This window comes from Pantherophis guttatus, chromosome 2 (genome assembly GCF_059756535.1).
Source record: "Pantherophis guttatus breed Tessera chromosome 2, ASM5975653v1, whole genome shotgun sequence".
In the NCBI taxonomy this organism is placed as follows: domain Eukaryota; kingdom Metazoa; phylum Chordata; class Lepidosauria; order Squamata; family Colubridae; genus Pantherophis; species Pantherophis guttatus.
Genome location: NC_142064.1, coordinates 134,831,590 through 134,903,678, shown reverse-complemented (window position 1 = coordinate 134,903,678; position 72,089 = coordinate 134,831,590). Strand labels below are relative to the sequence as shown.

The 72,089-nt window shown below is 41.1% G+C and overlaps 1 protein-coding gene across 2 annotated transcripts; it reads left to right on the top strand.

Moving 5' to 3' along the window:
• The first annotated feature begins 16,532 nt into the window (after nt 1-16,532).
• On the top strand, nt 16,533-71,746 carry CTDSP2 (CTD small phosphatase 2). Of its 2 annotated transcripts, XM_034412211.2 has the most exons (8): nt 16,576-17,361; nt 55,769-55,917; nt 57,339-57,377; nt 60,059-60,160; nt 61,755-61,811; nt 63,899-63,991; nt 64,612-64,797; nt 68,338-71,746. In XM_034412211.2, exons 1-8 carry the CDS (start codon nt 17,298-17,300, stop codon nt 68,461-68,463), a joined length of 816 nt encoding a protein of 271 aa, XP_034268102.1. In that variant the 5' UTR covers nt 16,576-17,297; the 3' UTR covers nt 68,464-71,746. The 2 variants fall into 2 exon arrangements, with proteins under 2 accessions (XP_034268104.1, XP_034268102.1); XM_034412213.2 differs by lacking the exon at nt 57,339-57,377 and having other exon boundaries at nt 16,533-17,361.
• The last annotated feature ends 343 nt before the right edge of the window (nt 71,747-72,089 follow it).

The following is a 72,089-nucleotide window of genomic DNA, read 5'->3' as shown; positions in this document are numbered from 1 at the left end:
CCACCAGCCAGTACGCTCCTATAGAGAGGGGCTCCTCCGGGTGCCGTCGGCCAAACAATGTCAACTGGCGGCCCCTAGGGGGAAAGCCTTCTCTGTGGGGGCACCTACGATCTGGAACGAGCTCCCCCCGGAGGTACGGAGGATCCCGGATCTGCGCACCTTCCGTTGTGCGCTTAAAACTTTTTTATTTCATCAAGCTGGCCTGGCCTAAATCTTCTCCCCTTTTAAATATAAATTTTAAATACAAATTTTAATCTGTTTAAATTATGGAGTATTTTAAATTCAGCCAAATTATTTAATTCGTTTTTAATCTATTTTAAATTTTTGTATTTCTGTGTTTTATCTTCCGACTGTTCACCGCCCTGAGTCCTTTGGGAGAAGGGCGGTATAGAAATTTAATAAAATAAAATAAATAAATAAATAAAATATTAGTTCATTCTTCATCCTAAAAAATTAAGGTATATTAAAGTATATTCGGGTTGCTCTTCTACCATTTCCTCTGTTTTACCACAACCTTTCCTCACCTTCTTCCTTTCCCTTCCTTCTTCTATCCCTTTCTACTTTCTTCTTCCTCCGCTCCTTCCCCTTCTCCTCTTCCCCTTCCCCTCCCCTACTCTTCCCCTCTTCCTCCCTTTCTAACCCTCTCTCCTACTCTTATTCCCCTCCCTTTCTTCCTCTCCTTTTCCCTCTCTTCTATAACTCTCTCTCCGTTCCTCTCTTCTCCTCTCCTATCCATCCCTCTGTGCCTGTTGCTTTCACACATCTCTCCTACCTTTTCAGAAACCAAGATACAACAAAGGAAACAACCTGCATTGTTTAATAGCAGAACAGTTAGTCCTTGTTTAGTGACAGTCCACAGCTAAGATGGTGATGGAAAAATAACTTTGCAACCAATTTTTGTATTTTATCACCTTCACAGGTCTGTAAAGCAAAGGAAAGCTGAAATAAGATCTTAAGCGGAGATAAAGTTTGTTTGGTGGCCGCTTCACCCAATGAGTGTGTTGCCAATCCGAATTGTCATCAATAAATGTGAACTACTTCTATATCTAAGATAATAGATAGAATTTTTTAAGACCATCATATAGTCACACTGTCACCATCAAAGCTGACACCAGCCAGAACATAGAACAATTCAAAGAAGTAATGCAAGATCAGAAGATGTGGAGAGACCTGGCCCATGGAATCGCCAAGAGCTGGATACTGAATAGATAACATCATCATCATCATCATCATAATCATAGTCACATTGCAGGATCTTTATTGTTGAGGTGAAATCTTCTCCACCTATCCTTGAATCAACAGAAAACTTTCCTGGCATGAAATTTGTTATTCATATTTTGTCTGCCTGACCCCACCCTCTCTATCACTATCTATCTATCATCTATCTATCTATCTATCTATCTATCTATCTATCTATCTATCTATCTATCTATCTTCTATCATCTATCATCTACCTACCTACCTACCTACCTACTTATCATCTACTTACCTACCTATCTATCTTCTATCTTCTATCATCTACCTATCTACCTACCTACCTACCTATCATCTATCTATCTATCTATCTATCTATCTATCTATCTATCTATCTATCATCTAACTACCTACCTACCTATCTATCCTCTCATCTAATCTATCACCTATGTATCTAATTTTAAATCTGCTCAGCTCCCTCATGATATTACTTTACTTTACTTTACTTTTATTAGACTTCTATACCGCCCTTCTCCCGAAGGACTCAGGGCGGTGTACAGCCATATTAAAACACATAAAATTTACAAAATTTAAAAACGCTTAAAATCAAATGTACCAAAATTTGGCCCACAAATTAAAAACTAACATTCACCCATTAAAATTCATATTCATATTAAGCTAGCCCGGCTTGTTGAAACAAGAGGGTCTTCAGGGCGCGGCGAAAAGTGCGCAGGTCGGGGATCATACGCACATCTATTGCAGATTCCTACCCTGCCTCTGTTTCAAATTAGTCCCAGTCCCCTAATTTTTCCTCTGAGATAATAGGTGACAAGGTCTAAGAGCTTCTAATTTCCTGAAAGCTTCTAATTCCTAATTTCTTCTACTTTAGAATAAGTAGAAGAAAAGATACTTTAATGCTAGTGTAGTTAAAGTAAACATAATTCAAGACTGTTTCAGTCATGGCCTGGAGAGAAGATGACCCACAAGTCATGGACGTATGGTAGAAAAAAGATGTTGCCAGGGTATGCTTACTCCATGGTTAGGTGCAAATAGGGAAAGGTCCTTACTTATTCTGCATTTAATATTAGCAAACCTGGAAGACTTGCACCAATGTATTAATGGAAAGGGCAACACAGTCTCTCCTCCCCACATGTCTTAACTAAACATGGGAGGAAAGAAAAGGTGGGTTTTTCCAAGTCAGAATGAACATGTATGTCCCATCAGAAACCTCACAGGAGCTGTGATTGTCTTGAGTTTAAATGCTGTTTTCCAAGATGTTCCAGATTATGCAAGTCACCAAAGGGTAATTAATTCAGCCAAATTTATCATCTGCAATTACAAGTTCATTATTTATCTTCCATTTCTCAATTGCCATTTACAGTCCCATGTTTATTATGCATTGTTTGCATTAGAATTCTTCCCAGCCGGTCTAATTGGAGTATATCGATGAGTATCTCAGCATGGCAAAAATGCATCTGAAATGCATAACTACAAAGTATAAATGGGAGAGATGGCTACTTTATGAGTGTCCCAAATTCTGGATTTCACAGTTGAGAGGCATGAAAGTGTTCACTGGCTATTTTTCATTTTAAAAGTCATTTCTCTTAGACCACAGTCATACGGTTTTATGTCTACTCAGAAGCAAGCTTTACTGCTTTAGTCACAGTACAGATTATCAAGGCAACAGGAATGCTTCGAATGTTGAAAAAGAGGACAATAACAACAGCACCAACAAATTGGCTTCAATAAATAGGAAGGTTTTCTCTGATTTTTCCCAAAGTATCATGGAGCATTTTAGTTAGCATTCAAACTTCAAGTCACTTGCGCCATTACCTTATTAAATTGTTATTTTGCCCTGGGTCCCCCCCCCGCCCCCCGGTACTCTCAATCTAAAGGAATCAGGCATGTGGTTTTGAAATTTCTCGCATACTCCCAGAGAGTGAATGTTAGTTGTACTAAAAAGGCTTTTCAGCTGTCAAATATGACAGGTCTCCTGATCAAGCAGCACTAAATCTGAAGGCTGCTTACATCTCCGGATGTCATCGGGGACCATGACTCCTGAGGCAAAAAGACATCAGTCTGTCAATCAGCCCCTTCTAGCAGTTTCTCTGCATTCCACCAGGAACAGCAAACCAGCTCTCCTAGTTCCTAAAGACACGGGGTCTGGAGCTTTCCCCACGTGAATCCTGGGAGAGTTTGCTGAGATTAAAAGTACACCATTACAGTACTTAAAGGGTTTTTGTAGGTCCCAGTGCCCTCTAAGTTTGCTTGCGTGCCACAAGGGAGCAGAGAACAAGAATGGGAAGCAAGGGTCGTTAAGGAACGGAAAGAAAGCGACATTGGTCATAGGGTGGACTCCTCCTCTAGAAAACTACCAGGAAAATCTGTTTGGATGTGGATATTTTACCCTGCCCCCTCTAAGCATCAGGAGGAACAAAGAACAATATGTGGGTGGCACTAAGTCGGGACTTCTGCTTCCTGGGAAAATTGCTCAACTTTTCTTCACAGCCTCCCAGTCGTGCAATCTCTTCAGAAATTTCACTAGACGCTGAACTCATGGTCATAAGGGGTTGAAGTGCCCTCATTTTTGTTGAGAATGACGGATGAGATCAATTGCTGCAGTGAATTCCACGGCTTGCGTACAACGGTCACACTTGGGCACTGTAGTCATGGATTTGCAGAATATAAAAAGCATTGGTCAGAGGTTAAAGGGTAATGATTAACTCATGAAATGTTTGGAAATTTAAGCATAATCCGTCATGGACTTTAGTGTCATAATTTGCCTTATTAGGGCATTAGATTCATTTATTATTCTGGCCCAGCTGTGAAGGTAATTCCTTCCTTCCTTCCTTCCTTCCTTCCTTCCTTCCTTCCTTCCTTCCTTCCTTCCTTCCTTCCTTCCTTCCCTTCCCTTCCCTTCCCTTCCCTTCCCTTCCCTTCCTTCTTTCCTCCCCTTCTTCCTTCCTTCCTCCCTCCCTCCTCCCTTCCTCCCTCCCTCCCTCCCTCCCTCCTGCAATCACAATACAGGACCTTACAGGCTTTTCAGCAAACTACAGTAACACTAAAACATCCAAGGTGAAAATATAAATGTCCTAAAATAAACCAATAAGAAGTACAAAATAGAAAAACTCCTAAACTATTGATGGTACATTGGTGTTGCCACAAGAACGGAGCAACAGTGTCATGATTAGGGTCTCCATTGCCCATTCAGCAGTAACCATGAATCCTCAAGGACTCTAGAATTACAGATCTGCTTTTTTAAAGCCAGGCAATGCCACCCCATCAAGAGACAACACTGGAACCAACCCCCACCCCACAATGGATGAATAGCATTCATCAACAACAAGTATCTTACTTAAGTTCAGCCTGTTTCATCCCATTCAGACATGGACAATCTCCAGATACTGGGTCAAGATGTTGACAGCATCTCCTAGGTGCCCTGGGCATCATTATTATACTATGATACTATAGCCTGAAATACAAACAGTTCTCACAGAGGCTGCTGCATAAATGTGTGAGACAGTAGAGGGGGAGAGAACCAACCCTTCTGATACCCCCTAAAGGAGAAAGCATTGTTGATCTCCTGAAGGAACTGAAATTGCCTACTCAGGAAGGAGTAAAAGTCACCTAAAACAATGCCAGCAATCCTGAAGTGTTGCAGGCAGTCCAGCAGATGCCATGATATAACTTAGTTAGTTAGTTAGTTTAGTTTATTATATTTATATACCGCCCCTCTCCCGAGGGACTCGGGGCGGTGAACAGCCAGCAAATAAAATACACAGATACAAAATTTAAAACAATATTAAAATCTAATTAAATCAATTTGGCTCATAGTTAAAAACCCTATATTAAAACCCCTAATTTTTTTAAAACAATTCTTGTTTCAGGCAGTAGATCAATAATGGAAAATTAATCTGCTGGAGCTTTGTTGTTTGTAATAACCACACCTATTATTTTGTTGTCTTTCAATATTGGGGAAGCAGACTATCGGTATTACTATCGGGACTGCGGAGATACTGTTGTGGTTATAAGTGTAAGGACCGGTCATAAGTCATTTTTTTCCAGTGCCATTGTAACGTTGAAGGATTGCTAAATGAATGGTTATAAACTGAGGACCACCTGTAATTGAACCTACATTTTAAGCTAGTGCACCATTGAGTCTTTCTTGACTCTAATCATAATTTGCATGTTCATTTATGATTGGTTGTGTAAAGCATCTCCTCTATACCGGACTACGGTTCTTCTCTAATAGAAAAGGGCAGGCAGCTGTTTTTCTCAAGGCTCCTGCAGTGGCCGAACCAATCAGAGCACTGGGAGAGGAAATGCTGGCTATTTCTGAACATTCCTTAGGTGATTTCTTGTCTGGAATTGCTTGAATTCCTTGACTTTAATTCTTTACTTTTCTCATGGCTGGGATTCAGGTACACAAATCTGAAAATTATTGGTTTGAGTCTCAGTGCAGCAAGAGCTCCCTAAATCAAGGTAGATCCAACTGAAGGTGGGATTTACACCTAAATCTCTAGGGTGTTTCCAAGTGAGACTTTTATTATACAATTGCTCATTTACAGAATTTTAGGGGAAAGGAAGAAAGGCTGAAGATTGTTTTTCATTTGCAGTTGACTTACATTTTCCCACCACTTATGATTGTTTAATGAAGTATAGACTAGACAACACATACAGTGTCTTCTGATTGCTAGTACCATAAGTGCAGGGCGCACACGGAGGCTCGGGGAGGGCCGGAAGTTTGGGAAGGCCAGAAATGGCCCCTGGGGAGGCTGTTTTCGCCTTCCCAGAGGTTCGAGGAAAAGCTCTAGAGCCTGGGGAGGGCAAAAATGCTCCCCTCGCCGTGGTGCGGGAAGCCGACTAGGCCATGCCCATCATGGTCACGTCCACCCAGCAACCGGGCAGAGAACCCCTTGCTAAAATTTTTGAAGGCCACCCCTGCTCTGAAGGGAGATCTACTATGGAAGGAGACCATACAGCAAAGATTCTTTCCTTAGTTATTGCTGCCTAAAAGGATGTCCAGAGAGGAACTGAGAAGATGACTATTAACACAGACAGGTTCACGTAAAATTTAAGGCCTCCAAGAGATGCAGTCCTCCAAACTGAGTTGAGCATCAGCTTGTCAAATGTGGAAGCATATATGTATTCCATGCATCTAATAGCAATACCACTTAGACTTATATACCGCTTCGCAGCCCTCTCTAAGCAGTTTATAGGGTCAGCATATTACCCCCAACTATGTAAGGATAAAGTGCAGCCTTACAGAGCCAGCTGCAGATGTGCTGGCTCACAACTCCCAAAGACCTGGTGGTTGGTTAAAGTGCAGTTGGCAGAATGGAAGCTTCTGGTGTTAATATGGCTTCCAAAGCTGACAGCCATCCCCCGCTGTCCATAATATGGAAGCCATATTAACACCAGAAGCTTCCACACTGCCAGCAGTTTTGCAGCCTAACTCTGCCCACAGCCTGGAATTCGATCCTGATGGATTCAAAGTTGACTCAGCCTTCCATTCTTCCGAGGTCAATAAAATGAGGACCCAGATTGTTGAGGGCAATAGTCTGACTCTGTAAACCTCTCAGAGAGGGCTGTAAAACACTGTGAAGCAGCATATAAGTCAAAGTGCTATTGCTGTAACCACAAATTAAGATAGTCAACACATCTGAAGATGTCAGGGTGTAGGAGAATGGGATCACACCTGATCTGGGACTTTCTGAAGTTCCCAAATAGCTTTCAAAGACATCCAGACTGGCAGCATGTTAAATGACACAGGCCCTATAAAAACACCAGTCAGAATTCCTCCCCGCCCCCATCATATGATGATCACTATCATCATAGTGTTTTGAACATTTGAAAATATTATCTAATTGTTGCCATTCATCAACCTCATAACCCAACCTAGTGCCCTCCAACTGTGGTGCTGTCTACATTTTCAAAATCGATTTCAAGATTTCAAAATTGATTTAAGGGAGGCTGACAATTACGGGAATTGAAGTTTTAAGGAGGACTTTAGATTGGAGAGTCCAGCCTAGATCTTCTTGCTTGAGAAGGAAACCCATCCTTGCCCGGCAAGGAAAAAGCTTGCCTTTTGCCATGCTTTCACATTGATTCTCCAAGACCAGGCCAACTCAGTTCAGCCATGTCAATTGTGAGCTTATGAAGTCCAGCTGCCTCTTTTACTGTCTACTGAAAATAGTAGATTCCTGTTGTGGGCCTCAGTGCCAGCTGCAGGATTTGGTAACAGAAGTCCTGGCCAAACATTCTCAGTGGGCCTCTTTAACCTAGACAGCCCTAGTGTGCATTTTGTTATGCAAGTATGCTTGAGTGTGTGTGTGTGTGTGTGTGTGTGTGTGTGTGTGTGTGTGTGTGTGCACGCCTTGTAACGGATGTGTTACAAACATCTACGGCTGGAACACAACGTGCTCGTTTCAACTGTGCTGCTGCTATTAAAACAACAGTAACATTGGTCTTTCCCACCCCACCTCCCTCTTGTCCAGGAGCTGCAGAATATAAAGTTATATATATATATATATATATATATATATATATATATATATATATATATATATACAAACACAATGTTTTCTTCTCAAAAACAGAATTAACTAGAATCAGATGTCCTGCGATTTATTTCCTCCTTTTTTAAAAACAACATGTATTTTTTTCCACTCATTTCTAGTAACATAACCACCATGGTATGCACAGGAGGGTTTCTATTCGCAAAAACCTTGAAGACGTTTAGACGTTGAGAAAACACAAAAGTTTTGGTTTTTTTACTTGCGTATGTGAACCTCCATCCCTCCTTGATGTCTGTAGGACTGGTGGTCAAATTTATAATTTCAGAAATGGAAGGCAAATTTTGCCCTTCCACCAGCAATGTTCCTACATGGAGTACATCTTCCTCATAAGAATAAACAGCCATTCATTTTTTATGGGGGGAAAAAAGGAAAAATACACAGAACAATATTTACAGAAGACTAAACTTGCTTCTCAGATAACCTTCTCCCTTGCTTTCAAGAATTGGCTGTTGTTTATCAATATGTCCCTTAATCTCAGGGGTGAAATTCAGCAGGTTCTGACAGGTTCTGGAGAACCGGTAGCGGAAATTTTGAGTAGTTTGGAGAACTGGCAAATACAGCCTCTGGCTGGCCCCAGAGTGAGGTGGGAATGGAGATTTTGCAGTATCCTTCCCCCAGGATTGGGGAGGGAATGGGGATTTTGCAGTATCCTGCTCCTGGAGTGGGATGGAAATGGAGATTTTGCAGTATCCTTCCCCTGCCACACCCACCAAGCCACACCACGTCCACCAAGCCACGCCCACAGAACCAGTAGTAAAAAAAATTGAATCCCACCACTGCTTAATCTGCATGTCTGCTTTTGGAGTTTTCTTTCTTGACTGGGTTACCCCTGTGCTGGAATTTGGGAGAAGAGAATGGAACTGGCTTTATAGGTGTCATTGGATGGTGCCATGCAAGGTTTTAAAGAAGCTTCAGTCAAGGAACTAGAAGGTTGCTACACTTCCAAACTCCTGGAAGAAAGGTATCAATTTAATAAAGAAATAATAACAATCAGAATAAAGCAGAAACAGGAACTCTATGGCTCAGAGAAATATAGTGCTCTGTGAGGATATTACTGAGGTGATACATTGGCAACCAATTCCATGTTACATCAAGGATAAAGCTGAATCTCACTCACCACACAGCTGCCATTTCCTTGCCCCATCAAATGTTCTGCAGAACAAAAAGGGGTGAGCAGAATAATTATTGATGTAAACATCACAGCTCAATTTTGATGGAAAACCAGATAATGTTTGGAAAAGAGCAGAATGCCAAGACATTAACCATTTAAACCAGAATTTATTTGTTTGTTCAATATCAGTAACCACCCATTTCAAATATGAATGGTTGAGGGACCTAGGAATATCTAGCTTATCAAAGAGAAGGATTAGGAGGGACATGATAACTGTCTTCTAGTACTTGAGGGGTTATCACAGCGAAGAGGGGATTGACTTATTCTCCAAAGCACTAGGACAAGCAATGAGTGGAAACTTGTTAAGGAGAGATCCAACCTAGGAGAAATTTTCTGACAGTGAGAACAATCAATGGAAAAGCTTGCCTCCTAGGGTTGTGGGTGCTTCATCACTGGAGGTTTTCAAAAACAGACTGGACAACCATTTGACTGGGATGGCTTAAGATCTCCTGCCATCAGCATGGGGTTGGACTACAAGACCTCAGCCATATGATTCAATGTTCTACTTATAGAACAATCATAAAAAAACAAGTACAAGTACAGTAGTCCTCAATTTACAGCAACAATTGAGGAAAGGAGCGCGCATGCGCGGCCCCATTGCAAACCGGTAGTAAAGGTAAGTAAAACCTACCCCTGGTGGGGCCAGTCAGAATTTTTACTACCGGTTCTCCGAACTACTCAAAACTTCCGCTACTGGTTCTCCAAAACTGGTCAGAACCTGCTGAAACCCACCTCTGATGCCTGGTCACCCCTTCATTGACAATCTTCTGTCATTTCTCCCTACCTGTCACTATCTGCATTCACAATAATCGCATCCACATAATTGCCTTCCCGAGTTCATTGTTAACCAATCTGAAATTAATCCACATCTTAATGCGAAGCAGAGCCTCTCCTCCATACCATTTTTTTAAAAAAAATGTGTATGTTGGCAGTCCTAAAACAATGGTTCCAAACATACCGATGGCTAGCATTTTGCATCATCTCTCTTTACCACATGAACTTGGGAAAATACCACAAGCGAGCTTTCTTAAACTCCTCACAGGGACCCCTGGAGCGCAGGGAAGCTGTCATTACCCTCCAGACAAAAGAAGAGAGCCTCTCTCCTTGCTTTGTGACGGGATAAAGTGAGACAGAAGGGTCCAGGCAAAAAGAAGAGGGTGAACTCTTCAGGGGTCAAGGAGGCAGGGAAGGAGGAGGAGGAGAAACGATCGGTTGGGCTCCTTACTGTGACTCATTCTTCTCCAGATGGCCTGGACAAGCCCATCTGTGTCTCCCCAGGGTCATACAGGCCAGTTCCTCTGCTTTAGAAGGGTAACTGTTCTTGACAATGAGGGCAAAGGGCAAAGGCAGGGGAGGGGGCTCCTGCCAAAGGGGAAAAGCCCCATTGTCCCATTTAGCCCAAGGCCATCAGCACCAGATGTGCAGGAGCGAGAGAGCGAGAGCGAGAGAGAGAGAGAGAGAGAGAGAGAGAGAGAGAGAGAGAGAGAGAGAGGTGTGTAAAAAAGGACAGGTATGAATGATCACCTTCCATTGCTTCCATAGCATCCCTAGCAGTGACCTCAAGGCCAGAACAAGAGTCAGGCTAGCTGGCTGGTCTTCCTAGCAAAACAATCACAATTCCAGTGGAGCCCCACCCCCACTCCCTCCCTTGGATAATCCATACGTTTACTTAGGGGGTCCAATATTTTTCTTTTCTGGATTTCCTGCTTATAGCAGCATAGTTATCGTAACTAGTGGATATAAACTTTTATGTCTGATTTTATTTGAGTGGCAATATAGCACAACCCTAGATATGTTTACTCTGGTCAGTCTCTTCCAAGGCTAGCTGATTTCATGAATGCACCACCCTTAATGTTTTCTTGGCAACAGCACGGAAGTGGTTTGCCACATCGCCTTCTTCTGGGAGATATATATATATATATATATATATATATATATATATATATATATATATATATATGTGTGTGTGTGTGTGTGTGTGTGTGTGTGTGTGTGTGTGTGTGTACACACACACACACACACACACACACACACTTTTTTATCTTCCTAGTCTAGCCTACAGCTTTGGTATTCTCTTAGAAGTTTCCATCCAAGGACTCACCAGGCAAAATATTACTTAGCTTTTGAGACAAAGTCAGCAAAGCATTGCTACCTGATTGAGGGCCACCTGATTTCCTTGAACAACTTAAGGGACTTGTACAGTTTAGAAAGCTTATTTTAAAAATATGAAGTTTGGAGCTGACCTTAAGACAATCTTTGATGTGATATCGACTTAAAATGTTAAAAAAAGAGATACAGATTTATATGTGTACTAAAGAAAGAAAAACATGTGAACAGCAGGAAACAATAAAAATAAAAACTAAGTTGGACTTCCCTCCCAAATATCTGCCTAAATAAAAAAGCAGTTTGACCAATAATTCTTTGTTTACTTGCCAGAGAGTAAGCACCATTTCATCCATCAGAACATCCTAGATTTACATTGTTCACTCTCTTTGCATGGGAAGCCTTCCTCTGCAGCCATGATTAAAAAGGCATTTAAGTCATTTTTCCTCTTGAAGGGAGGAGAAATTTATAAAAATATATAATAGTATTTGGGGGAATTCTATATTAGAATAGAGATAGTTCTCGAATTATGACCACAACTGAGCTCAAAATTTTTGTTGAACATAGAATAATAAGAGTTGGATGGGACCTTGGAGGTCTTCCAGTCCAACCCCTGCTCGAGCAGGAGACCTTATATCATTTCAGACAAATGGTTGTCCAGTATCTTTTTGAAAGCCTCTAGTAATGGAGCATCCACAACTCCTGAAGGCAAGATATTGCTATGCGAAACATTTTCAATGCCCTTGTAACTTCGAACGAAGTTGAACTATTGTATGAATCATAGATAAATGAACTATTGTAAGTTGAGGACTACCTGAATAAGGTAAAAATCTTATTCAAGTCATGCTTGTTCCTGTTGATATGAAGACGCAGTTTTCTTGACTATAATCTGGAAGTTCACTTTGTGAATCCCTTTTTCCAAGAGGATTACTTACTTCAGTGGTGGGTTCCTCCCGGTTCGGTCCGGTTCGGCTGAGCCGGTAGCGGTAACGATATGACGTCATCGAACCGGTTCTCCCCCCCGCCCACATTATTCTTACCTTTTATTTGGTCCCACCCCCAATCTATTGCTGCCTCCTGAGTCCCAGCTGATGACTAGAGGGAAAAAAACTGTTTAAACTCTTGCCGCCAAAGGGCCGTCCTACAGCTGATCAGTGTTAAAAGCAAACAAATGAGTCGGGTCGTAAGTGCGAGGACTGGTCGTAAGTACGAGGACCTTCCAGAAATGACTCTGACCAGATAGCCATGCCCACCTAGTCACATGACCTCCAAGCCACACCCACAAAATAAGCCACGCCCACAGAACCGGTAGTAAAAAAATTCAGAACCCACCCCTGGCTTACTTCTCAGTCTAGCATACGGTCACGGAATTCCTTGGTGGTCCCCCATCCCGGCAGGCTCAAGCCTCCTGAACTTTTGAGCCCAGACTTGATCAGCCAGGTGCTGCCACCTGCTGAGACATTTAAGTGGACCAAACACATTATTACATTGGTGTGCTGGTCTCTCACTTTCTCTTTCTCACACACACACACAGACAATATAGTATCATGGGATTTGGCAATATGGGAAACTACATTTTACCTAGCTAGCTTCACACCTTGTACTAAACTAAAATGTGGTTTAATGTTGGCTTACGTGGGTGCTTGAATTTAGGTGTGAAGTATCCTAGGGTTACTTGTTCAACAAACCATGGTTAAAAAAGGCCATGCAATGTGGAAATCTAGTCATTGAAATAAATCAATGATTCATTTAGATCAGGAGTGTCCAACCCAGGGGTGAAATGCTCCCGGATCGGACCAGATTGCCCAGTCCGGTAGCGATCTTGGCTGGTGGTTCAGCGATCTGGTAGCGATGGCAGAGTGAAGCTCCGCCCATCTGCCCGGGTGTCATTACTTCCTGGTTTTAACCAGGAAGTAATGTGTTTTTTTACCTTCTGCGCATGTGCAGGTTTTAGGCATGCACAGGTTTTGCACGAGCAGGTTTTGCACATATGCAAGTTTTGCGCATACGCAGGTTTTGTGCATTCACAGGTCTGCAAGTGCACATGACGCACACACACACATGCTAGCGAAGCACGTGCAAAGCACACATGCAAAGCACACGTGCGCGGGGTGCATGCACTTCCAAACTGGTAAGGAAGGTAAGTAGATTTCACCCCTGGTCCAACCCATGGACTTCATGCAGCCCCGGACAGCAAGTAATGTGGCCCCACAAGATCATAAACCTTTAACATTATTATATAATTTTTAGCATTTTTTAGCGATATTATATCTTTTATATGTCGCCCAAGACTACTCCTTTTCACTCGATGCAGCCCAGGCAAGCCAAAAGGTTGGTCGCCCCTGAATTAGATCATCGTTTATTCTGGTAAGGATAGAGAGTAAATCAAATCTGTTGGTAGACCTGATTTGCAGAAGATCAAAAAGATATACCCACTTGCATAGTAACTGTAACAGTTAAAAACTCCTCCCATCCCCACCAAAAAAAACCCTTCATATTATTCAAGAGTATATTTTTTGTGTGGAAAAGGTATGAGATTTTATATATTTAAAATAAATTTCCAGGCTCATATTTTAATTCTGTAATAATGTCTTGCAGCAAGCTAAATTTGGCTAATGCTGGGCATCTAGTTATAGATCCATCTGAAATAATTTTTATATAGAATCAAACAAGATTTCTCCAGAATTTCAGAGATGCTTTCTTCTGGACATTCTGGAGAAGTTAGGATCTTCTGTATACATGCGAAGTGTGTGCACAAGTAGCCTTAGTTTAGACTGCCATATCATAGGACTAACTACAGAGGAATGGCAGAAAGGCATAATAAAGGTATGTAAACAACCATTCCTGTTTTGCTGATTCCACACTGCAAGGCCTAACCCCAGGAACATGACCTGCTGATGGGAAATGCTCCAAGGCAGGTGGCTAGTTTTTGTGGCAAAGAGAATGCAGGACCAGATGAGCCTTTTGCTCTAAACCACTAAGGTGTTTTTAGGGGACCTACTTTAAGGCCCCATTCTAGCACTTCCTCATTGCTAGGGCTGTTTCCTTTCCCATCCCAAAGAACATCATCAGCGTTCAAGGTTCTAGCTCTGCCTTATGTTTTTCCATGGAAAGGTAGAAGCAGATTTTGGAGATCCAGCTGCAAAATGTAAAGATTCCGGCTTATAAAAGCAAGGTTCAGGCCTATCTACTGCAATTTTGCCATTCCTTTTTCCCCCTCTTTATATGTCCTGCCTTAGTTGTGATCAAATCAACTTTCTACAGCTATTAAAGGTAAAGGTTCCCCTCGCACATATGTGCTAGTCGTTCCTGACTTTAGGGGGCGGTGCTCATCTCCGTTTCAAAGCCGAAGAGCCAACACTGTCTGAAGACATCTCCGTGGTCATGTGGCCAGCATGACTAAATGGCAAAGGCGCATGGAACGCTGTTACCTTCCCACCAAAGTTGGTCCCTATTTTTCTACTTACATTTTTTACCTGCTTTTGAACTGTTAGGTTGGCAGAAGCTGGGACAAGTAATGGGAGCTCACCCCATTACCCAGCACTAGGGATTCGAACCGCTGAACTGCCGACCTTTTGATTGACAAACTCAGTGTCTTAGCCACTGAGCCACCACATCCCTTCTACAGCTATTACTAGTGTTCATAAGATGACATTCTAGTTTATTTCAGATGTAACAGAAAAACAGTTTAGCCCAGGGGTCAGCAACCTGCGGCTCTGGAGCCGCATGTGGCTCTTTCACCTCTCTTCTGTGGCTCCCTGTCATTCAAAATATGCGTCAGAACCCCCGATGTGCAACACCTGCCAGCATGCGATTTATTGAGCTTTTCAACCCCCGGTAGGCCAACCATGGATAAATCCAAGAAAAGTTTCAGAAGAAAACAGAATGTTTAATTCAACTACATATGCTAGTTTTGTGGCCACTTAAGAAATAGTCAGGCACGGGAAGGGTTTTGTGGCTCCCGGTGTTTTCTTTTCTGTGGGAGATGGGTCCAAATGGCTCTTTGAGTGTTTAAGGTTGCAGACCCCTGGTTTAGCCTCTCTAGATGCAGTATCCTTGGCCACAAGTTGGAGAGTGCCATTTTATTTTTCAATGGTGCCGATATCAGTTCTTTCCAGATCCTTTTCCTGAAAGTTCCTCTCCTCCATCAGATGAAGCCAGGCTATTCCCTGATCTGGAATAACAAACTGCTACAGTCCAGACAGGGAGAGCGCCCACAATCTCTGCAATATGCTCCTTTGTTTTTCTTATGTAACGGGGTCAGCACAGCATCTATTTTTAAAAAGCATTTCCTCTACACTTCCAAGGTTAATTTGACTCTGTTCAATGTGTTGCAGCAAATACATACATGGTTATGTATTTACATACCAACTACAGAGTGGTATTTACTAGGGGACACAAAGCTTAATATGAATCATACGTTTGCATTTCAGTTCTGACCAAATGTTAACTCTGCTTGCTTTGGAGCCCAATGTCAACAGAGATAAAAAGAAAGAATAGATTGATGAACTAGCTGATCCTACAACAGCACTCAAATGGGCATATGCAGTTTGCCTACTGCTTTTCTTTGCTTGGTTTCTTAGGAAAAATAGCTAAGACTCCGTTCCTCAACCAATCACATCCTTTGCCATTTTTAAACTCTTATTATTTTTTCCCCCAAATCTGAGGGACTTTTAGTGGATTTAGTGGAGCATGAGAAGAGAGATACAGAAATGCGACCGGAAATATCGAATAGTGCCATTTTAACCATTCTAAAACCAAACAGGGGAAATGTGTTAAGGGGCTGAGGTGTAAATGCATGCGGGGACCTGAGCTATATAAAAATTGCATATATTGTAGTAAGGGTTTTTCATCTAATAAAAGTTCTCAGAACTTCTTCTGAGTTCTGCTCGCTTCCCTGTCTATAAATACCCACCCTTCTTCCGGAAAAAAAGAAGGCAGCTACATCACCGAGAAGAAACAAACAAGACTACAAGACGGGACGACTTTAATCGTGAATTTACAAGAGCCATCGCAAAGCAGAGCCACCGTTTCCTGTTCGTTTTAGAATCGACTTTCAACTTTCGTTTTGTTTTTTAAATAATAAAAAAAAAAGAGCCCAGATTCTCGGGGAAGGCGCCGATCTGCAGTCTTTAAGAACCACTGGGCGGGCCCGTCAACGTTAAGTTACGCTGGTCTGCTTTTTATTTTTTCTTTTACTCCAAATATAGTCCAGTAACGTATCGGGAGGGTATACAGTACCCGAGGAACAGAAAGGATCGGCTTTCATTCTCCCTGGAGAGAGAGGCTGTAACATTCCTTGCAGTAATTTAAAATTTTATTTTCTTTCACTCGGAGGGCGTTGCACAGCCTCCCGAACGTAAAACTTCAAAATCTTCAATTCCCCTCCTACACATTCCCCCCCTCCCTTCCCCTCCCCTTCAGCCAGCGGTGCCTGTTGGGAGAAGCCAGTCGTCCTACAAGGCGGCCAGCCCCAAAGGGGGCGTGGCCACGCCTGCCCTTCTCTTTCCTCCGGCGCCTGGAATGTTTGTTAGGTAAACACCGCATAGTAAGAGTTTTAGCCACGCCTCCTTCGCTCTCCCCTCGCTCACCCTCTCTCTCTCTCTCTCTCTGGGCCAATGGAAACGCTGGAGCGGTTTCAAGGCTACTCCCTGTGTAGAGAGCCACTGGGCTGGTGGTAACAAAATAACAAAAGCGTCGAAGGTTGCAAGAGTAACGGGGCTTCTTCCAACGCCCCCCCGCCGCCCCCTCCTCGGCTTCGCTCCCCGTTTTGGGCCCTTATGCACGGCGGAGAGCTCGTTTTTGGTCCGATTTGTGGAAAACCGCCGGGCGGAAGCGAAGCGCAGAAAGGAACCGGAGCTCGCTTGTTGTTTATCTGGAGGGAGAGGACTGGAAACCGCCTGTGTCCCATTTCCTCGCGCTTGTGCGTGTGTTGTGTTGTGTGTGTGTGTGTACGCGAGAGGAGAGAGAGAGAGAGAGTGTGGGGTTGCCTCCCCCCACCCCCCCACTTTTGCTTCAGCCCTGGATTCTCCATGTTGGACCCGATCTGAGGAGCATCTACACGGCTGCCTTTGCAAAGAGCTTACTCCTCGGCTTTGCAACTGAAGGAGGAGCGGGGCGGACTCCCTTCTCCATCGCGCCCATTCCTTCTCTTGCTTCCTCTCCCTCCCCCCCCCACTCCTCCTCCTCCTCCTCCTCGGATATTTCCCTCCTCCGGACTAAAGGATCCCCAGGGTCTGTGGGATTGTTAGATGGAAAGCCGGTCTATCATCACCCAAGTGCAGAGGGACGAAGCCTTGGTCTTTTCAAAACAAGGTAAGGGCGAAGTCGAAGTTAGAAACTTGTTTTCTTCCTAGCTGGCCAGCCGTCCTTGGGGGGGGGGGAGGAGGGAGGGAGAGGGAAGAGACCCTCTTCTCTCTCTCCCCCCCTTAAAACAGCCTCGGTTTTTTTTTTTTAAAAAAAGAGTGCGCGCGTGGGTGGTTCACTACTACTTGATCCGTGCAAAAATAATAATATAATAAAGGAGGAGCTCTGAAAGTCCTGACGTGGGTGGAAGGAGATGCGTGTTTCTTTAAAAAAAGAAAAGAAAAACACTTTCCTCCCAAATGGTGGGGAGGGTACCCGTGTTTTTTAAGAGGAAAATAAAAAGCTTCCCCCCCCCCATCGCGTCCTGATGTATCGCGTAGAGCTTGCGTTCGCGAATGTCAGTCAATCCGTTTCGATTTTGGGGGGGGGGGGCGGCAGGTAGCGACAGGTCTGTGCGGGGATTCCCCTCCCCTCCCCTCCCTTCCCCAAATGTCGAACTCGACCGGTCCCCTGTGCGAATTGGGGTGTGTGTGGTGGTAGTGGTGGTGGTGGGGTGAGAAGTGAACTTGGTTTCCCTTGGTTGCCTTCCCCTGGGAACGGCCTTGTTTTTTCCTCGCCCCCCCCCCCCCCCCCCCCCCCCCCCCCCCGTGTTCCCGCGTCTCCCTTCCACCCCGCCTGGTCCGAGGGAGCAAGGCAGGCAGGGGAGAATTTGGGCGCTTCTTGCATAGACACCACACACTCTCTTCATGAGGAAGGGAGAAAACTCTCTGAACGCTTGTTTTTCACCCATCTCTCTTTCTCCCTCCCTTCTTTCCTTCGCTTGTAGCTCTTCCGCGCGTGCGTAGCTAAACAGGCACTTGAACCTCTTCCAAACGTTGCTGTTGAATCGTTCCGGATCTGGAGCGGGTGGGTGGGTGATTTTCTTTCCTTTTTTTTTCTTTTTGTACCCGCCCTTCAAATCCCAAATCTTAAAAGTCACATTAGAATCATTTTATTTATTTTTATTTTATTTTATTTTTATTTTATTGCCCACCCCAGGTCTTTTCCTAGCGTCTAAAATGAAGCGTCTAAAATGAAGACGAAGCCATTACGTTGACATATACACAAGCGCACATCTCTCCATAAATCTTTAAAAAAAAAAAAGACCGAAAGTGTCGATGACGGCATATCCATATTCTCTGCGCTACGACTTTCCCTGCTTTTTTACAATATGTTCCGGTGGAATGTAGTCCTAGTACTACGGGGGCTTTTGAGGTTGACGATCCGGATCGCATTTACTATAGAGCGAGGAAGCGGAGGCTACCGAACAGGTTTCCTCCGGATAGTTTAATGCCACCATTGGGCGGAAGGCGAAATGCCCGTTTCCTAAATGTTTGAGACTTGTATTTTCAGTATCCTAAAAAAAAAAAGGAAAAAAATTATTGTTTTCCTCTTTGGAGGTTCGCACAGGATTGGATGGGATCGTTGCGTTTTAATGTTGTCACCTATTTATGTTGCTTTTCTCCTAACACCCCCCCCCCCTTCGTTTGTGCTGGTGTTTATTCAGCTGATGTTGGCTAACCAGATTTTTCTGCTTCCCTATTGGCCAAACGACTCCCCCTCCCCTTGTGCTCTTGACAGAAAGGGTCTTGGGGAGAAGCAATGGGGGTGGGGGAAAGGCTGGACAACTTGTCCTCTGCTGGATGTCACTTAATTGCTCTCCAGTGGCAAATCTAGATTCGGTGTAGCTACCTCCACACTCTCCCCAGGTAAATGAATGTAGGAGTCGATTTCTCTCCCCCTCCCCCCCACCTTGCAGATTTACATGCAGCTAAATATGCAAAAGTTATCCCAGATGCATTTGGGCAGCTCTTCCCAAACTGTTGCCTTCCAGGTGGTTTGCCAACTGTGGGAGTTGCAATCCTACGCCCTATCAGGATGTCAGGTTAGGGCAAGCAGCTTCTGAGGATTGGGCATACCCGCTCTCTGTTGAGGTAGAGAGGGAATTAAAAATGGAGTTTTGTTTCTGCGTTGTGTTCTTAATTCTGGGCCGTGTCTACCACCCACTACAGCTATTATGAGTCCAGGTTATTTTATTCCCAACTGCTTCTGATTCTTTTGTATTTATGGTGATTTGTGAATAACAATCTAATCATATTATTTTGTCACTGGTCTTGATAAAAGTTTGCCAGATCAAAAAATTGAATGCTCTGCAGTGCCCCAGAGCTGGATGTGTTTTGTAATGGAATCTGAATTTCAGATGTTCCAAAAGAAGGGGTCATCCATCAAATTCTCTTGAAATGGGTCTTTACAAGAAGGAAGGTTGGGGGGAAGGAGGAAGGTTGGAAAGTTCTTATTTGCCAAGAACCCATACCTGATCACCTGAGTACATGCAGTAGATATCAAGAAAAGTGAAAGGGACTGATTTGGAGAAAGCAAAGTAATCCTGTGCATAATGATTCGGGAGGAAGACCCACAAGACAATAGGTCCTTAGAGTAAGATTAAAAGGCTGAAGAGAGGGGGAAATAGCTGGTGTTAAAGATTTGCTTTGGAGTAAACAGTCATGCATAAAATTGAATTGGTGCATTTAATGAAATGCTTGATCATATTCTTCCCCCACCCCCCACCTGCTTCTCCTCAGTGCCTGGAACAGTTTCGTTGCCAGCTCTCCATTTGCCCTCCTCCCCCCCCCCCCCTTTTTTTTTTTTTTTAAAGTTGTCTCTTTTCAGGGAAATGGAGGTTTTGGTGGCAGCCATCCAGAGAAGCTTGGATATGGAACCCTCTGGTGAACAAACAAGATGCAAATTAAGCTAAGGCCTTAGTAGGGCCTGCCAAAGTACATTTAAGCCCACTAGCCAGTTTCCGAATACTGCAGCTCTCCCCTGTAATTTTAACAGGCAGTGTTCTCTGCAATCTTTGTTGATCAAGGAATGTGAATAAAGGTTTGTAGGAGGACTTGTTGATAAAGGCCTTGGGGCAGAGCCTGGGGGCTGGGTGCAATCTGTATAGCTGGCATCAAATAGAGAATGCAGGTTGTTTTTTACTTGATGGATTGGCAGTCAGGTGAGGATTTCTACTCTTGGGAGAGGATCCTGGATTCTGAACCAGGTCTATTTTCTGATGCTGTTTTTTTTTTTTACTGAAAATTTGGTGTCGTACTTAAGGCATAGCCTGTTGGGGGGTGCGAGATAGTGAGTTCTAGTTCTGTCCTAGGCACAAAGTCGGCTGGGTGATCTTGGGCAAGTCATTTTCTCTCAGCCCTAAGAATAGGCAAACCACTTTTGAAAACCCTTACCAAGAAAACTGCAGGAATCTGGTAGTCTTCAAGAATCAAACACAATTGAATAGAAAAGTTATTGAAATGCACTATAGCAATAGCACTTAGACTTATATATCGCTTTGCAATGTTTTACAGCCCTCTCTGAGAGGCTGACAGATCTGGTCAGCCTATTGCCCCCAACAATCTGGGTCCTTATTTTACCAACCTCGGAAGGATGGAAGGCTGAGTTAATCTTAAATCTGGTGAGATTCGAACTGCCAAATTGCAGGCAGCCTGCAGTACTGCATTCTAACCATTGTGCCACCACGGCTCTTCCACTATAAGGTGATAAATGGTGTTTTTTGTTTTTTTTTTAACCAAAAGAGAGCCAGTTTGGTTTAATGGTTAAGGTACCAGGCTAGAAAAAGTGAGTCGATTTCTAGTCTCATCTTAGACATGAAAGCCAACTGGGTGACCTTGGGCCAATCATGCTCTCAGCCCAATTCACCTCACAGTGCTCTTGTTGTGGGGAAAATAGGAGGAGGAAAGTGTGTTGAATATGTTCGCGCCCTTGCGTTATTTGTAAAAAAAATAAAAAAACAAGGATACAAATAAAATAAATCAAATATGCTAGTGTCCAAAGGAAGAGGATCTGATGGCTGTGTGCTTAGTTTAAGTAAAAAAAAAAGGTAAAAAAAAAAAGAGAGCAGAGTAACGCTGAGACCCCTTCTCAACTATTTCAAAATTAACCAGCAAGAAAGAAGAGGACAAATTGGTAGGTGATTGTTTATAATCGCTGTCCCTCAGTTATGGAACTGCTTTTCGTTAAAGGTCACCTTTAAATTGGAAGGGTTTAAGCGCAAAACAAGTTGATGTTGATATTTAGAGACGGGTGGAAGAATTATTTTGTGAAACATTGTAAATCGTTGCAAATAGCTCTGAACTTTAGAGAAAGAAGAAATGGACATGAAACCCAACATTTTATATGAAGAAGCATGTGGATTCTGGAAGGCAAATGATGGCAAGCTTATTTTTGTTGACAAGAAAGGCGTTACGTATCCATAAAAGTTCATCAATGCCGGACAGATTAATAAACACAAATTTCAGAAATCAGTGGAATCTGAAACGGGGGAAGAAAATCCATTCTATACATAACATGTACTTAGGTCAGAATGTAATAATTCAGCTCGTATGAATATGTCACAGCCATTGAATCTTAGGTCTGATGTGAACTTGGCTACAATTTGCCAAATCTCCAATCAATCTTTGTGCTCCTCTCCTTTTAGAAGTACATTTTTGGAATGTGAAGTCGATTTGTCAAATGGAAGGCTGCTACTGTATATCAGAGTTAGAAACAGGAGAGGCCACACATACCATGGGGAAGGTAAAAATGAAAGCAAAAATGGGTTATACAAAATATATGTACACAATGCTTTTTGGGGGGAGGAGGGCAAGGTTTTTTTGGGGGGACAGCAGTTTGTCAGGATTAGCATGTTTTCAGGATATCCATGAGGGTAGCCAAGCAGGAGGCTTTTCATTGTCCAGCAGAGTAATATACCAAAGAACAACAAGAGCCTTTTTTAAAGGATTCTAACTGTTCCCAACATTGTTGGGGTTGTGCGGATTGATCCAGGGCAAAGTCTTTTCCCAGTTACTACATTCCTTTCTAGGTTTTTGTATTCTGTACTCTGTTGGAGAGAGAGCGTATGGATCCATTAAATGGGAATTGCAGGAGGAATCCGCTGTTGCCATGAGCTCTTTTGTTCTCCTGTAACATGTTAAATTTTGTGCAGGAGTTAGTAGCACAGACTGATGTAGGAAGCTCTCATGCTTGCAGACAGTGGTTGCCTCTGAGATTGATCTAGGGCGAGTAGGTGACGTCATTCAGGTTTTCAGCTTCCCTTCCCTTTGCTGAGTTCATGTTCTGGAGCTGGGCATCCGTGTCTCGTGTTCTGTAAAACCAAGAACCGCCATTTGGGAGTCCACCCACTCCTGTTCCCAGGAGCCTTGGAACAAAGCTAACATTAGTCTGGTTTAATGGGAAGGGATGATTTCTATTTATGAGCAGAGGACATGCTCCTCGCGTGGCTTTGCTTTTTGTTGCAGCACCCACAGTCTTTTAAAATTAATATTGAAGACTGGAAATCTGTCTTTGGAATTTAGTAGGGATTGATTTAATTGGGATATCTGCCGCCTTTTTTTTTTTTTAATAGTCTGTCTCATGGTTTCAAGAAATAAGAGTTGTTTGAATGGAAGGTCTCAAATGGTAGGATACCTGAACACTGGGGTGTGTGTGTCTGTATGTGTAGAAATGTATGAAATGGTGGAGATAAGAGGATCCCTGTAGCAAATGAAGCCAGGGAAATGCTCTTCCTACACCCCACCCCACAAGGAGAGAGGATTGGTTTCAGAGCCAAACTCTTTTATTTTAACTGTAGAATTAATGGGAAATGCATGAACGCAGCAGCAAATGTCTTTTTACTGGTTTGCTGCTTTTAGCAGGAAGGCTTTGAGAAATTTTAGAAGTTTGTGATAATTATGTTTAAAAAGAGGCGAGTTTGAAAAGTAAAAGAAACGTTGGTTTAATTTGTACAGGAATGTTTGGAATGGCATTCCTTTCTGTTTGGATCATACCATACACAGCTTCCCAAAAAGCAAAGGCATCTCTCAGAGCATGCATTGATACAAGTTTAATAACTGAAGGTTGCTGCCTAGCAGGGTGGATTTGATTTAAATCGAGTTGATTTAAATCACAATTTAAATCATGATTTAAATCACTAGTAAAAAGGCTTGATTTAAATCAACTCGATTTAAATCATAATTTTTAAAGAGCAACTGTCATCTCTGCTACTCCTTTGACCCACTGTTGACTCACCGATAGTCCCAGTGTTGCAGAATATACAGCCTCCTGCTACATAACTAAGCTCCATTTCATGCTGAATAAACTAAATTATTTATGTATCTTAAATAGAAAACTATCTTACGATAGATTTTTACCCCAAAAGTTTTTTATTAAAATAAATTCGATAAAAATAAAAAAAAGCAATTTAAATTAAAAAAATCTGATTTTTTTGATTTTTTTAAAAAAATCATTGATTTTTATCCACCCTGCTGCCTAGAATATTCCCTAAAGAACTTTTTCCTGAATTTGATGGGTTTCGTATTTTTTACAGATGAGTGCAAAGTTTTGACTGACTTTTTTTTAAAAGGAAGAAATGAGTACTCCGACTACTTTTTTAAAAAAAAACTGGTTAAAGAATTCTGTGGGAAACAAACATGTGGGTTAAACATTAGGGACGAATACACACACAGTCTCAGAGATGAGCTACCTAAAGTTCCAGGACCTTGTTAGTTTGGGTAAGACCTCCAGAGATGTCATCCAATTTGAATGTTTAAATGATGGGTTGAAAATCATTAACCTCATGAGGTAGAATCATATAAACTAGGATTAATTAAGGCTGTTCAACTTTTAAATCAATTTTTTAAAAAAATGTCTACCTCCTCCTTGGGAGTATAACATTTTTGCAATAATATTTAAAGGCCACCAGAGCTTTCAGTTAAGTTGTATACCTGTGAGAGACACAAACATGCACACTGTCACACACACTGGTTTTTAAAAACTGGGCTAGGCTGCTAATAAAACCTAGACACTTGTACAAATGGGTAAGATTAAATATTGCCTTTAATGGGGCAGTCGCTTCATAGCATTGTGGTGATATAGGTTTCTTCACCAATGAAGCTTTTTCTACTGAGTAATTATTGTGATGCTTCAAAGGAAAGGGGCAGCCTTATATTCTGCCCCATGTTTTAAAGAGGTAGACTAATGCTCGAGCAAAGAGGAGGTAATTGCCTGATGAGAATTGCTAAATGGATTTCAAGCATCCTCAGACAGAGTTATTGTTGTAGTTAAAAGGCCCCAAGAAATCCAGCCTTGATTACAGAACATCCCCTTCCAAGAAAATACCGGGAGTTATACAGAAACTACTTTGAAGAAAATATATTTGATGTCAGCAGTGATGTCATGCAAGGACATCTGCTAGCAGAATATTCCTCCTTTCACGTTTGAGCTAGCAGGACTAACAGAAGGGACAAAGTCCTTTTTAAAAAAAAAAATAATAACCATAGTTCTGAAATTCCCTATAACAGATTTGTACCCCAGAGGGAATCCTTCAGCCAGAATGTTCATTTTTCAGATCTCCACACTCAACATTTTAATTTATCGACTGAAAAATTCCTTCTGGAACCATATTTAAATTTTAGGAGATAGCAGAGTATGCCTGCCCAATTCTGATTTGAGGTTCTACTTGTTTTTGAAATGTTAACGGGGGTCTCTGGATTCAGCTGGTTGATGGAGTTATGTAAGTATTAGATCAGCCTTCCCCATCTTTGTGATTATCTAGATCTGTGAACTTCAACTTCCAATTGTCACACTTATACAGAAATACTGGGAGTTGAAGGCTATATCTCTGGAGGGTGTCCAAGTTGGGAAAGGCTGCACCAGTAGATCCCTGGAAAAGAGATGGGTTGGATCTGTGCAGTTGGATATACAGGTAGAACAAATCTATGGGATGAAATCAGAGTGGATTTGATTTAAATCGAGTTGATTTAAATCACAATTTAAATCATGATTTAAATCACTAGTAAAAAGGCTTGATTTAAATCAACTCGATTTAAATCATAATTTTTAAAGAGCAACTGTCATCTCTGCTACTCCTTTGACCCACTGTTGACTCACCGATAGTCCCAGTGTTGCAGAATATACAGCCTCCTGCTACATAACTAAGCTCCATTTCATGCTGAATAAACTAAATTATTTATGTATCTTAAATAGAAAACTATCTTATGATAGATTTTTACCCCAAAAGTTTTTTATTAAAATAAATTCGATAAAAATCAAAAAAATCCGATTTAAATAAAAAAAAATCTGATTTTTTTTGATTTTTTCAAAAAAAATCATTGATTTTTATCCACCCTGGATGAAATATGGATAGTAACTCATATATTGAAGTATGTTTTTGCCATCAAGTTAGTGAGCAATCTTGAAAATAGGCTACAGGTAGTCCTCGACTTGCAACAGCTTATTTAGTGACTGAAGTTACAATGGCATTGAAATAAGTAATTTACGACAGTTTTTCATACAACAGTTGCCGCATCCCATGGTCACACAATCAAATTTCAGATGCTTAGCAACTGACTCATGTTTATGACGGTTGCCTGTCCCACGGTCATGAGATCACCTTTTGCAACTTGACAAGCAAAGTCAATGAAGAAGCCAGATTCACTTAACAACTGTGGCAAGAAAATTTATAAAATGGGGCAAAACTCACTTAATAAATGTCTTGCTTAGCAACAGAAATTCTTGGGCTCAATTGTGGTCATAACTCGACGACTACCCGTATTAAAAATTAACCATATGTATACTTGGTTAATAAAGTATATATCAAAGAGTGGGAGAAATGGTTGCATGGCTTAAATTAAGACCTGGAGAAAGCTGGAATTCCAAATGCTATTTTATATTCTTCGTGCATTTCTTGATATTTTAGCAACCAGATCTAACTCCAGAGGGACTAGAAAGCCAGTATATAAAGAACAAGGAAGGAGGGGAAGAAGAGGCTCTTCACAAAAGCATCCGGTTGCACAATTGTTCTCTGAAATTTAAAATATGCTTCAGGAGGAAACTGCAGCTGATAAAAGGAAGGAACAGGTTAAATCCAGTGATATATACAAAATTACGTAATACTTGTATCAAAATGATAAACAATCTCCTATCTCATTCTTCACCACCTCAAATCTGCCTTCAGTCTTCAGAAACACTTGCTTAATGATTGGAAATTATGGATGAAACATGCTTTTCAACTTGTTCACCACAAGATTTGTGGTTCCCCCCCCCCCCCCCTTTCATAAAGAAGTGGGGAAAACATGGACGGTTTCAGATTTGGGTTTTCCCAGATGTGCCAATATGACATCTTCAATAAAATAGAACTTTGAGGAAATTCAAGCCTCGGAGTCTTCTTTCGTTGGGGGTGTTACTTGAACCCTGACATTTTTTGCCTGTCATTTTGTGGAAAACCTTGTGTCCTATCATTTACTAGTGCAGTGTTTCCTAAACTTGGCAACTTTAAGATGTCTGGTTTTCAACTCCCAAAATTCCTCAGACAGTCTGTCTGGTTGGAGAATTCTAGGAGTTGAAGTACACACCTCTTCAAGTTCATAAGGTTGAGGAACACTCTTGTTAGAGTCAGTAGTTTGGGGACTGAGCAAGGTTTTTCCCTGCTAAGAATATCACAAAGGCATAAAAGGTTTTCCTGTCTTCATTTGCTTAAAAGCTGTTCTAGTTCTCCAGTTTTCCCCACATTATGTCTTCCACTAGGGAAGACTCCATAGTGAAACATTCAAGGAGGGGCAATTTCTGAATATCAGTTGCATCATAAGCTATTTTTCTCACCACACGTTTCCTTCTCTTCCCTATTCATTAATGAATTATATGATAGAAGTATGCAAAATTACAGGAAGTTTACATCCAGCTATTGCCAGTTAGCACTTAATTTTGTTAGGACCAGCAGATTTATGTAACTACCGTAGCTACCAGAGAAGACATGAGTTGTTTCTTAGAATCATCTTAGAAAGAGATAAAGCTGGGCAGATGCCTTGTTCACCTTATATCTAGTAGTCCCAAAGGTGCTTTTTAAAAAGGCAACTGGACTTTCTTGGATTTTTTTTTTCTTTGAAAACATTTCACTTCTCATCCAGAAAGCTTCTTCAGAATCTGAAGAAGCTTTTTGGATGAAAAATGAAATGCTTTCAAAGAAAAATAAAACCTAAGAAAGTCCAGCTGCCTTTTGGAAAAGCACCTTTGGGACAATCATGACTTGGGTGATTTGAGAATCTCCATAGATACTTGTTTCTAGCAGATACTTCCTTGAAATGTTCAAGCAGGACATGTAATCCTTGAAAGCCAGTTTTGTGGTATATGCTGCTTTGGAAGATTAAGTCTTCGCTTAGCTAATCTATAGGCTTATTTTCCATGCATTAAAATGTCAAAAAAGTGCTTTAAGCCCCCTTCTACTTCATGCCTCTGGACATGTCAATTTAAAAAATGCCATGGCCAAAAAAGCTTAGAAATATCCAGCAATAAAAATTGGATTCCAGCAGCTAGGAGCTTTCTCTTCTCACACTGCCCTACACCCACAACCAGAGCTTAAGCATCTGAAAGTAAAGTCTAGGAACTTGAGTAGTAATATATATGGGATTTGGGTGTGTTCGGGTCCCTTTGCCCTTCCTCCTCCCTTCCCCAGCCTGCATCTCCTCAAAAGGAAGCTTATCTCTGTCTTCTGCTGAAAGGAAGAAGAGATGACCTAGAGAAGACTTGTTGATCATGAATTAGTGGCAGGAAAACAGATTTCTCAATTCCCACTAACTTCCATCAACCCTGAAGCCCTATTGTGCCAGCGAAATTCAAGAGGTTTTATTGGGAAGTGGATACATTAAGTCATGTAATTCTTAAGGCCGTGCTAAATTGTCTAGGAATAAGCACCTTGAATGGTGGTCATATCCTGAGAACTCCATGAACCCATCTGTTTTCTTATCAATACTATGAAATGATTGACTCTTTCCTTCTGGGATCCCCACCCCATTCCACCTGTCCCACAATCTGAGAAGCTTGGGATTTCCTAGTGTCTCTTATTCAGTAACCAGCCAGGAACTGGCATTTGATGTCACCTGCTTTGGCAGTAAAGCTCTTCTTGGACCGTTTACATAGAATGAATGAGGGAAGTCCAAGACCGACTGTCTATCCACAGCAACTGCAGCTTCAGGCTTTTATAGGGTAAACAGAAGACTTGAAAGAAAAGCTTTCCACATCTTGCTTAACCCACCCAGAATCCTCAAAGAGGTTGATGTTGGGAATACCCACTAACTGCAGAATGGAAATTCTGTTCAGCTGTGTTCAAACTCGACAGTGAATTTCTGAGGTTACATCTGTGTGAATGGGGGATGCTGGGGATGTGCTCAAGGGACATGGCTTCCTCTGCACATACTGGGAATTTATGGAGGTAATTAGTTGAACAGTGTATATCTATATCTCATTGGCTAGGTCCATAAAGCCAAAAGTAAGCAGGGCACATTAGAGCTAACAGTAGAGAATTGAATATGTTTCATTTTCTATACACACATGTTATTTTTTTTTGAAAGTTTCTGAAAGAGATATAACTTTGGTCCCAAAGTGTATTTTTATACTGTAGTTCTGTCTTCCGTAAGGGAGGAAATGGCCCTTAGCATATTTAATGTGCATCAACATTTCTGGCATTAGGTTGGAGAGTTGGGTAACGTCTTTCCTATGTGTGTTGACTAACCCTCTGGAAGTTGCAATCCTATCATCATTGTGTGGGGGTTTCCATTTTCAGTATTGCAGTTAGTTCATCTGAAGAGTTAAGTTTTATCAGGACAAACACTTCTGCTGCTTCTGTTGCATCTGCGAGTTTTTTCTTTTTCCTTTGAAGTATATGTAAACTTCTATTCTTAAAACGTAATATTGCTACTGAACCAATGAAGACTTGTGACAGGAGCTGGAACAATCCCAGATCCCTGGTTGTAGGGATGCCCAAAACTGTGTGCTAAAACATTGGCTTCTGGGTGTCTTTTTAAGAGAGAGGTGCTTGAGTTATGCTTCTACTCATCGCATTGCATGTGTTTTGCTGTATTAGGTTGCGGGGTAGGGGTGGGGGAAGCCAATGAGAAGCTGCCAGGATACCGTTCCGTTGCTCTTACAAAGCCTCTGAATAAGCCATCGCCTCATTTTTCATCCCTTGCTCTGAAAACATCCATAATCGCTTCATACAGAAAACAAAACAACATATCTTTTTTTTAATCACGGCCAACATGATGTTATAATTATTTCCACAGCTATTTCCAAGTTGTCCTCCTGAAACAGGAGGTGGCCTTATCCTACTCCAGTTGAACTGTTGACACATGCCATTGTGAACAGTATAAGGCTCATTTTAGATTTTATTTTCTGATTCCTGCTTCTGATTCCTATTGTAGCAGGCACTTTTAAGAAATAGAAACAGATTGAAACTATGCTGCAGAAATATGTCCATAGCCATTCCAATTCCCAAATCTGCTCCTTGCAATTGAAAAATATGACTTACATTCTTTCAAAGGCTTAGGCTTTGGCAGATCTCCAAGTTCCTCCTCGGAAGCTAGTAATTGATACTAGGCTAAGATGGCTGAAGGAAAGGATTGACCGCTAGCAGGGTTGAAAACAACTTGCTCATGATCCAGACAGTAGTTCTGTCCTTTATGCTTCCTGACATAACCGGTTGTTAACCAGCAGTAGGGAAGTCATTATCTTCTCTCATCTCTATGGAGTGATGAGCTGTATAGAGCTTCAGCCTTACAACTGGCATAAAAATCACTGCTGTAACATTACTAAAATGGAAGCAGTCTTCTGAAAGTGCAGCTGCCTGTTCGTGTAATAAAAGTACAGCTGAACGCTCTGAAGAAGAAGATGGGAAATTTCTCCTTTCCCTAATTGCAGAACCACGAAGGATTTGCTCCCTCTGAAATCCGTGCAGAGATCTGAACGTTCTGGGATGTGTCAAATAGGCGTCTGCATATAAAATACGAGGCTAAGTCAGGGAAAGATAAAGCAAGGGCTAAAATGCATTGCTAAAATGCTGTCTGCCTTGGAATCCTCTATATCTGATTGCTGTTATTGGATGTTGGCCAAGATATGAAGGAACCTTTTACCTATGCAAGCAGCCTGTTTGTGAACAAGCTCTGCGAAAATCTAATTAATGAGCCAGGTGGAGCATGGAGCATGGAACAGGGAAATTAGTTTGAGCTACTGGCAGGATTAATGCACTGTCTTCTGCCATAGTTTATTGGAGAAGCCACAACAGGGATTAATGGACATGCTAATGGACATTCTAAGCCATGATTTACAAAATGTGATAGCTTGTACACTCTAAGGATGTGAAGAACTCTGTGGTCCAGTAACAGGACATCTAGTTTGTCGCAGAGTGAGAGGTTTCAAAACATGGTGGACAAGGATCAGATAGACATTTCAGTCCTATCTGTTAAGGGAGGCATCAATCTGTTCATTGGATGAAGGGGTTTCTGAAAAAGAGGAGCAATCATTTCATAGAAATACCATCTTAATGCACTCACAAATAAATGTGGGCTGAGGTATACTAACTTAATTTCCAAGATTCTGTAATCTAACCTTCCCCCCCTGGCATTATAAACCTGATTAATGAGACTTTGCGTGAATCTGGTTTCCTTAATTATGCTCAGTGGTTAGGAACTTGACAGGATCAGACCTAGTCCAGAATGCTATCAACTATGTTTCATTCCAGAATAATCACTCCCGGCCTTTAGAACAATTCAGGTGGAGTTTTTTAAGAGAGAGAAAAAATGGAATAATGACATCAGAATAGTCTATCACCTGACCATCAAATTTTACACACAAAATGGTTCACATGATATTAAACAACCAAATAAACCTACCATGAATGGATGCATCCATTCTCTCAATCCAAGTTACATAATGGAGTTGTTATTTTAGGTTGATATCTTGAAAGCTACTGTAATCGGAGAAGGAACTACTATGTATGTTTCCTTCAGCTCCTGGAGAAAAGGTAAGGGAGAGTTAATTAAAAACTATAATTTCTGGATTCATCTTAAATTGGGAAATTATGATTCAGTTTTGAAACCAACATGGTTTAGAATTTGGCTTGCTTCAGTGCTGGTAACCATAGCTTCTCTCCAAAATGATAGTTAATTACAGCTTTCCCAATTTAATTGGACTGTACAAAAGATTGAATACAGTTGTTTGTTGTATTTCTTGACTTAAGAAACCGAAATATAATTGACCAAGAGGGGATTAGCTGTAGCCTCCATAATATGTCAGCCCCCTTAGAGGTGAGGTTGCTAATCTCTTTTACGGTTGGGTAACTGAGGTGCTCTCTTAGTTCATTTGATTTTGCTTAAGGCAATGGAACATTTAAATGCAGATCAGGCAATGTGGCCGTGGGACCCTAACAATTGGCCTTCAAGTAATTTGTCCTTGTGTTGTGCAAGGGTTTGATAACAGTAAGAGAAGATAAGTCTTTATCTTCTGAGCTGATTATTGAGATGGATTGTCCAACATATTGAGAGAACAGGATTGCAGCAATGGTTTCTCTAGAATGTACTCTTTTCTTTGAAAATTTCTCCTTCTCCGTGTCGACCGGTCTTCCTTGATTGTGCTCCTTCAGGAACTAGTACATATAACTAGTACATATAGTCTCCAACAAGTCTGCCCATTGGCAGTACTGGCTGAGATGATGACAGTTGTAGTTTAACATAGCTAAATGATGCCAGATTGGGACAGCTGGTTTAGGACTGTGCCTAGCATATATGCTTATTTCTTCCTGCAAACATTAAAATGGTTCATGCTGTTTTTGTTGATGATCTGGGGGACATTTTTCCCTTAAGAGACTGCAACCCGTGATTTAGGATGATACAGGAAATAAGTTTAAAAATATAAAAATATGCATCCTTGTATTTTCCATCATCCCTCACTCCATTCCACTGAAGTAAGGGGAATTGGCAGCAAGAAGGAAATCTCTGAAGCTTTCAGGCAAGCTGCTGTGTGTCTTTATTAAGGTTGCTTTGTTTTGTCTTCTTAGTTGTGATTCGACATTGTTACTGTTTTATTGGGCTCATTGTTTAGCAGCAGAGTAGATATTTTGTCTGCCTACAAACAAATGTCTCCAATCTCCCCCACTTCTTGTTATTGTTATAAATAATTTTATTAAAAGTCTAAAAACAAGGGTGTAAAGTAATATAGAATCGGGAAGAAAGAAATCAAAGACAGAGCTAAAAATGCAAGAAATAAAGAAAATATATAATAAAAACAGAAAAGATACAAAGAAGTAGCTTCTTATTTTCTTTACAGCAGCTGTAAGTATAATTATAAGTTTACCTTTTCTCTAAAATTACATCGTGCGTTTCTTCTTTCTATAATTTATCCTGTCTAATTATAAAAACCATAAATCATAAGTTCATTATTTTTCCATTTTACACAAAAAATACATAAGGAGTTTGCAGTCAGCCATAAACATAGATACTGTCTTCTCTAATCAAACAAGTCAGTTTGGTCGCCTCAGCAAGTTTTATCGTCTTCGCCAACCATTGCTTCATTGTGGGTATTGTCAAATCTTTCCATCTTTGTGCATTCAATAGTCTTGCTATCGTTATTAACGAAGCTCCCCAGTCTGAACTTAAAATGGAAATTACAGGATATTACTTTCAAAGATCTTCTGAGAGAGCCATTAGGAAGTTTATTTTGGACAGAGTGGATCTAAAATGGAATTGAAGGTCCAGGGACCCTCCGGTCTGGAAGATATACACACACAGGTCTCTGGTGAGTTTTCTGATCAGTCTTTGCAGTGTTTTCTCATTGATTTTTCTCTTCCTCTTCTTTTCAGCTCTTTGCAAGGTGTATATGCTGGCTGCAGCAGAGTCAGAGTTCACCAGTTAGTGCTATCAATGTTGTTTCCCACTAAGGGTACCTGCAAAGTGAAGATAGTATGGACTTCACCCAGGAGCAACTGGCATCTCAATGCATAGAAACTAACTAGGTGTGCACAAACAGAGAAGCGGGCTATTATTTTCATAACTTCTTTTCCAGTCTTTTGGCAAAGTTGCTGGATATGCCCATTCTGGATTCAGCTGTTCAGCAGAATGCACAAGTGTAATAATACCAAATTCTGACCTATGTATTTATGATATCATTGCTAGTTGCTCCAAAACACACTTGTGTCTTGATATCTCATGCAAGTAGGTAAGTCGTGGTGTTTGCATTATGATGTCACATTTGTTTCATTTATATTTTTTATGCATATGGAACTACTGTGAGGCCCACAGCATATTTCATGAAAAGATTTTGGGAGCTTGGAATCACATAGTTACATTTTTTTTCTCCATATAACCTGGAAAGGGAAAAAATGACTAGAATGAAGGGGCAGTGAATGTGGGGCCAAGGGAATACATATGAATGGCATCAAGTTGAGGAAGGTCATAGCTATGAAATAAGAAATTCTCCACAATGACTTTGTAGGTTCATCTCTGTAGCTTTTTTTGGAGTTGGCCAGAAAAGGTAGCCATTCCTTCATGCAAGAACAACTTCATACTCACAATTTCCAGCCCTGGAATTTCTTCCATATAGATGCTGACCAAGCCTGCTTCCCCCCTCCCCCCCCACAAGAAAGCCAATGGCTAGAGCAGCTCAAAATATTCAGAGTTTAGTGTGTTTTGTCTGATGATTTTTGATTTCCATCTGAAAGTAACCATGTGATAGAGCATGCTGGCTGGGTAATTCTGATACTTGAAGTCCAAGCAAGTTTAAAATGGCTAAGGTTGAGAATCACCGTTGTAAAGACATAGGAATAAAGGTAAAGGTTTGCCTTGCATATATGTGCTACTCATTCCCGACTCTAGGGGGCGGTGCTCATCTCTGTTTCATAGCTGAAGAGCCAGCGCTGTGCGAAGATGTCTCCGTGGTCAGGTGGCTGGCATGACTAAACGCCAAAGGTGCAAGGAATGCTGTTACCTTCCCACCAAAGGTGGTCCCTATTTTTCTACTTGCATTTTTTATGTGCTTTCGAACTGCTAGGTTGGCAGAAGCTGGGACAAGTAACGGGAGCTCACCCCGTTACGCGGCACTAGGGATTCGAACTGCTGAACCACCAACCTATTGACAACTCAGTGTCTTAGCCACTGAGCCACCACGTCCCACAGACATAGACATAGGAATAGTCCCTGCTAAATTATTATATAATAATAGTCCCTGATGCCTGTGTTGTAGATTTCCAATGTAAGCAGGAAGCAAGCACACCATCCTTTTCTTGGTGCTGGTTTTTGCCCTCCTAGTTCCAAACAAGCTTGAGTATTTCTTAGTGTAAAATATTTACACTTAGTGTAAAATATTTCAGAGCACAGTTCCATAAAACAGCAGAAAAGTTAGCTTCCAATTTTCATCTGATTAATATGGTATTTTATCTCTCAGCTGAGCTATTCCCCTTAGAGTTATCCTCCATATTTTCATGTGTTACATTAAATACTATTTTGATATTATTGCAAACTATTTTTGCTTGCAATAATAAAATACCACTTCCTATTTCAATTACCGTAGTATTAGCACAGCTTAAAAAAAAGATCAGGTGGCTTTGAATTTTGATATAAGAAATATTGTGACCGTGATTAGAGCGAAGGATATAAAGAGGAGGAATTAGCAATGCAATGCTTATCCACAATGTTTAAAATCATTTTACATAGAGCATGCACAATAAGTTGGCAACATCTTAGGAGCCTGGTTTAGCTCAACAGACAGAAGCACTGTAATTTAACACCAGCTGCCTGCAATTAAAGTAAGATCAAATCTCGCCAGGCTCAAGGTTGCCTCAGCCTTCCATCCTTTCTAAGGTAGGTAAATTGAGGACCCAGTTTGTTGGGGCAATAAGCTGACTTTGTATAAATATACAAAAGTATGAAGGCTATTGCTTAACGCACTGTAAGCCGCCCTGAGTCTCTGGAGAAAGGCGGCATATAAATCAAATTAAAAAAAAAACATGTAACATTACTAATCGCAAAAAACTGAGCAGGGTTAGTTGATCCATGCTGATCCAGTCATTCTAGGGTGGTTCCACAGTTTTACAGAACCAAATAATTCATTGTGTTCCAGCTGGACTAGAATGATCTATAAAAGGAAATGGAACAGTCTGTCTAGTGTTTCCTAGAACAATAGATTTTGCACATTCCTCATATTTGGATGGAAGACAACCAAGAAATCCCTTAACTATAGACTGACTAGGGAAGTACAGGGGAAAAAAATCTGACTGTCTCAAAAGGCATTTTATTATTAAATGTAATATTAAATAACTCTAATGAAATAAATGCAAAGTGATTGTAAATCTGCATGGTCATGCATTGACCAAGGTTAGCCTCCTTTTAACCTGTGCTATATAACAATAAAATACTGGTGGTGTGGGAGAGGTTTCTGTAACTCTCTTAGAGGGAAGATGGGGGTGTAATAAAATTATTTGGATGTTTTTGCGTTTGTTTCAAGGAACGCCCTAAACAAGTTTAACAAGTGTTTGACAATTAGGTGGAATAGTGCTTGCATATTTCCCCATTTAGCTTCATACTTTGAGCGCCTTTTCCAGCCTGGTGCCCATCTGATGTATTTTACTAATAGTTAGCATTCAGGATGCAGAGGATATGGGATTGTGAGAGGTGATTCTCAGATTGATGAGAAGACAAGAAGCCATTTCCAAAGCAATCACTAGGGAAAACTGCCCCACTTACATAAAAGAGCCAAACTTCCCCACTTTTACATTGAACATGTGCAGGCTTTCACCAGAAACATGCCATTTTAATTTGCCTATATATAAGTTTCTTACATGGAAGTAGAGTCCTTGTGTTGTTACTAATCTTCTTCCTGATTTGAAGAGCTTTGAGAAACTTTGAATAAACCCTTCCAGTCTAGGTTGCTATACCAGTCTGATAGAAATCATAGATTTGGAGAACAGTTAGGTTGGATGAGACTGGGCTAATGTCTCTGGCTGAAATTATATATTAATGCTGACTTTCCCATTATTCCCACCAAGGAATGTCTCCTTCCCTAGGCAAAAATAGAAAAGGATGTCAAAAGCATAGGGAGCAGCAATCCTACTCAAGGCTTAATCCACTTACATTCTTACTTTGTTTTTAAAAAACAAGGTGATTGTGCCATCCTAATAGGGTAGATTCCATACATCAGCAGCCCCTAACCTTTTGGGCACCAGGGACCAGATCCATGGGAAAAAAATTGTTCTGTGGACTGGGAAAGGCATGGGTTCATGTGCTACCTAGATCCTGCGCATGTGCAGATGAAGCTTCGCTCACTTGCACGACCCGGTTCCTAATGGGCTGCAACCCGGGGATTGGTGTCCCCTGCCCTACATGAATTCCCTAGAGGGAAAAAAACATTGCAAGGTGGATTAAAGGTTAAAAAAAAAAAAAGCTAATGTTAAATCAATTTCCCTCATCAAATCCCTCCCATATATTTTTTCCATACAGGGAGGGAGGGAAGGAAGGAAGAGGAAGGAAGGAAGGAAGGAAGGAAGGAAGGAAATAAATCTTAGTACAAATAATGCATTAGGTGCTGAGTTTGGTTGTAGCCATGTTTATGTTTTGTTTTATGTTTTATTTGATTTGTATACCGCCCTACTCCCGAAGGACTCAGGGCGGTGAACAGCCAAGCAATAAAATACATAAATACACAAATTTTAAAACCAGATAAAATCAAATTAAATCATTTTGGCCCAGACAGATTAAAACACCCCAATAATTTAAAAACAGATTAAAATTTACATATTAAAAGAGGGAGGAGATTAGGCCAAGCCCGCTTGATGGAATAAAAAAGTCTTCACAGCGTGGCGGAAGGTGCGCAGATCCGGAATCCTCCGTATCTCTGGGGGGATCTCATTCCAGACGGTAGGTGCCCCCACAGAGAAGGCTCTCCCCCTAGGGGTCGCCAGCCGACACTGGCTGACGGCACCCGGAGGAGTCCCTCTCTATGAGAGCGTACTGGCCGGTGGGAGGCTATTGGTGGTAGTAGGCGGTCCCGTAGATAACCAGGTCCTAAGCCATGGAGCGCTTTGAAGGTGGTAACCAAAACCTTGAAGCGCACCCGGAAGACCACCAGGAGCCAGTGCAGCTCGCGCAGGAGAGGTGTCACATGGGAGCGCCATGACGCTCCCATTACCACCCGCGCGGCCGCACTCTGCGCCAGTTGGAGCCTCCGGGTGCTCCTCAAGGGGAGCCCCATGTAGAGAGCATTACAATAGTCTAGGCGGGAGGTGACGAGGGCATGAGTGACCGTACGTAACGAGTCCCGATCCAGAAAGGGACGCAACTGGCGAATCAGGCGAACCTGATAAAAAATCCTCCCGGTCACGGCCGTCAGGTGCTCTTCTAAAGACAGCCGTGAATCCAGGAGGACGCCCAAGTTGCGAGCCCTCTCCGTGGGGGCCAGTGATTCGCCCCAATAGTCAGTGATGGCGTCAACTGACTATATCGGGACGTCGGAAACCACAGCCACTCGGTCTTGGATGGGTTGAGCCTGAGCCTGTTCCTCCCCATCCAGATCTGTACGGCCTCCAGGCACTGGGACATCACTTCAAGGGCATCGTTGGGGTGATCCGGGATGGAGATGTACAGCTGGGTGTCATCAGCCATGTGTGTGGAAGCAAAAAATAGATCTGAACAAGTCTGATGTTTTTATTTTTCTATATTTAAAAACAATGGTTCTGGTCCCAGCTGCAATAAGTAATGGTTTCTTGGCCAAACAGCTTTCAGAAAGGCCTCTGAAGCTGGTTTTAAAACTTCCTGGAGAAAATAAAAGAGTTTTGTTACCAAAGATACCTTACTTAAAACAGACCTTCCAATTAATACATTAGGAACTTGGGGATAACATTTATGCAAAAATTCTCTCTGGTAGGAGAGGGAACTGGGGAACGACATAAGTGCTAATTCTTGAGCGCAGAACTTGCTTTCTGAAGGAAACAGCAATATGTGTTTTCACATATCTTGGAAGGCAAGATATGTGAATAGGGGAAAATTCAGCTGTGGGCAAGCAGAACATATATCAGCAGAACCCCTGTGGTCTTCTTGATCTCCACCTTCAGATCCACACAAGAATCCATCAGGTCTCCTGATCTGCTATATGGAAATATAGAAAGTCAAACTTTGTCTATTACAGTCAAAGTCTTTGTAACTTGGGTCAAATAACATATTTGTTCAAGATTAAATCCAAGATGGCTGCTGTTTACATCAACCCTGTGACTTGAATTTCAAGTGTACAAGAAGTCCATATGAAGTGCGTTCTTATAGCTGAACCTTTTCGGATATAAGAGCTAATTTCAAGTAGGAGGTGGAGTTTTTCTTCCATTGGAAGTTTTAGCCTCCAGGCCTGTAAATGGTGCAGAGTTTATATGCACTAAGTGCATTTTCATTGTCCCCGAAACCTCTAGATTTGTCTTAAGAAAGCAATAAGACCCTTGCTCCTGGATCTCAGTGTAACTATATAGGTAATTCTCATTTAATAAGTGCCACGGTCAGCGACCATTCACAGTTATGTTAATGAAAAAGTAACTTCGTGACAAATATTTGCAATTATGACCTTTGCAGATCTGCAAAGCAAAGGAAACTGAATAAGATCCTAAGGGCAGTCACATTTTCACACAGTGACCACTTCCTTTAATGACTGAGTTGCTAGTCCCAATTCTGGTTACTCATTGAGGACTACCTGTATTCAATCTTGATTAAGGCTCCCAGAATTCTGTGTTGTCTTTGGAATTAACTTGTATTTTCTTCAAAAGGAAAATTCTCCTTAAGGTTGAACTTGGTGTCTACTGGCATTTTTTGTGGCAACTGTACAGAAGTGGTTGGCCATTGTGCCTTTAATGGTTTTTTTTTCAACTTCTTAATCTAGCCTACAGCCTAGAATTCTCTGGTGGTCTCGCATCCAACTATTAATTGATCCAACTCTCGTACATGTTTGGGTTTGACAAAATGGGCGGGCACTATGCTGCCATCTGCTGCTCTTTTAAACATAATCTACAAAGGAAAAATCACTTTGAATGTAATTTGGCTTGCCCCAAAGGAAATGTATGGGGCGTTTTCATCTCCTTACCATTTTTATGTCTCTTTCCTTTCCCATTTCCTTTATATTTAGAGAGAGTTTGAAACATCATGTACTGACGCATAAAAATCTACATACGTTATTTTACAATTAGTTGCATTTTTCAATAGTAAAGAACACATGAAAAATAACTTTTTCAGACAATTTTTCACTTTAGAGAGAAGCTGAACGGAAGCTGTTTGCCATCAACACTTGCAGCGTGAAATCGTAACTTGGATTTCTAGTGACTGAGATGTGGCACACCTGATATTCCTAAGTGTTGATAGTAATATTATTAAACCTAAGAGCAAATTTCTTTTCTCTGGACAAAAGACAAGTGCAGTTTCCCCTGACATGGCTTGGATACTTCAGTGGAACATTCTTCTAAGGACATTGGCATTTTATCTGTCAGAAAGCAGGATAATAAGAAGGGAAAATTTGATTGTGTTGGAAAATGGGACAGCGGCCCTTTCAACAGCACAGATCAAAGGACCCATGTCGGTGGTTTTAGTTTGTTTGCTGTTCAACCTAGAGCCACCTTCCCCAGGCTGATGTCTTTCAGAGGCTGGAGATGACAACTCTCACATTTTCAGGCCTACGAGTTGTAATTGCTTGCATCTGGATATCAGGCTAGCCTGGCCTCACTTTGGAACCCGTGCAATAGCTTCTACCAACCCTGTTGGTAAAACAGCTGCTGTGTTTGTCAGTGTACCAGTTTCAGGTGTGTCCCTCATTAATATTTTGCAGCAATATACTCTAATATCAAGGCTGCAATTTGCCTGAAGAAGGGATGGTTTGCTTTAAACGAGTGATCTTGGATCTTTTAATTCATTTACTTGGCATTAAATCCTCTGCGTGTCTCTCTCTTCAAAGAGTTTTCGAAGCCACTCACTTTTAGCAATCGTGAATCTCTGATTTTTGGGGATTCTTGGGGATCGAGGGCCAAAATGGTTTGGGGCTAAAAATGCCAGACTAGAACTGGGAAATTCTTGTATTCTTATTTTATGGTAAATTATTCTCAACCTTCTATAGAAAGACAATCTTGAAATATATTGGATACAGGTATTCCTCGACTTACAATTGAGCCCAAAATTTCCATAGCTAAGCAAGATTTGTTAAGTCAGTTTTTGTTTGAATATCTAAAACCATATCTGGCAACAGACAATGGCATATTATTTGCTGTTAAATCTTAAGCCATATCTGAAAACAAATCCATAGTTTGCTTTAAGCCCTTTTTTTCAATAATTGCAGATGCTTGCCCGTTGTGATCTAAATTTTATGTGTACCTGGATTTAAGATGACACTAGACTTGATCACCCCAGTAATTTCAGCATAAACCAAGCCGCCTCATCCTGTTGTGTTTCTGATGCATTGGACTTCAATTCCTAGCTGCATGTTAAGGATATTATTTATTGGTTGAACACTTCTGGAGGACACTAGATAGGGGGAAACTCATAAAGCACCATGGTACCTCCTTGTGCCTCTTTCATGGTTGAAGGGTGACAATTTCAAGCGCAGTGTTAGTGCCCTCCAACATGCTGAATTGCCATCAGAATGGTGCTACTGATGATTAATGCTGCAAGTTGTCTCTGAACAAATTACATGGCTTCTTTGGGTGAATAAGTTTTGGTATGTCTGCTTTAAAAATATACATATGCATCTTATACAAGCAGGGAGAGAGGGGAGGGAGATATTTTTTTGCAGTGGTTGTTAAGTAAACACCATGGTCATTAAGCAAACCATTGCCTACTTGTTGGCAATCTGAAGTCCTCTCCTGGTCCAGACAGGAATGATCAAAGAATTGTTCTACTCACTAACTTCATTCTGTTACAGTGATCAGCTATGCTAAAAGCCACTTTTTCCCCAGAAGCCTTAGCCTTCAATGTTGTGTACAGGTAATTCTCATTTAGTGACCAGTTGGGACCAGCAACTCGGTCATTAAGCAAAGTATTCACTAAGTGAGACCATAACTCTGCTTATGATCAGTTTTCCTTCTGCTTTATAGACCTGTTAAATGTGAGGATTGATTGTAAAGTTTCTTTTTCATCGCCATAACTGAAAATGGTTACTAAACGAGGCAGTTGCTAAACAGGAACTGAGTGTATTCCTAGGCTGTGGAAAGGTATGGAAGCAGATGGACTTACCATGTTTCCTACAGTCAGAATATTGAATGTGGAGAATATTGAACTGGAGAGTGGAAAACAGTACAATCAATGTAGATAGATATTACTTGAACTACAGTAAGGGGAAATATTTACACATTAATGGTATCCCAGATTTGAGGTTTTTTTCTGGGTAAAGGTTGTATAAGATCAACTGATGGGATTTTCATTACAGTAAAACTGCAATGGCCAGCTAGGTGTCAGCATATACTATTTTAGTCAAGCAGAATTAAACCTGGTTACTACTAGAATGAGAGACTACCAGGAATTCCAGGGCTTTATGCTAAAGAGAGAACTTAAGAAAAAGAAGTCACAACCTATTTCCTTATTGCCATGAAGTCACCATCTTGCGCTTCCACTGTTTTGAGACAGACAAACTTGTCCCTTGAATGAGGTGAGAATGAATTCCTTCACATCACTGGCATTGTAGAAATGGGTTGACCATTGGAATCAATTATGATCCAGCGATGATGTAGCTCAGCAACCCTGTAAAACACTCTCGGATAGTTTAGCCCTATATATCAAGTGAATACATGGCGGTCATAGGCCACTTTTTGACACACAAGTTCATGGTGCTCCTTTGAACCAACCTGTTCTAAGCTGTGCCCTTCTTTATGGTATCTGCCTCCCAGCGCAGAGATCCAGTGCACTGTGGTTCTGACTGGGAGGGGAGAACCTCTGTAATAAATAGATTTTTGATTACTTCTGCATTTGAACAGGGTCCAAAATGTGCATAAAGCATGAAGTCTGCCACTTCGGCACTATAAACTCTTGCTTCCTCTCCTCAGAAGATAGGAGAGAAAGGGGTTGTTACGTCTTGGATGTACTGCTTATAGTGACATCTACTTTGGACACAAGATGGGATCATGGGTGGATGTGACTATTAGTTCAACAGGATGCCTGGTAAACATTGTTGGCCGTATGACAGTTGGGGAGTGATTGATAGTTTGGCCAGATGTCAGAACCATGCATATGGCAGAAACAGAGAAACTATATAGAATAACTTTTATTTTCCTTCCCCCCCCGCCCGCCCCCCAATCTTCCTGTATGTTGTTGACTGCATAGAGGCATAAAGCATATTGTATTTTTCCCTGTTTATTTTTTAAGAAGTGTTTGTGATTTACAAAAATATAAATATCAGCAACATGGTTTCTAAGGCAGTTAATTATAGATAATACACATGAACACACGGAGAGACAGAGAACGGTTTTCAAAGGTAGCTGTGGAAATCTGCAAAAATGTTTTCATGAAAAGAACGATGGAATTCCATTACCTATCAGGTCTTACCTGTCTTTTCCTGATGGATTCTGGGTTTTTGTTGTTGTTGTTGTTGTTTCTATTTTTTCTTCCTGTCACGACTGCATAGTTATTTTCATTCCTTCCAAATTCCGTAACGAACTGAACTTATGCTGTAAACTTAAATAGGATTTTTTTTTTTAAAGTTGATTTTTTTACATCCGTTATTTTGAGCACCGAATCTGGATCCATTTAAAATGTCTGCTGACATCTTTCTCCCTCCCTTTCTCGTTTTTCTTTTTGAGAGCAGAGTTGTCATTAAAAAACAAAAAACTGGAATAACAACAACTTGTGCAATTTTCCTGTTTCTCCCATTGTCACAATTTTGGCAACAGCGGGACTCCCTGGGTCTGCTGCTATTTGTTCAGGAATCAAAACACAGTCGAGCAGTCTGAAAACGCTCCAGATTGTCGTCTTCCAGCACCGAGAGGCCTTTAAAATATAAACGCCATTTTGTAATTAGTTCCTGAGCAGCCTCTGGCTCTGCTGCGATGCATCATGGCAGTTGTACATGGAGGAAACCTAACCTCCCTTCCTAGAGGGAGATTTTATACAGGCAGACTTTCCTACTTGGGTTTCAACTAAATCTTAACGCTGAGGCGTTTGGATGGTTTACTCTGAATGCGGCATGCTTCACAAAATAGACAGAGGAATGGAGGTTGCTCAGGAATAGGACTCGCACAAGGTTTCCGGTTCAATCCACCACATCAAAAGATTTCCACCTGAAACCCTGACAGTGGTTGTCTTCATGCATTGCACAGAGTGCTTGGCAGTTGGCACATCTGACTTCACACACCTGGACTGCCAAAACAAACCCTATTAGAGTTTAATGTGAGGTATCAACCCAATCAGGATGAGGAACTTGTTACCCTCTGGAGGTTGTTGAATTACACGTTGGTATTGTTTATTAATGTACGCGCTGACTTATGCTAGCTGGGAATTGTAGTTCAGCATTTGGCAAGAGCAATAATGGCAACTTGGCAAAACTGAACTGGATAAGCCATCTGGTCCAGTACAGGTAGTCCTTGACTTACGATCAAAATTGAGGCCAAAATTTCTGTTGTTAGGTGAGATAACAAGTGAATTCTGCCCCATATTACAACTTTTCTTGCCATAGTTGTTAAGTGAATCACTACAGTTGATAAATTAGTAACTCGGTTGTTAAGTGAATCTGGATTCCCCATTGATTTTGCTTGTCAAAAGGTTGCAGAAGGTGATCACAGGACCCTGGGCAATGGTCATAAGTATGAACCAGTTGCCAAGCTTCTGAATTTTGATCACATGATCATACGAGGTCGTTAACTATGAAAAATGGACATAAGTCACTTTTTTCAGTGCTGTTGTAATTTTGAACGGTCACTAAATGAACTGTTGTAAGTTGAGGACTATCTGTATAAAGTGACTTTGGGTATTCTCATTGATGGCATGGGGTATTGGACTGGCACCAGAGAAATCCAGGATCAGCCACAGAAGCAACTCGGTGCTTTTGGACTGCATGCTTCTTCCCAACTCAACCTAACTTACACAGTTGTGAGGAAAATTGGGATGAGGGAGTAGTTTGTTTGCTGCCTTGAGCATCTGAAAGATGGGACATAAATCTAATAAATAATCCCAGGAAAATCTCACAAAGAAGGAACTTAGTATGAGCTTTGTGCCACACACAGTCATTGCTTGATGTCTGGTTGCAAACCAGGAGAGGATACAGAGCAGAGGTGTCAAACTGGCGGCCCGCGGGCCAGTTGCGTCACATGCAGGCCACACCCACCCCTACTCTGCTAAGGGAAAAACATCACGAAACGTCACGTGACAACAACGTGACGATGCAAGTTTGACACCCTTGATATAGAGGAAGGTTAAATGGATTAGACAGGTTTGGGGGAAGAAGGGTGGCTGAGCAAGATGAATAACTTCTTACTAGAAGCCGCTGACTTGTTTGTTAGGGCCATCTTGTAGCTTATGAAGTTTGGTAGTGGTGATCTACCAACAAGTTGGTAATAGGAAAGCAGGAAAATGGACCTTTCATGAGGTCAGAAGGATTCCTCTAGAGGCTTGATTTGTTTTAATGATAGGCAGCTGAAGATATGAACCAACACCCCCCCCCCCCCCCCCACTGAAAAGTGCTGGCTGCAAGTTAAGGAGAAGACTCTTCTTGTAGCACCAGCCAGCCCATTCACACCTGCATCTTGTCATGTGATGACATGCATGAATGAACTTGTCTGTAGAATAAATGGTACATTTGCCAGAGGGAGTCAGATTGCCTTTGGCTCCTTCAGCCATGTTGGGCTTTGTCTTCGCTAACATAAGCCAGATAAGAGACAAGGGAACTAACTACCGTAGTCTATAGGAGGAGAACACCAGATTTTGTAGATTCCCCGCGACTATTCTTCAGGCCATTTTGTGTGATTTCGTGTATCCACCTGGAAACTTGTTTTGTGCGGTTGTATGATAATTAAGTGTGAACCAAGAATATGATGAGGATGTCAAGGGATTTTCTCCGGTGGCTTTGCCAAGATAATTTTATATAATGGAGGTAGAATGGAAAGCTTTTTTGAGGGTGTAAATCCACTGTTTTCAAAAAGATTTTAATGAATATCTCCCTTCAAACTTTTAGTATTCAGTTAAACCTCATCTGTCGTGCTCTCAGTGTTATTAATTTAGGTGATCTTTTTTTTAATTAGAAGAGCAATTGCTGTAAATGGTGGCTTATTGGGGCTAAGAAAAGATTAAAGTGGTAAGCACATACTCCTTCTCAAAAATGTAGCCACTGTTCAAGTTTATTAGAAGATGATGCTTTAACTCAGGGGTGTCAAACTTGCTGCCCACGCGAGCCGGATGCATCACCCGCTGGCCACGCCCACCCCCGGTTTAGTGGAGGAAAAAAGTGACGACAACGTGACGCTGCAAGTTTGACAGCCCTGCTTTAACTTATTTAAGAGTGAAAACCTTAAGTATTTGGCTCTCCGGCATTTATTTATCTATTAGATTTTTATCCCACCTTTATTTTTTTTATAAACAACTCAAGGTGCTGAATATACCTAATATCCCTTCTCCCTCCTATTTTCCTCACAACAACAACCCTGTGAGGTAGATAGATTGGGCTGAGGGAGAATGACTGGCCCAAGATCACTCAGCTGGATTCCATACCTAAGGTGGGACTAGAACTCACTGTCTCCTGGTTTCTAGGCCAGCACCTTAGTTATTATACCACACTGGCTCCCTAATGCCAAAGTACATATCTGAGGTTATAAAAATATATTGCCAAAGTGCATGTCTGAGGTTATACAAATGGCTCATCCTTAAACATAATTTATGTTTCCCCCCCAGTTTTTCAAGTTCTCTCTGTCTTCTGCTAACCCTTCAGCCAGCCTTCAGTGAAACTGGCAAGGAGTGGTTCCATTGGCCAGAATTTCTTGTTTCCATTTCTTTGTTTCCAGTGTAGCATAAAGTAGTCAGCGGTCTGGTCACAAATAAGGATATGTCGTAATGTGGTTTGTTTGGCTTAATACAGTGCCGTCCTATTTTCTTTTTATTTCTGTTCTGTGAACCAGGCTATCATGGCTTATTCAGCAAAAAGTGGTTATATTCTAGCTAGATTGACGGGCGTTCAGATAGATGTGTTCATTTCATATCAGCATATTTCGCAAAAACAAATTGTTTCCTGTTAAGGTGTTTGGGGAAAAACAAAGAGAAGGAAGCACTGCCTTCTTAATCCTTCCCACCTGACCAGGAAATAATAGAATAATAACAGAGTAACAGAGTTGGAAGGGACCTTGGAGGTCTTCTAGTCTAACCCTCTGCTCACGTAGGAGACCTTATACTATTCCAGGCAGGTAAACGAAACAAACAAAATGTTAAAAAAATTACAATATTTATGTAGTTACTTACCAAGCACATCTAAATTATATTAAAGTAACCAAAATATCTTTACAATCCCCAAGGCATGTCACAACTTTTGAGTACCCCTAATATTTGGAAATTGAAAAATTTGACCTTCCCTACATTCAGTCTCTTCTTAAAAGCCTCCAGTGATGGATTATCCACAATTTCTGAAGGCAAGACGTTCCACTGGTTAATTGTTAACCAGCTAATAGAGAGAGTTAGTTAGAAAGAGAAGAGGGTGGCTGTTCTTGGTTAAAGGACAAAACAACGGAGATAAGGCAGCCAGCTGAAATAACGCAACAAATGGAGAAAGCACACGTTTGCACCTTAAAAGCAGCTGCGGGATTTGTTATAATATTTGGCCTCACATACAGTACAAGGGGAGCATAAGTGGCAGAAGACTGCACTGATTTGAAAGAATCTCAGCAGTGTGTGGTGAAGATAAGGAACAGTATATAGCAGTGACGGCGAACCTTTTCGGCACCAAGTGCCGAAACTGGAATGTGTGCATGTGCCAGAGAAACCGGTGCGCATGTGTGCACTGGCCAGCTGGTCTTCCAGTTTCCAGTGCATGCATGTGCGCCAACCAGCTTGTCTTTGGATTTCCGGCGCTTCGGCACACGCGAAGACCAGCTGGCTGGCACTCATGCACTCGCCGGAAATCGGAAGGGCAGCTGGTGACAGCCCGAGTGCCCACAGAGAGGGCTCTGCATGCCACCTCTGGCAAGCATGCTGTAGGTTCACCATCACGGGTATATAGTATAGGAAGGGCTCATGGGAAAAGTAATTTTAGAGTTCCTCTTCTCCTTTACTTTTTTCCTCCTAATCCTCTAATATCCCTAGGCCCATCTTTAGTTCAAGTTGTAGATGTAGGCAATAGAACATTTTAGGCATATAAATAAACTATTTAATTTATTTGTATCCTGTTTTTATTATTTTTATAACTCAAAGCATGGGGCTCCCCTTGAAGAGCACTCGGAGGCTCCAACTGGTCCAGAATGCGGTCGCGCGGGTGGTTATGGGCGCGACTCGTTGTGCCCACGTGACACCTCTCCTGCGTGAGCTGCACTGGCTCCCAGTGGTCTTCCGGGTGCGATTCAAGGTGTTGGTTACCACCTTTAAAGCGCTCCATGGCGTAGGAGCCGGGTACCTTCCAGACCGACTTCTGCCACCAGTAGCCTCCCACTGGCCAGTCTGCTCCCACAGAGAGGGGCTCCTCAGGATGCCATCGGCCAAGGTATGTCGGCTGGCGACACCCAGGGGGAGGGCCTTCTCTGTGGGAGCTCCTGCCCTATGGAATGAACTGCCCCCGGAATTGCGCAAGATCTCCGACCTCCGTGTATTTCGCTGTGCCCTCAAGACCCTGCTGTTCCGCCAGGCTGGGCTCTCAAAGTAAATGATTTTAAATTGGGTGTTTTAAATTTCTGGGTTTTAATTTAGGCCGAAATTATTTAATAATTTTAATTATTTTTTAATTGATATCTGTATATTTTTGTGTTTTAATAGGCTGTACACCGCCCTGAGTCCTTCGGGAGAAGGGCGGTATAGAAATAAAATTATTATTATTATTATTATTATTATTATTATTATTATTATTATTATTATTATTATTATTATTATTATTATTATTCAAAGCGGCAAACATATCCAACATACCTTTCTCCTCCTATTTTTCCACACAACAACCACCTTGTGAGGTAGGTTAGGCTGAGAGAAAATGACTGGCCCAAAGTCACCCACCTGGCTTTCATGGCTAAGGTGGGACTTGAACTCAAAGCCTCCTGCTTTCTAGCCTGGTGCCTTAACCACTAGATATGGGCGAGCTACAACTGTCAGCCTTTCTTGTCATTGACAGTGCAAAATCGAGAGGACTAACTTTACTGTAGCCTTTTCCCGCCCTTTCTTTTAAGCTCCGGGGCCAGGAATCCAAAAATAGTATTTTCCTGTTCCTTCCTTATTGTATTGCCCATGTAAGAATCACAATGGCAGAAGTGCTTTTTATCTTCTCCTTGGAAAAAGTCCCATAGTGTAGGGAAGATGATGTTTTCTCACACACAAACTTTTGGCAACCGGCCTGCATTTATGGCCTTTCACAGTGTCTCACTGTTACATGACCATTTTTTTTTTTTTTTGGCCAAAAAGTGGCATTTACTTCCAGTTTTTAGCAAAACCAACTCATAGCAAAGAATTGGTTGGCTTAACATCCACAGCGTTCACTTAACAACTCTGGTGGTTGCTTTATGTCTGCCATAAAATCAGGTTGGTCACATAGGTGACTTGCTTTATGACCATGACTACTTACACCTGTAATAGACAGGCTTAAGACTTATGGTCTTAAATTAAGGCTACCTGTAAATTCCCTCTACCCATAATACTGTAGGCCTAAAGAGTAGCAAGTTTTAAGCAGAGAGAGGAAAAGCTTTTGCAAGGTATTTTGGCCCATGATTCTAAGAGTACGTTGAAATAATACGGCATTGAGTTTTTAAAATCCCCCTATTAGGGATGTTTGTCTTTCGCAGATGAGCATTTTATGATACAATCAATTTATATTTTCAGTTGAAGTGGGCAGAATGAATGCAAAATACCTTTTCCCAGTTAATATTCTAAACCAACAAAAAGTATATGCTTTTAGGGTGAAAGTACTACAGAGAAAAATGTTTTGATAGTGACATTTTCTCACGCAGTTAGCATGTTATAAAAGATTCGTGATAGAATTTGGGGCAATTGTTGGATAATAATTATGATCATTCTAGGCTTTGGGCTGTGAAACTAAGAATGTAGAAACTGGTTTGGCGGAATCTCCAAAAGGCAGAACTTCTATTAGCGAGGGAGGAAGTTGGATGTACTTTGAGAATGAGCAGATCTACACAAATAGGCATGGAAAGACAACGTGTGGGTTGCCCCCTTGCAAAGGTGTCTTTAGTTTTCTTTTGTTCAAAATGCATTCTGATAATAGATTCTGATAACTTTTTAACATCTTAAAACATCTGCTAATGATGCAAGGGCTTTGATATTGGAACAGTATATCTGCACCTAAGTGTCTGTTGCAAACTATGTCACCAAAGTGTCAAAGCATGTGCTATGACATCACAGCGCAGCTCTGTCCTTTTGTACCTGCGTTGTAATGTTGCATGCAAGTATGAAGGAGTAGAGTTGGGTCACAGTGTCATGATGCACACATTCTCATCTGTCTCTTCCCCGCTTCCTTTATTACCCTGAACACTTTTTTTCAATTTAATCCAGGTTCATGAGATAGAAGATTCCTTGGTCTGTCTGGAAAAATAAAACCTTTTTAAAGAGATCTGTATTCTACTATTAATGAGATATGAGATATTTATGAATAATAATTATTGCTTGTTTTTGCTCTGTTCCTCTTCCCTCCAGATCTCTCTTTTATTTTATAACCTGTTTTTTACTCTATGAGCCTACATGCTGGATTTACGTTACATTGATTAGCTCTGTACATTGTGCTGAACCACAATGCTTGGCCATAGTTCGTTGACTAAACCATATTAGGTTGGCTTTAAATAACTTGCTAAGCCACAGGTGTCAAACTCGCCGCATCACACTGCCATCACATGACGTTTTGCGATGTTTTTTTCCCATTTGTGGAGCTGGGGTGAGCGTGGCCTGCATGTGACGCATCCGGCCCATGGCCGCCAGTTTGACATCCCTGTGCTAAGCAAAAGCCAAAAAAAAAAAAAGAGAAAGCTGTAGCTTGGTGTGATGTCAGCCTAGATTTCCCTATCAATTGTAAGTTTTTTCCTAGAGAAGTTTGTTATGGTCCCCTTAAAAACTCTGCATTGCTTCTTCATTGTGTTGCTTCAAAAGTCAGAAACCAAACCTTGAAGTTCTGTGATGGAAGGAACAGAAACATATTTTGGAAAGTGGAGCTTTGATTTCATTTGAAAAATGCTAGATGTGGAGTTTGTGACTTTTGGCAATTCTTTGCAGACCATTGCTCAAGAAGGTTGATTCTTCTTATCTTAAAAAAAAGTCTCCAGATTATTTTGGAGAAACAAAAGACATGAAAGTGTGTGGATGAGTCCTTGTGAAATCTCCAACATAAGGTTGACCCACATTTTGATTTTTGAATCGCGCAATGATGCCTTCCTTCTTAGTAACCTTTTTGTCCTCATTACAATCCTGTGAAGTTAAGTTCATGGTTGAGTGGAATGTTTTTGCTGGGCCATCTGTAGTCATTGACCCAAACTCAACCAACATCTTTTTGCTGCTTTGTGTGACTGATAGTACCCAAAACTAATTTGCAAAGATGACAAATACATGTGCACCCTCCAAATTATTTTTCAGGTCTACTTTGAGGATCAGAAATACCTATTTGAATTTACCTTGTAGGGTTTTGCTTGCTGCCAATTATAATACCTACTGCAGGTATACCTTAGCTGAACTTGACAGCTGGCAGAGAAGACATGGGACAGACAGGAGGAGAAGAAGAGAAACTGGTGGCAGCAGCAGTGCAGATGAAGGAAAAGAAAACATATTTTCTATAGTGCCTATTGCCAGCTTTTTAATTTTGCTCCAGTTGTTGCAATATTGACTGGATTTTTCCCTTTTAAACTAGGGTTAAGGTGCAGTTTGCTGAAAGCATGAAATCAACAAACATATTTAGATTCTAGGGCCATGGTTTAACATTTCCCAAGATAAGTTTTATCATCCATCGCCAAATTTCATTCTTTAGTTAAATGTTAACATAAGCCTTCAGGTCTTCCACAAAATTGTCCTATCCTGGGAAACCTTCAGTAGAGACTTCAACCTTAATCCAGAACTGAAAAAAATGCCTATGAATAAGTAACTATGAACTGAAGAAGCTTCTTGGATGAGAATCGAAATGTCTTCAAGGAAAACCAAAGGCCAATTGCCTTTTGAAAAAGCACCTTTGGGACAACCATGACCTGGATGACTGAAAATCTCCATAGACAATAAGCAACACCATTTTCTTGGCAATTACTTCCTCTTTGTTTTGATTAAATCATATAAGGGAAGGAGAGTTCACCATCTCCGAAGATAGTCTGTTCCTTTATTGAATGGTTCCTACTTTTAGAACATTTTTTTTTTAATTTACAGCTAAAATTTAGTTTGTAATCCATTAATCCTTTGATTTCTTGTCCTGTCTTCAACTGTTTTGAATAATACTTCCTTATATGTGACATATTTCAGATGCTTGAAGACAGCTGTCGTGTCTCCCTGAAATCTTCTCCAGACTAAATACACTTGATACCTCCAATCATTCCACTACCTTGGTTGCTTTAGTCTGTTAATGTCCTTTCTAAAATACAATGTCTAAACCTGAATGCAATATTCTAGGTATGGCATGACCAATGCAGATTATTCAACAGCAATGACTTCTCTTGATATTGATGCTATTTTTCTGTGGATGCAACAGGATTCCATGTAATTTTTTTTGCAGCTGTATCATATGATTGATTGGGTCATATTCAGCTTCTGAGTCCCCAAGACAACCAGTTTCTATTTGCTTGTGCTGCTTTTTCTGATCCTGTATTCATATTTTTTCTTAGCTGTTGTCGTCCCTTTCACTTGAGACAAGAATTTAGCTTTTATCTAGATGAAGCTGGACTAGGCAACCTGGTCCTTAAACCTGGAATCAAGTAGGAGTAGATAGCTACTTGGCTCTTGCTTGCATTGACAGGTTTTATTTTCTTGTTAATCTAGACTCAGTTGTTCCATATGTGTTTCCATAGATAAATCAGGAGTATGTTCAGCAGGTAGGGCATTGCTCACTCATGGAAAGTGATCAGGAAAGTGCAATCTTGATAAACAGTGAGCTCTTAACAAGGCCGCATAGTTAGCAAGTGCCAGGTAATTCACATCTGCAACCTACATAGATTCATATCTTGGATAACAGCACCTAGCCCTCTGGGCCATCAAGTTAATAAAGCTCCCTCAAAATATTTGGAGGATATCAGATTGTCCATTCCTGTGATAAAATTTAGTCCGTCAAAAACTAGCCCGTAATGGATCACAAAGTATCTGCTGACCATCAGTTATCATTCAAATCATTCCTTGAACTTTTCAACCAAGCCCTTGGTGCCCAGATCTGTATCTCGGGCTTTTCCCCTCCCCTCTTACTCAAGTGAAAGGCTCTTTGGGATTCCTAACAGAGTAAATGAAAAGTTTTCCATTAACCAAGGCCAGAGCCAGAGGGACATGTGTCTGACTTTGGATGGCCAGTTTGAGGTCTAAGGGTGTACCTATAAGTTTATTTCTGGATATTATACAGTGACCTTGAGAACCAAGGGCATCCATCCATAAAAAAAAAACAGTTCCTTTGTAGATTTGGAGATGTAAATTTTGGACATAGAGGGGATGTTTTTTTCTGATAATTTCTTACCTCCTTCACCTAAGAACAAGGTTTGTTGACTTTTAACATTGGAATCTGTCTTAGATGTTCTGCTTCTCTTTCTTCCAGTTTGTCTCACATACAAATAGGACTTTGATTACTCGGCCTCTAAGAGATCCTTCCGTAGTTTGCAGAGTGAGAGCATGTCTACATATCTCTGCTTTTGCAGAAGTTTTAAGACTTGAGATTTCATTGTTTTAAAGAGATCCCGTTTATTGATGGCAAAGAAACAGAAAGCAGTATGTTACTACTTTCTGTGTTGTATCATACAGAGCATTTTGAGTTTTACAAGTATTACGGTTGAAGAGTATGAAAAAAATATTTGCCTTTAAATGGAAGTTTGTGGGACTTTAATAATGTGGACAGGGTGGATAAAAATCAATGACTTTTTTTAAAAAATCAAAAAAATCAGATTTTTTTCGATTTAAATTGGATTTTTTTGATTTTTATTGAATTTATTTTAATAAACTTTTGGGGTAAAAATCTATCGTAAGATAGTTTTCTATTTAAGATACATAAATAATTTAGTTTATTCAGCATGAAATGGAGCTTAGTTATGTAGCATGAGGCTGTATATTCTGCGACACTGGGACTATCGGTGAGTCAACAGTGGGTCAAAGGAGTAGCAGAGATGACAGTTGCTCTTTAAAAATTATGATTTAAATTGAGTTGATTTAAATCAAGCCTTTTTACTAGTGATTTAAATTGTGATTTAAATCAACTCGATTTAAATCAAATCCACCCTGAATGTGGAGGAATAGTTAAAACTGGCCCGATTATTTTAAAAGGTTTTGGGGCTACCGAATTTTGGACCACTTCATTCTTTGTTGCTTTCGTACAGATGGAGGTTACATTCCCGCACAAGTCAGACTTACAGTTTGGATTTGATGGTTCACAGTGCAGTTTTTTTGAAATTGCGGCACTGTTACATTCAGAAAACCTGGCTCAACTCTCTTTGTTGCAAGGGAGGTCTTGCAGAAGACTTTTTATCTACTGTAGTGGAATGCAGATAAACGGGGTTAAGTTTTTGAATTCCAATGGAAGATGAGCCGAGTTGCATCTTCCAGGCTATTGTGCAGGTATTCTTCTTACAGACCTCTCTGAAGTTTGCAAATCAAGTATAAAACTAATTCTGCTGCTACAGTATTGTCCTTACTTTTAGAATATATACATACATTTAGAAAACCATACGCTATGAGAAGATGGACTCAAGACTGTATGTTTACATGGATTTTTTCCTAGCTATTTGGGTAAAAACAAAACGTGAGAGAATGCATGTAAGAACAAACACTTGCTAAACGTAACACTGTTCAGAAACGATCTGCTTTTTCCTATTCATTGGGATGAATCATTCCAGGATCTTGCTCAAAAGTCCAGCAATGATTGTCACTTTCTTGGATAAATCCAGTACGAAGAATGAGTTTATATGACTAATGCACTGTAACAAAATATGATTGGGGGACGGGGGCACTTCAGGATAATCATGCCTTAGCTTTCATATCCAGTCCTACTGGATGGACTCATGAAAGCATACATAGCTTGTAGAGTGCAACCTACAGTCCTGCACTGAAGTATCTAATTGGTCTGATGCAGGGGTGGGTTCTACTTACTTTTACTACCGGTTCGCAACAGAGCCGTGCGCGCTCGCTTCGCACGTGCAGAAGCTTCTGCACATGCGCAAAAGCATTTTGATGATGTCAGGGTCAGTGGGTGGAACCTCCTGCCAGTTTTACTACTGGTTCTATAGAACTGGTGCGAACCGGGGGCAACCCACCACTGGTCTGATGGCTCCTGAGTTTCCCTGCATTGGCTGCCTGTGAAATTGTCCTATTTCCTTGCTTGGGGAACCTCATGCTTTTCAGCTCCTATCTTTAGTAATCCTTTCTGGATATGTTCTGTCTGCAGTGACACAATGGCCACAGATTAGATTAGGTCAGATTAAGGCAGTCCCACTCTCCCCCCCCCCCCAACACACACACTTTTATTTTACCTTTAGGTAATTCCATCCAACTGTATTCGTCTGCAAGCAGTCCTTGACTTACAGCCATAATTGAACCCAGAATTATAGTCATAAATTGTGTTCGTTAAGCGAATCTCCATGTCACAATGGCCGATTTTACAACCCTTTTTACATCAGTCGTTAAGTGAACCCAGTGGGTCTTTTTTTTTTTTTTTTTTTTTTTTTTGCTGGAAATCAGAAATAAACACTGAACTTTGGAACCGGGTTGTAAGTAGCTCTGGGGAAGTCCATTGTAACTTTAAATGGTCACTAAACGACCAATTGTAAGGCAAGGACTTACCTGTTACCTACTTCATAAGTTTTCCCAGTCTTCCCATAAGTGTCAACGATGGAAGAGCATGCATGGATTGGTCAATATTTGTGGATCTGTAGTGCCACCTGCTGGTTTCTCCTGGACATTGTGAGAAATGGAGGCAACATTCAGCCTCTTCATTATTTTCATAAGCTCTGACAAAATGAAGCCCTTTCCCCAAAGCTAAAGATTGACTTATTGACAGCATTAAAGCAAAGAAGAGATGAGATGTATTGATGGATCCATGTTGTTGTCCCGCTCTATGTAGAGTACAATTGAGAATGTGGAAAATGATTATTTTTTTTAAAAAAAAAAGTTGATTATTTTTGACTAGTCATCATCCCTGCCAAAAATGCTTACCTGAGTGTGTGTGTGTAATGAAATGTTCTCCTGAGCTGCAGACCTGCAACAAGTTCTTATTGTAACTATTCTTCTGTTTGTAGTGTTGGTGTCCAAATCCTCTCCGAAGAAGCCTCGTGGCCGGAGCATCTTCAAGGCTCTTTTCTGTTGCCTTCGTGCACAGAATGTGGGGCAGACGGCCTTTGGCAACAATCATGGGCTGCATAAGGAAGAGACAAACACCATTGCCAAGGTGAGGAAATGCCGGTGTGGTGATAGCTGAATCCACCCATCTACCCAGAGGGTTTGGAAACACAACTAGTGGGCTTGGGAGCTACTTTATCTACTTCCTCTTTCTTTCTGGATTCTGGCATTCCCTATGTTAAATGGGTGTCCTTAGGATATGACCTCTACCTGCTTCCCCAGGCATCAAATACTCACCTTGCTATTCTGTCTCTGAATGTCCTTTCTTGCTTTTAATTTTCTCCCGCCTGTGTATCTCTCCTTTTTTAAAAAAAATTACGCAAAGAAACCCTTGATCCTGTCCTCCAAAAAAACCCCCACCAGTGGCTCTCTTTCTTTTGTTCTTTTATAAAATTGCCTGCAGCAGGAAAATACCTGGTTGTATTGAAAGCAATTGCTTTTAGAATTGTTTTGGAAATCAGGGCAGCTTTTCCTAACCCAACCGTTTGTCACTGTGTAAGGGCTGACATTCCCAGAATTTGCAACTGGAGATGTTGGAAGCTGCAGTCTCAACACATCTAGAAAATGCCCAGTTGTGGAAGGCTGTGGTATCTGTAACTGATATCTATGGAGAGTGCTATAATATAGAACGAGGAAATAAATTGCCCATATGAAGATTTCTCTGCTTCTCCATGGGTTGGGAAGCCACAGCTAATCACGGGAGAGTAGAACAATGAAAAGCAAACCAGTTTTATCCAGAAATGGACTTCATTCTATTTTCTATAGTTGTGTAAGCAGACAGAAAAAGACCTTAAATATTATAGCTGATGGTGTATATATCTATCCCTTCTTTAAAACTACACGGTTTAGTTGCCTTGTCTCTGAGATGTGGATGAATATCCTCTTTAAAAAGAGGACATTAATTTCCACTATTAAAAGGAAAAAAAAACTTTCATTATGCATAGCAAGGATGGGGAACCTTTTTATGGGCAGGAGCTCTTAAAATCATGTGTCATCTGCTCTTCCCTTCTTTTTTTAATTTGGCCTGCAGTTGACTCAATTAGATATAAACCTAACAGAGATGCAATGCACTTATTTTGCTTGTGATTTCTTTATTTTTGAAAGATGCCTGTAAGTAAATAAGTAAGAGCACTGCTTGATTTCCGTCTGTTGCCCAAAATATCTGCAGCACGATCAAAGAAATTGGGGCTGCATTAACAGACTTAAAGTCCCCTTCATGTGTTAATCTAAAACATCCTCTAAGCTTTTCAAGCATGTAGCGCTTGTAATTTTTCAGAGTCCCTCGGCTACCCTTTTCTTCGTGTGCCATGGCTGTTCTGGGTGAGAAATATGTATAGTAATGTGTGAAGCCAGCCTTTGCAACACTGTTCTTTGACAGAGACTTTGCTGAAATCCCCGAAGAATAGTATCACAGTCTCATCTTTCTCATAAACCTACATCTTTGCTCTCCTCTTTTTTCCCCCCTTTTAGTCTGATCTGTTGCAGTGTCTTCAATACCAGTTTTATCAGGTATGTGTTTGTTCTAAAGGCAAGAGAGATCAGTGTCTGCTCTTGAGCCAAGTCTTCATTTGTCCTCTGGAAATAAATGGCAGGCGTAAGGAGTTCCTCATTGAGAGAAAATCCCCAGTAAGGGGCAGCACAAACAGTGGCATTTGGGGTCCTGCTTACTATGGATTGAGTAACAGTTCAATGTATCTGCTGGTTTAATATTACCAGTATTTTCAGTGAGACTTAGTTGCAATTAACTTCAGTTTTGATGTGTTAATTCAAATAATGTGTGTGGCAGCAAGGAAGGAAAATAATGCAGTAGATACTCAGCTCTAGCTTGGTGGTAACAACCTTGCCTCTCTGTGTGTACGCGGGCTCGCACATTTGTATATGTGAACAAAGGAAAATGATCCTACTCTGACTAAGCAAATTTCTGTTCATCTCCTGTGAAATGGAGGGGGGGAGGGTTCTGCTTGTCTTGCTGTTGAGAGCAAATTTCTGCAAGCAGGAATGTGGCTTGGTGTAATTCACACCAACAGCAAATGTGTTAGTGAAACTCTCCTCTGTCAGTTGCTGTGAGCATTCACAGGACTGACGACCATTTTCCCATTTGGGATGCAGGAATTTTGTCATTCAGAGTACAGCTTGGACTACAGCAAGAGTTTATCCTTAGTAGAAAGTTAATATTCTCAAGCCAATTCTGTAGCCAGAAATGATAGAATTCAGACATGGGTTTATCAATAGTTTTGTGTCAATGAAGTCACCGAGACATCGGGGGGATATCTCGTGGCAGTGTTTTCCCAACTCAACAATTTGGAGTTTTGCAGAACATATTCTTGAATGCAAACTGCTGCTCCTTCTTTGGTGTGCATATGCACTCCCTTTCTCTGTTTTGTAGAGGTGTCCTCCCACATGCCAGCAACATGGATCAACAAGTAAATTGCTCCTGGAAAATGTAGCTGTCTATCAAATAAATAGAGACAGTTTCCCCTGGAGCTTAAAAAATGCTATGATGAAGAATGATGGGGGCAATAAAGAGAAAAGTTGTTCCCTGTTTGAAAATGACAGTAACTACTTTGAAAAGAGATCTAATGTTTGCTGTAGAAAATTTTAATATGTCAACACAGTATGCAAATTCAAGGCATATTCACCTATTCATAACTGGCTTTGACCAAATTCTGAAATGTACTTGTCTGAAAGAATACATAATGGAAATTACTTTGCTTTTAGAAAGTTTTAGAAAAAAAGAATTGAAACTTAACTGGACAATGGTACATCCTTAGTCTAAAAATAAAGTCATTGAGGCTTTAATGTGGGCATGAGGTGATTATTGGATGGAGAGAGAGACAATAGAAATATACAGGCTACAGCCTACAGTGTGTAACACTGGAATTATTCTACATTTTAAAAAGCATCTGTATTAATTGTACTCCTGCATTAAAAATAACTGTAGATTAAAAATAGATCTGTTAGTTAATGGGAAGAAAAGCATTTTTGAGATACAGGTAATCCTTGATTTAAGACCAGAAAATTTGTTGTTAAGAAATTTGGTCATTAAATGAGATATTCCACGACTATGACTTGTAACATTGATTTTGTTTCCGAGAAATCAGCTGCAAAGGTCTCAAATGATGATCACATGACCCTGGGATGCTGCAGCCATCATAAATTCAAGGCCCTTGTCAAGCGCCTAAATTTTGATCATGGGATCGAGGACAGGGCAGCAGTTATTAGTGCAAGGGCCAGTCGTAAATCACTTTTGTCAACACCATCATCATTTCAAATGGGGCTAATTGAATGGTCATAAGTCAAGGATACTTGTATTTTTATTGTAGAGGTTAAGGATCTCTAGAGGTCTAAAACCTGAGGTGATATGCACATTTTAAATATTAGGCCTAGGGGTTGTTGTTTTTTTGGCCATGCTTTTTTTCTCTGCAGACAGACTTAGAATAACTTTATTGTCACTTCGAATGTATACTAATCGGCATACATTAAAATGAAATTTCATTGCATACAGTTCTCAAAGGATCACCACCTCCAATATACACTACATAACCATGACAGAATAAATAAATAAAAAATTATGCATATACCCACATATATTATATGACACAGAGAAACAACACAGTCTAGTTCGGATGGATACATGTACATGGTGAGGAAAACAAATCTTGCGAGTTTCCCAGACGGATGGCATAGGGAACAAAGCTGTTACAGAATCTGGTAGTCCTGCTAGAAATACTTCGAAACCTCCTCCCAGGGTGGATTAGTTGCTGAAACAAGAACTTTCCAAATGGCAAAATATGGTACTTGTTAATATAACTGCATGAAGCTTGTTAAATGTGCCTCACAACAGCGTCATTTCTTTTGGTAAGATGCCCAGAAGCATTGGGGAATGCATGGCATATAAAGCAGAGCAGGGCAGGAATTTAGATTGAAAGGGAAATGGGCTATGATGCATGAGACAGGGCTCAGGTAACATTTTCAAACAGTTCTTTAAAGCAGCTGCATCTGTTCCAAGCAATTGCAGCTTGATGTTGGATTGAAAGAGTGGCTGACAGTTGCTATGTTCCTGCAGCTTTGCACAGCTGTAAGATAAAAGTTCCAAAATTAAACTTGTAGAATTAAAACAGGATACAACGCATATCACAAAATGTGGTTCTTGCAGCCAGCGGAAGCTAAGCTCACATTTCTTTTTCTAGATTCCTGGAACATGCCTTCTCCCTGAGGTGACTCAACAAGACCAGGGCCGAATATGTGTGGTGATTGACCTGGATGAGACCTTAGTGCACAGTTCCTTCAAGGTGAAACCCTTGAGTAGCTCCCTAGTTTCAGTATTGTTGCATAATGGATAAACAAGTACAAGAAGACCCGGAGGGCATACTAGATCAGGGGAATGAAGGTCTGCTTTAGAGGAAACATCTGATTTAAATTTCCTCCTCCTGTTTGATGCCTTTCACATATATTGGCCGATATGCAGGTAGTCTTTGAATTTATTATTTTAGTGGAGTCTGATCATCATGGTCATGAGTAGTAATGGTTGCAAAATGGGTTGGTCGTGTGATTGGCCCACGGTCCGATACTATGACCTTTTTCGCAGCAGCCATTAAATAAATCTGTTCTTAAATGAACACTGCAGTCTTAAGCAAAATAATGGTTTTCTATGGGCACAATTTTGCCCAAAACCTGGAAATGCTGATTTTCTGCAAAATGGTAGTAAAATGTGGTCATGTGATCTCAGGATGCTGCAAACAACTGTGAATTCAGCTGTGTTACTGAGCACCCAAAGTTTGACCATGTGACCATATCGGGGGAGGGGAGGCTGACCATTGGAGCTTTGAATCCTGTTTATAAGTAGCCCCAAGGTAGATCTTTGTAACTTCAAATGGTCCCTGAGCAACAACGAAGGACCGGCCCCCGGTGCCTCTGACCTTGAAAATGGAGTCACGGCCCTCCCGGGCTCCATTTTAAGCTGCAACTGCCTCCTGCAACCCTCTGTCAGTGAAAATAGAACATGGGAGGCCTCCGTTTTCGCTGGCAGAGGGCTGCAGGAGGCCATTGCGGCTGAAAACAGAGCCTTGATGAGTGACATCAAGCTGGCCATGCCCCCTGGCCACGCCCCTCCCCTGGCCCACTGAGGTCAAACACAGTCTTCATACAGCCCTCAATGAAATCAAATTTGACACCCGTGACCTATATCATACTAAAAGGAGTAGTTGTTCAGCACATCTCTTCATATATGTTCTGCCCTTGGAAAGAGTAATGATCTTACCAAAGAAGATCAAAATTTATTCCATCACTACAACTACATCTCCTCTAAGCCCCAAGTAGTAGCCTCAATTTTACAATTTATGAATTCAGAGCTTCTTAGTGGAGGCACTGTGTTGCTTATTCTAGGTCAGTATTTCTTAATCTCAGCAATTTAAGATGTGTGGACTTGCAACACCCAGAATTCCCCCAGCCATCATGCTGGCTGTGAAATTCTGTAAATTGAAGTCCATGCGTCTTAAATTCACTGAGGTTAAGGAACACTGAATTATATAATAACAAATTTGTGTTGGCGACTCCCATCAACAAATGGAAAAAATCTGTCAGAAGTTAGAATTAGCATGACTAAAACATGCCTGATCCATCAGGAATTTAGGTTTTTGATATATAGTGCTTCAGGCATTTAAGGTAGTTTTTTTTAAAAAAAACAACGAGACAAAATGCAGAATCTTGCAATGGAAATGGAAGCAGAGCCTATTAAATAACGTCATTTAAAAATCCTGGAAAGAAGTCAGGAGCTGTCTTTAGACAGAAAATTTGGGAAGAGGGTCCTGCCGGGGTGGGGGTGGGGGGAGAATAGCGCAAGGTTTGTTTGCCAAATTAACATGTTCCTTTTAACAAAATTCTCAGCCAATCAACAACGCTGACTTCATTGTGCCAGTTGAGATAGAGGGAACAACTCATGAGGTAAGCCTCTTGCTCTTCACAGTTGGAAGTTGGATGGGTTTGGCGATATTTTGCTTCTGGTACCAAGTGTGCGTTTTAAGACTCTTCTCTTAGCCAAGACCACCTGCAAAAGAGAAGAGGAGGAAGGTCTGCGGTGAAGGCCTCAGCCTGATTCAAGTAATCCAGGATAGGCTGTTACCAGGCAACACGGCCTATTCTTGATTACTTGTTTCAGGAGGCGGCTTCTTGCAACATAGGGTTGATGTTCCACCATAGTGACCTCCCTGATTGGATGATGCACCAGCAGGAGCTTCCAGAGAGGAAAAGTCACCAGGTGAAGAATGGCAGAGACCACCAAGGACTATTGAGACTTAATCTACATTTGTTTCGGTTCTCTGCTCCCTAAAATGTCTGAAATAGTAGCTACATAATTCTGCAGTTGGTTTCTGATAACGTAGCTACTCCTTACCTATCAACAAGAGAAAGTGTTCTTACAATGGACTCGGCAGATTTTAAAATGGTGGGCTGTAGCAAAGGCTGGAAATGTAACTTAAAAGATTCTGCAGATTTCACGAACCAGCCAGTGGGCGCAGCTTCTTAATAAAAAGTACAGCAAAGAACCACCCTCTTTAAAATAAGTAAAGGTACCTTTACTCAACATCGTCCAGCAACTTGTCCCCTTGTTTCTTTTGGGGAATGTCCTTTATAGAGAATATACAGCAGATTATAAAGCAGTAATTCGAATGTACCTTTCTTGAGATCTGTGATAGCATATTTGCTTTGTTCCAAGAGTAAATATAATTATATGATGCATGGTTCCTGTTCAAATTATATATTTCCTCTTCCAAGGAATATAGGATAGCGTAGTTGGTCCTTCCCGCCTTTTTTATCTTTATAGAAAAATCCTGTGAGGTGTCTTAGATTAAAATATGGTGTCTTCTGTTGAGTGTAACAGCTGAGCAGAGACTTGAACTGAGGTCTCCTTGTCCAAGGCTGATATCTCAACCAGTTTATCATCTGGCTTTCATTGGTGACACTGAGGAGGTACCAGTATGAAGTTCCATCATAGCGATTTGCCCTTCTTCCCTTCCCTTCCTATTTTATTTGTTAGTTTTATATTCTGCCTTTCCTCCAGGATTTTCTCACCTCTGAGATGATCAGACACTGGATGTCTAAGGCAACCTTCCAAAACATTGGTATTTTTAAGACGCATTGGGAATGCAATTCCCAGAATTTGGGGGGGGAAGGGGGGGGATGGATGCAGCCGTTCCAGAAACTTAGGCTGAGATCACTTATTATGTTTGCAAAGTTAGATTTCCAGTCCTGCTAAAGTTTTCCCCTATCCTTCATTCATTTTATTGAGCAAACACAGATCTCTGTAACTGGATGCTTGCCAAATAATATGAATAGAGTCTGGAAATACTGTTATATTTCCTACGTGACTTGCTCCTATGTGTCAGACCCTGAGGGATAAAAGAAGGCTGGGTAATGAAGGGAAGAGTGTGTAGTGGGATGGATTATGACATGAGAGTTATGGGTTGGATGTCTGACCAGAGAAAAGACAATATCTGCATTTATTGCGGTCTGGAAACCCCTTTATAGACTTTTTGCCTGAAACAGAAAAAAACAAGTTTATAATTTATGGATTTGTTGATTAGACAGAAGAGATTGTAGAAAGAAAAGAGCTATGTGGTAACCTTAAAAGTAAGAGGTAAATTTATAATTGGACTTATAACTGCTGTAAAGAAGACTGGACATTATTTCTTTGTATTATTTCTTTTTCTATTTTTCTTTTACTTTTATTTCCTTTCTTGCATTTTTAGCATTTTCTTTAATTTCTTCTTTTGTTTTTCTCACTTATATTAGTTTGTATCTTCTTTTAAGAAAATGTTTAATAAAAATTATACAAAAAAGGGTTATGGGTTGGAGAAGCAATTCTGCCAACTCTTTTCCACCTTCCACTTCACCCTTAAAATATTTGCCATGCTTTGCATATTTTGGCAACACAGGAATTAAGCCTGACCTTTAACTATTCCAGTTCTAAAGCACACTGCAGATATAAGAAAGTACTTTATGTACCATCTCCTCACCTTTCTGTTAATCTCTAGGTGTATGTGCTGAAGCGGCCATTTGTAGATGAATTCCTGAGGCGAATGGGGGAGCTGTTTGAATGTGTGCTCTTCACTGCCAGCTTAGCTAAGGTGAGTGGGTTCCAGATAGCTTTGCCGGACCTGTGGCTATGCTTTCAAAGTTCCCTGGTGCTATAATGAGAAGAATTTGTCACTTAAATTTTGTGAAATTGGTACGATGTAATTATAGATTTGCAGGGAATTTAAATTCTTATTAATAACTGACCACAGAAGGTTCTGCACAGACTCACAATTGCCTATATATGCATCATACATAGGTGGGGAAAATAGGAGGAAAAGGAATATTAGCTACGTTCACCATCTTGAGTGATTTATAAAAATGGGAGATGATAGATTAGATAGATAGATAGATAGATAGATAGATAGATAGATAGATAGATGAGAGAGAGAGAGAGAATTTTGTATATACACACACAGGCATATACACATGGAGAGAGAAAGGAAAGAAAGAAAGAAAGAAAAGAAGAAAGAAAGAAAGAAGAAAGAAAGAAAAGCCAATTCCACAAAACTTCACTTAAAAGAATCAATGCCAAGTAACAAATTCTGCTTTTATGGGACCTGGTCACAGAGGCATAGTATTCAGATTATCTTGAATGCTGGTTCCTTTCATTGTCATTGTTTTGTTTCTACTCACAAAGCACTCCCCTCATCTCTTTCTCTCTCCTGGCTAGTATGCTGACCCAGTGACTGACCTTCTGGACAAGTGTGGAGTCTTCCGGGCCCGCCTCTTCCGGGAGTCGTGCGTGTTCCATCAGGGATGCTACGTGAAGGATCTCAGCCGGCTGGGCCGTGATCTGCGCAAAACCCTGATCCTGGACAATTCTCCAGCTTCCTACATCTTCCATCCAGAGAACGCGGTGGGCTTTTTACTCTCTAACTTTCCATACATGATGGCTAAGGAGTGGAATTGTGGATTAATTTGTAGTTCTGATTTTGATAGATCACTTGGCTAAAAAAAACCATTTTAATCTGGTTTTGGGGAAGAACTTTTTAAAAAACCAATAGCACCTTCAAGAGTTGTTGTTCCCTTGCTTCTAAACTCTTGATGTGTACTGTGACATTTGCTTTCTTGAGCCGAACACAAATGACGGATGGTTTGCTTTGGGAGTGGCATTCCCTCTTCAGTGACAGAAAGGGGGGGCGTGTGTCTTCTCAGATCCCTAGCCAGAGATTTATAGGAACAGTGTGGAGGCAGATGCTGATCTTCTTTTTCACCTTATCATTGCAAGACTTTCTCGTCTTCATGTAGAGATAGCTGAGAAATCCGGATTCCGGTTTGACATCGCGGCGAGACAGCCGGGAAAATAGCGGGCTCTGAGGAGTCCCGCGAAAAACCCGGCTGCCGAACTGCCGCTGATGGGTCTTCGGACCAGAACCATTCTTCAGGGAAGTGGTAGGAAGAGAGGCGCCTCCGACGACCAAGAGGAACAGGCAAATTCCTCAGAGGTCGGAGGGAACTCTGTGAGTCGGTGGTGGGGGGCGGCAGCCATGGCGGCTGCCACGAAGCTGGGACAAACCAAACTAAGAGACGGGCAAGAGGAAAGAGGAAAAGAAGCTCTTTGAAGCCGGGTGAGTGACACCAACCTAGGCTTGAAACAACTCTAGAGCAACGATGGTTACTTGTAAGACCCCTAGCCTTAAAATAGCGGCTGTGGATTTGAGGGGCATAGAAGATTTTGGAAAGTAACTTCTGGAGGAAAAGACCCGCTAGGAAATTTACTCTGGTATAGATCCAATTGGAACAATTCAACATTGAGACATGCTGAAAAGATTGGGAAAAATTCTCAAATTAGAATTGGATTTTGAAAAAGGAAAAAAGAAAAAGGTATGGATTCATTTTTAAAACTTAAAAGAAGAAGAGAGTTAAATTGGACTGTTACATAATTGCAACAAAATGGATACTGGCGTGACTAAGGGAAAGTGTGGATTGCAGAGATACACCTTCTGTTTTAAAAAGAAACACTGCAACTTGCTGTTTGTTTTGGAACATTCTGAAATTACAAATAATAGCCGTGGGATTTTGGTGGAGGAGGTTTCTTCTTTGTCTACAGATGGCTTCTTCAGTGGAAAGAAAGAGAAAATATAATGGAACTTTCATAACTGTTACTTATTGGCGCAGGAACAAAAGAAGTCAAATGGCGCAGGAACAAAAGAAGGAAAGTTGATGTACTTTGCAGGGAATAGATGTAACAAAAAGAATTTAAAATGACACATGGAGAATTAATTTTGGGAATTTTGAATTCGAAAGGGAATATATGTTGATAGACAAGGAAATGTAGAAATAAAATATATTCGGTTGGGAAAAAAGAATATAAAAATAGTCTGATTAAAAATGAAAATGTAATGTTTAGATGAATATTAATTATAAAAAGGAGGTGTTCATAGATGGATAAGGATGGAAAATAAAACAATGTGATTAAAATAGAAAAATAAAGTGAAGATGGATAATATTGTTAAAAAGGAGACTCTTATAGATGATTAAGAATGAATATGAATATGAGAAGAATCCAAGAAATTTTATTGATTTATATCATTTGATGTAAGAATTAAATCTCAATGTTAAACTGCAGAAAAAATTGAGAATGATAACATGATTAAATATGAATAACTATTGTATAGATGGAAGGTAAAATAAAAAAGGGGATTACACAGAGATAAACAGTAAAATTAAGAATATGCTTAATGAATATGCTGGAAACAGTCAAATAACAGATGAATATGCTGGGAAACAGCCAAAATAATAGATGGAGATTTTTTTTGGGGTGTGATAGTAAAAGATGAATATGCTGGGAAACAGCCAAAATAATATGAATATGCTGGGAAACAGTCAAAATAATATATGGAGATGTTTATTTTGGGTGTGATAGTAAAATAAAGATGAATATGCTGGGAAACAGCCAAACAACATGAATATGCTGGTAATCAGCCAAAACAATAGACGACGCTGGGAAACAGCCAAATAATAAATGAATATGCTGGAAAACAGCCAAAAGAAGATGATCAAGAGACAGATAATTAAAATAAATATGATTTAAACTGGAATTGATAGTAATAATAAAATGATTATGTTGGGATTAGTATTAAAAATAAAGGTGACTGTTGATATGAATAGTAAAATGAAGATGATAAGATTAATAATGAAATGACTCTGTAAAATGAAGAGTGTAATGTGTGATAAATGGGGTAAATTAAAAGAGATTAGGATTTAAAGACTTAAGGTAATGGGTCCTAGGATATGGGTATATAGATAGAATTTAGGGTAATGATTGTAATTAAATACTGAGTTGTGTTATTTGGAAATTAAGATTTGTGGTGATATAATAGAAAAGTAAATGTTTAGATTAAGATTACAACGGTGGAAAAAATGTCTGTTTTGGCTTTTACTTTAAAAGATGTAATGGTAGAGATGTGGGAAAGAACTTGATAAAGAGGGGTAAGCGATTGCACCTATTCATGACCGGATCAATGCTCCGTTCTTAAAAGATGTATTTTATGTTTATTTTTTAAAAAAATAATAATAAAAATTTCCAAAAAAAAAAAAAAAAAAAAAAAAGAGATAGCTGAGAAATTCTCTCTCAGCTCCTCCCCTTCCACCTTTCCCAGTTTACTGAATGCTGTCCTACACACCAAGATTATAACTAGAAAGAATTCAGCTAATTCCCTCTTGTTGACTGGCATTCCTACAGCCCCTGTCTAGCTTCTTGCCTTTAAAGTGGCCTCATCCCAGTAACATGCCACTCTGTTTAATATTTGAAATATTTAACCAACTTCAAGCAGTTCACAGATTCCACTCTCCAGTGTAGGAAAACTCCCATCGCCACAGTTCTAACTAGACAGGGATTTTTTTCCCCTTCCTTTCTCAAAACACTAGGCCATCCAGCTGAGCTGGATTCGAAGGAGAATTAAAACAGAAAAAAAAAACAAAAAACCTCACTTATTCACACAATCCATAAATGAAGTAGTAGGAATTCATTAACACAATATATGCTAATAAGCACTAACTTGGACAGCCTTTAAAAGGCTTGACTAAATTCCTGAAAGACAGGTCTCTCAAAAGACAATGGGCCTTAAAAATCTCCACATGGCCTCCCAAAAACTTGGGAACAATATGCTCCCAAATGCCCATGACAGGAGGAAAAGAGCAGGGAGGTTTATAGCTCCATCTTACTAGGCCCCCCAGAGCATCTGTTGATCACTGTGAGAAACTAGCCTTGGCCTGATCCAGCAGGGGCCAAAGGGGTTGCAGCCAAGAGTTAAATAATTGCTGTTAACATTTTAATGCCACTCCTCCGATCCTAGTTTTGCCAGGGTTGTTTTACTTTTTCAAAAAACAATGCCTTGTTCCCTGCCTGCTTGCTTCTGATTGACTTCTCTTTATCTCTCTGACTGCCCTGTAGGTGCCGGTCCAGTCTTGGTTTGATGATATGACAGACACTGAGCTGCTGAACCTGATTCCTGTGTTTGAGGAGTTGAGTGGAGCAGAAGATGTCTACACCAGCCTCGGCCAACTAAGGGCACCCTAACATTTTCCTAGTGCTGTGGCCGCTGGGGAAACTACTTTTTTTTTTCACTCTGTGCCTTCAGTATTGGCCAGGAGGGAAAGGGAACAGTGCAATTGCTCCCCATCACCCTGCCACAAGGCAGATACAAGCACTTTGGAGGCAATAACCTGCCTGGCTGCCTTCTGCGCAATGCCAGAGCAGTTTCCAACCAGGGTATGGCTGGATGCTAGAGCTTCTAGCCTTTCCACCAAGAGCAGGGACATCCAAAATAACCCCACCCCATTCCCAATAGTGCTAGTATCTATGCACTGCACCCCAACCTTTAGGGGATCAATCCTTCCTCCCTCCCTCCCTCCCCTCCCGTCCCCAAGGCAATGCCAAATGTTTTGGATGGATTCTTTAAAAGGTACATCCTCCTCACTTGCTTTTACATATTCTTGGCAGTGCTTCTTACACAGCCCCCAGGCGAAAATATGTGGAGACTTCTCATCTCTTGGCTGGGAGTCAGGATGGCCGCCTCTACACTCTCAAGATATTTCTGTTCTTGCCTGATCTTCTCATATAAGATCTTTCTGGGTTGTTTTGAAGTTGTTGCTTTCTTTGCCTGTTTTGTGAAGCTACCTTTGCTTCGCAACCTCTGGTTCCGGGCCTCATCGCCCTGCTGGCTTTGAGAAACCCTTCCTCACGTGTGTGTGTGTGTTTGTTTTAACATTCTGTCTTGCAGTTGTGTTTTGCCTCTGATGAAAGGTGAGACCCCTGGACTTAGAAAATACTTTGCAGCAACCCCCACAACACTAGTAACACATAGCATTAGTGAGGACAAAGCTAGCCAGCCCCACCAATGCCACACTCCTTATTTGCTCAAAGACGAAGCGTCCCTGCACTCCAGCTTTGATCAGTACCTTTGGGGTGGGTGGGTGAAGGAAGTGACTTCATTGCCTTAAAGGGCACCCAGTTAGGAAGCTGCCAGGACAGTAGGGTGCCTACCCTCGACCCAGTTCTTCCATTGTCTTTCAGTGTGGAAGATGGGAGAATTCTGATGGTCGTCCCCTGATGGTTTTTATCTTGCTTGATGATGCTGAAGGCATAACTTCCCACTCAGGTTGCTCTAGGTTCCATCGTTATAACATGACAGCCCTTAGTCCCCCTTGGATGGTGACAACGAGTTGGGGAATGAATCTGTTAGAAGCTAGGAGACTTTCCATGTACGCACAAGCCTGCTTCGTATGTCATTTGCCTTAACAACTGCCTCGCTGCCTCTGTGCTGCAGCTGCTTGGCAGCAAGCAACTGTGCCTCTTTTGGTGTGGCCTCTCCAATTCCCGCTCTTCCCCCCTCCCCCCCCCAATGCATTCTCAAACTGGTTTCAGCTCCAAGCAACCAAAAGTAGTTGGAGAGTTTGTTAATATTTATATCGCAGGGAGTCGCCGGTGGACATTGGTTTTGTTCTTCCTAGGGTTAAGGTCCTCTTTCCTTTCGAACTGTACCTGACATACTGTGAACATGTGCTTCTCAAGTGCCACTGGGAGCAAGGGAAACCAAATGGATTAACAGTGCCGGCTTGCTTTTTTCTTTCTTCCTCCCCCCACCATCAGCAATATATTGCAAGAGAATCTTAATCTGTGTTTAGCCATTGTAGGGCTGGTAGCAAAGAGGGGTGAGGAGGGTAGAGTCCATGGGGCTCTTTTTTAAATATATATATATAAAAATGGTGCTGCCTTATTGTTTAAGGGGTGGCGGGCAAGTTGCAGGTCATCTCATCACCTCAGGACCAAAGCATTGACCTCTGCTGTTGGTCGACCAGCCAGCTGTTAGCTTGACCAACACGCTACTTGATATTTTCATCCCTGTTTTAAGTGTGCTGATCAGTTTTCAGTGGAGCCCTGAGACTGTGTGTGCACACTGTGTGTGCATAGGCCCTGTTGTCCCGTGTCCCCCCCCCGTCCCCCCCATTTTTCCTGGCTTCGTTTTTCTGGTCCTGTTTGGTCTCCTTTGCTGAAGGTCTGGATTCCTGTGTTTGGGGGAGGGCAGGACGGGGGATAGGTTTCCAATTTCAGACACCAATGAGGAAGTTCTTTCCCTCCCTTGCAGTTCAGCCAGCAGCTGCTTACGCACACAAGCCGGGAGGAGCCGTTAAACTTTGCAAAGTTAATGAATGTTGGAAAGAACAAACCCTTTTTGTTTTCCTTTCCTATTCTCACAGCGTTGTTCTTGCTTTGTGTCAGCCGAAGACCAATTGCCTCTCTCTTCCTTCCTCCCTCTCATGCCAGCAGCTGCCCCAGCCCTTTCTTCAAGATGAAACAGGTTTCAAGTCCTTTGTTGGACCGAGGTTAGATGCTGCCCCCTGAAGGGAAAAAAGAAAAGAAAAAAACCAGTTCCCAGTAACCTTAGCCAGTATGGTCATAGGTGAGGGATGCTGGGGATTGTAGTCCAATATGCTCTATCTACATTTGCTGCAGAAATCACTTTTTTTAAGCCTTAAAGAGGGTGGGATTACGATGAGAAGAAGGCAACCCATATATTCTCCTCTCTAAATTGCAGTGGGCAACATCGCAGTCCCGGCGTGGAGGGATCTGTATGAAATGAGTCTGATCTGAAAAGAGGCAGATTTTGGGGGGGGGGGGGGGTGTATTTGGTTTTACCAAGTTGGGGGAAAGAAACTGGTTGCTGAGAATCATGTGGACGTGGTGATGAATCCCTTCAGACAATCCTGCGTGGAGGGAAAAACAGTGATCGTAGGACTTCAGTAAGTAGCAGCGCCTGCCATGTTGCCCATAAACGCCCATTCCCACTCTTGATTGTAAATCATGTTTTAGAGCCATAAGGATTCCTGGGTCCAAACTACCATGTTGGGATTGTGCCTTGATTGAACTATGGTTAATGAGGGTAGAACTCCAGCCTAGAGGCGGCCCCAGCACTTTACCAGGGCCATGCCTTTAATGGCTGCCCCATGTACTGACTACACTAAAGACACATACACACATAAATCTACCCACGCTTGTTTATGGTACCTTTTTTACATCCAGTCTTGTTTGGTGCTCCCATTTCATACAAGAAATGGAGGCTGTTGGCTTTTGAAGAAAAGAAGCCTCCAGCTTTCCCTTCTCTTCTCCCTTCTCCTCATTAAACTGTACAAATTTATCACATGTCCTCACTTGCTGGGTTTTTTTTTTTGTTTTTTCTTTTGTTTTTTTTTAATGTTTTAATTGAAAAAAAATCCCAAAACTTGAAGCTGGCACTTGTTGCCATTATGAACTCTTTCTATTTTTGGAATCTTTGTATTAACTGCAATTAAAGAAATAAAAAGAGATCAAACTGTGTCTTTTCATTAAGCATTTGAGTGGGTAGCTCTCTGAGGGGAAAAAAAACAATAAGGTTTTGTAGCTGCGCAAGTAAGTCTGGAACACTAAATATCCTTTTCGGTATTTGGTGGAGAAATGCACAAAGCTGCACAAAAAGGCTGGTTCTTGGAGTGACTGCAGCATCAGGCAACGATGTATGTTTAAAAAACCCGATGCAAAAATTGCTTTCGATTTTTTTTTTCCTCCAAAGAATCAATTTGCATAATATAGCTGCCAATCCTAACTGAAAGCCAAGTATAATTATGTTAAACTCGGTTTCAAAGTCATCTAATAATTGTTGATTTATA

Bases quoted from the DNA above. Each gene is read 5' to 3' on its own strand.
- CTDSP2 (XM_034412211.2), top strand. From the start codon at position 17,298: ATGGAAAGCCGGTCTATCATCACCCAAGTGCAGAGGGACGAAGCCTTG. The intron at 17,362-55,768 runs GTAAGGGCGAAG...TTCTGTTTGTAG, and splicing joins CTTGGTCTTTTCAAAACAAG to TGTTGGTGTCCAAATCCTCT. The intron at 63,992-64,611 runs GTGAGTGGGTTC...TCTCCTGGCTAG, and splicing joins TCACTGCCAGCTTAGCTAAG to TATGCTGACCCAGTGACTGA.